The 72,089-nt window shown below is 43.6% G+C and overlaps 1 protein-coding gene and 1 long non-coding RNA gene across 2 annotated transcripts; both read right to left on the bottom strand.

The window, feature by feature from the left end:
* Window positions 1-48,192: 48,192 nt before the first annotated feature.
* LOC119656861 (amyloid protein-binding protein 2) lies at window positions 48,193-71,179 on the bottom strand. Its single transcript, XM_038063516.1, has 9 exons — window positions 71,037-71,179; window positions 70,616-70,902; window positions 60,412-60,791; window positions 60,126-60,353; window positions 59,961-60,062; window positions 55,799-56,315; window positions 55,574-55,739; window positions 55,357-55,511; window positions 48,193-49,684 (listed from the first exon to the last, which is right to left on the bottom strand). The coding sequence occupies exons 2-9, from the start codon at window positions 70,883-70,885 to the stop codon at window positions 49,514-49,516; spliced, it is 1,989 nt and encodes a 662-aa protein (XP_037919444.1). The 5' UTR covers window positions 70,886-70,902; window positions 71,037-71,179; the 3' UTR covers window positions 48,193-49,513.
* Window positions 70,029-70,609, bottom strand: LOC119656862. The gene is made up of 2 exons (XR_005250108.1): window positions 70,407-70,609; window positions 70,029-70,309 (listed from the first exon to the last, which is right to left on the bottom strand). It is a non-coding gene; the product is annotated as an uncharacterized LOC119656862 (long non-coding RNA).
* Window positions 71,180-72,089: the final 910 nt, after the last annotated feature.

Genomic DNA, 72,089 nt, shown 5'->3' with positions numbered 1-72,089 from the left:
TTCCAAAGACAATCACTGACTTTTTCTCACCCTTATTGAAGACTGTATTCTACCCCACTTTGGCTTTTGTGGTGAGGGTGCTTATTAGGTACATAAAATAATACGTAGAATTAGTAAAGCAAACCGCTCATATTACGAAATAATAAGCTTTCCTCTTTCTTAATGTATAATTTATGAAGATGGCCTAGAAGATGTAGGAATACTTCAGGCAAGACATGAGTTATGTGACCGTGCTCGATGTGATATTATCAAACAACATTTTCCTCGTTGAATATTTAAGATTCAATTTGTTTTCAAAAGGGGTCGACACATTTGATGTGTGAACGTGTGGTTATGCGCTTGATGGAATGAATCAACATTCATGAATTAATAATGAAGGTGATTAATTTTATTTGAATGGGGGTGAAATTTTCCATGAGAAAATTGATATAATGTGATTTGATCGTTTTCAGTATTTCCATATTTTCATTGGAAGGAAAAGGAAAGGTGTTTTGAAGATTTTGTTTGTAAAAATAATCATCAGAGCAAGAGTAAGGCTTGGTGCAGATCATGCTGGAGTTTCCTAGGTTTTCTACTTTTGTTCTATCTTTGCCATAGGGCGGAAGACATCCTTTCCACCGATTCAAAAATGCTAGTGAAACAACCGGACCCCAGTCTTGAAAACATATTTATTTGAAAATTCTGGGTTCGCATCTCCCATTCTTCTTTTTAGATAACTAACAATTATCGAAAAAACATCCCCTCGAATTTGAACTTGAAGCTCATGCTACCCTTACAGTGGAAAATGAATTGCTGTAATTTTTTAACAGTAGCCGTAGATACCCGAATTAATTTTCGTTTGTTTAGAAAAATGTGCGTCGTTGCATGCCTCACTTTCACATTTGTAGAGTTGCTCTGACTGATCCATCTCCGTTCGTTCTGAACCATCACCTCATTCTAAATCCATCGGAAATGTGTTCTTCTTGTCTGCGGGAACGCCTTCCGTTGTTATTTCCTCTATTTCTTCTTCTTCCTCGCAAGGTTGTAACAGTTCGAATATTAGCAATTACCATGTCCACAGGCCTCACAATTACCCCAACTTTCACTCCTTCTTCATACAAGCTCCTGGCACGGACTCATCTCTTGCCAATATGTCAGCTGGCTGAACCCTTAGGCCAATTCAGCCCCTTTGAACCCAAATTCGTAAAGATAGTGCCTACACCAAAAATCAACAAAGACCTAACAGACATCACTGCCTGCCGGCCACTCGCTCTAATCAATGTTTTAATTAAAAAATGCAGAAAAACTAGTAAAACCCGAACTAGTATCTGTCCGCATTAATGGAATCCTCCTACACATACGAGTATATTTCTAGTGAAAAAAAGGAAAAACAGGTCGCAGCTGCTCCTTTTGACAGTGATTTATGGATTCTTCGTTCAACATTAACCAATCTTGGTTTACCCAATGAAATAATATCATAAAAGACATCCTAAAAGATCCTAAAAGGTCCCAGCTCAGCCTCTTTAACATTTACACGGCACTTCATCACCCCATATACCACAACGCAAATTTTTCCAGTTGCAGAGAACTTCATGTTACTCTACAGCCAAAGCGCCATAGAAATCCTACGTCGTCACGAAATAGCAACATGAACTGGAAATATGATCATCTCCACTTATCAATCAACTCCGCGGAATGCAACACCATCATGCTATCAAATGACCTAAGCAACCAAATACGAGTAAAAATTAACAATAAGCCGTGACACAATGTCTGAAATCTTCACTGCAAATATAAGGTTGAAAAATTACAAGGATTCTGCCATCTTAAAAGTTGATTCTACTGTTAGAACGATTAGACTCCTGTCTGGATGCAATGGCAGGCTTAACCCCAAGAATACTCGGAAAAGAAATTATCACGACCAAGAAACACTGGCTGAAAACCTTCACCGCCACTCAAGTTTTCCACCTGATTTCACCGGATACAGCCAACTCTGTTTAGCAACAATATTCTCTGTTCGACTGAGCTATAACTATGTGGACTGCCATTATATATGGGTGATATCACCTTAAGTGTAATATCACTCTACTGTCAGCGAGCGTGATCCAAACATCACCGATTATTACAACATCACAACACTTGAAATCACAACATCGCCCTATCACCACCCAGGAGATAAGTGATAATTACATTACCCTAATAATGAATGCTGTTTTGTAATGTCCGCACCGCCGTGGTATTACATCAGGAGACACACACTAAACATCACCGAGTAATACTGTAATGTATCGTTTGGTATATCACACCATTCTTAAGGAAAAAAAATAGCGATGGCGACTATTGCTTACGAATATGTAAGTGCTATCATTTTCTTTTCTCTTGACTTACTCTGAGTTTAAAAAAATGATTTTACGTGTTCGATACCTAACTTTTAACTATGCGGATTTCTTGCTTACATAGATTCAGAGATCCACCACAAAGGTGATATTTCGCGAATTTTGACTTGCCATAACTAAACCTGCCAAAGAAAAATTTGAAAATGACCATCAACATCAATGCCTGTAATATTTTAAATTCCAACGACAGTACGCTCTACATGGCCAACCAAACCCACACTGCTACCGACTACTAAATATTATGGTCAACCCACTGTAATACTGAGACTGACGTTATCAGAGAAATTTCATACTGGTTGGTTGATTGCAGGTAACACAAGAAAACAATGGGAGGAACTGTATAAAGTCGGCCCCTATTGACCTCCTCTTTGCCAGAATCTTTCTCAACCTCACCGACATCCATTAAAACTCAACCTGAAATAACCAAGATCATTAACAAACTGCTCACATTATAAACAAACCCCACCTAACTAAAATTGGTGCCTCACACATATGCATCTTTTATTAGTGCGATATAAGGAAGCTCTTCTTTCATAGTCATCACATAGCGTTTCGTTGCCAAAAATATACCAATATCAGGCCCAAACATAGTTTTCTTTCTTATTTGGATAGAGAGTCGGATATATCAACCGACTTTGCCATGCACTCTACTTTCGCCCACTGAAGGATGCCGATATGAAGACGCGTCCACGGCTGAGTCGGCAGTGTCAACGGACTATGACTTCGAATCTATACACGAATCCGATGATCAAGGCCTTAGCCAACTCGGTGGCAGAAGCCTCCAGAGGAAACTCACAAATATACTCAACAAAAACAATTCAGAGGCGAATCTAGTTCGGACTTTGAAGCGACCATTAGGTGGATCATCTCCCCCTCCCCTTCAGCTCAACCTGCCAAACGAATGGAAGCACACAATCTGTCATTCTGCAATTGGACTCCATCGACTATCAATAGACAAACACCTTCCACATCGAAGTTTTCCATTCCATCACAGTCAACAATCATAAAAATGCTAACTCCAACTTCCGCCCGAACTGTGGCGAAAAGAAATGCTCTGAAATAAGCACCACCCTCCCGTAATAATTTAACTCTTAAACCTAGAACAAGCAAGCCTATTTCTAATCCCACTTTCACACAGGGATCTGTATGCTTCCCACTTCCTCATCCCAGCCCAGGTAAATCCTTCAAATATCTCAAATCCAGATTTCCTTGAAATCGCCAGAAAATTGCACCACCTACGGCCATGCTCATTTCTGATCAATTCCTATCCAACCAAATAACTTGCTCTTCTATCCTAGCCAATCGTCCCTGGTTTTGCTGCTATTTATTGTCGGAATTCGGAAAACTTATCCTCCTCAAAACAAGACCATTAACAAAAACATGGAACATTTCTACTCACGAAAAGGTGAACATCCTTGCCAACCACTTTCTTCGAACCCATCGCTACATCCTTCATATTCGTAACCAAGGCTTCCTAAGCATTGTCAACAAATCTATCGAAAAACTTTGATCCATACTAACTTTTTACCCTTTTAACATTTTTTCCCAATCGCATGTCCACCCAAAACCAACACAAAGATGTCCTTCCCATTCACGTTGTCCGGCCAAGTAACTTAGAAAAACAGAAATCATACGGTCTAGAAAAACGTCCATCCCATCCCCACCGCTTACCTTAGGTTCATCCATATCTTCTTTCCTTTTGCTTAAGATACACGGTGGGTTTTTGACTGAGTCCTTGACAACAATCTTTTTCACACTATCCGTACTTTTCAACCTGTCTGGATGAAGCATGCTGCCAAAGATTCCTGTTCCCTGCACATGACCCAGTCTACTTTGACCTTTCCTAAAGTAATCGTGTGCGTGTGTGCATATGAAGTGAGGAAGAAGTGAAGCTGCTGAGCATTCAGACCCTAGTTTTCCATTGCACTTGATTTTCCTGTCTTGCAGAATATCCTGGATTCGCTTATGTAGCGCAGGATTTCCGCTAGTGATGCTATTCGCGCAATTCTGTTTTGGTTCATCGGCGTAGGCAACCACAGTGTATCTTGCCAGACATTCTTCTGGTTCATCTTTAGATGAAATGTAGAGAAAGGTTTCAAGATAACTTTCTATCTTCTATCAAGGCATGATAAAAACTGGATTCAATTCTCCCAATATCTTTTCAAATGCCCGCCATCTGCATAACCTCCTTAGGCCTCCTTGGCACGCGAAAGACAAACATTCCTTCATAAACTATGTTCCACAGCGGGGCCCCAATTCGGAGCCCTGGGGAACACTTGCTGTGTCACCATATTTTTGCTTCCGTTATCCGCACCTAAGAAACCTCTCCAAGTGGTAACTCTTGATTATCAGAGGTGAGTAACCAGGAACACCCAGTTTAGCCAAAGTGCCTTAAATCTAACACCAGTTAAAGACATTGTTGACATGCAGATTGGGTGATATGAAGAGGGTGAGATGGATGATTTTTGGGGCCTAGGTAAGAGAACCAACCTTTGCTTTTTCCACTATTCATTCAGAGATATCTTGTAATTTCTTCTCGGTGACTCCGGAGATCAAGGAAGCTCGGAAGCTCCAGGGAGTTAGCCAGCTGTTCGAGGTTTCAAACTTCTGTTGCGCATTCTACTGTCGCCTCCTTCGCTTCTAATGTCGAGAAAGGTGGTCTGGTGGTCACTGTGGGTGAAGTGTTTACTCACTAGGAGACGCGTAAGCTGTAGATAGCCGGTTCCCGGGAATGCCATTGATTCTTGCATCTTCTTTCACGCACGTAGCACTAACGTAATTTCGATAAGGTCCACAATTTACCCCCACGTCCACAATCGTCTCTCGACTGGTTTGCGAGTGCATGTGTTGATCTGCCTCACTATGGTTGAGGTTGATTTGCATCAACCAGCCCTACAAGCTACCTCCCATATGCTGAACATATTCCACCACTTGCATTGTGCCGGTCTTCTACTCCATTCTTCCCTTCGCGCAACATGCATCGTGGATCTCCAGTGCAATCTATGATGGGATTGTCCTCCTCTCCACACTTCCTGCACCCTTTCGACGTATCGTGCATAGTAGTTCAAACTGCTGCAGAGTATACCTATTAAATAGGTCGATAAAGTCTGTAACCGACAGGAATTTTAATATTTTACCTACATGCAGGGGTTTTGGCCTGGTATCTGGTATTAAGTATTCTCCCAGGTGCCTCGACATACTTTGAACAAGTCCCGTCACTCTCCTCACAGGATCTGAAGACAGGGTTCGTAGATACCCCTAGCTTCCTCAGGTGATAATTAAGCTTGTAATAACCATTCAGTAGTCTTACTATGATCCTAAGGCTCTTCTTGGTGAGACCTAAACAATCGACCACTTGGGTTCGCATCGCCTCTTGAGCAACCTGGCCTGTTCCATTTCTGTTAGGTTTCCCTAGTATAGTTCCCTAAGCGGTTCCTCTTAATTCGTTAGTGTCGTAGCTATGAATTCGTGGCGTTCCTGCCCCTTTCCTCGTCAGCTCATCCGCTGCTTCGTTGCCTTCTAAAGCAGTAAGGCCTGGAATCCCATACCTTATTGCGCCAGCCAGCGTATTCTGTCTATCAAAGTTTAGAGTTTCCCCGATTGGCCCTAAGTACCTTAATAGCAAATTAGTTAGTTCCTTTGGAGATGGAAGAAAGTGCATCTCTTTATAGCTGCCTAGAGGTAAGTCGAAACCTGGATAAAAAACAGAAATGGTTCAATATGTCAAGCGAATCAAAATCAATTGTCACAACTCTTTTTTATCATCCCCAATTGAATTCCCTAACAAACGCTCCAAGGGCAAGAATTCAAGTAAATATCGATGTAGTCAAATGAATCGAGAATTCGTTATAATCGGATACAATTTCTCAACCCAACCAAGCATCAGCAACAAGAACAATAACAAAACAACATGACAAAGTCGATAAAATCGAACAAGGAAAGTTAAAAATTGTGAGTTCCTTTCTACGTGGCCCCCTTTTCGACGAACATTCACTCGATGTACCTTAAAATGTTTATTTTCTCCTTTTGTCTCCGCTTCCTTACTCCATAAAAGAACTTGCTCTCCGTTTATCTCTTCCATCCTGAACATATCTACTCCAATCAGGAAAAAGAGATTACTCTAGGGTTACATATTACACATTCGAGACAACGAGGTGATATGGCAGAGACCCCGCTCATCCTTTAGAAAAAAAGAAAACACCCAATTTCAGTTTTCCAAACTCAATCCAATAAGGGATGATTTGATTTCATGTGTTAAAACTTGAACTTGTTAGACGAACCCCTCCTAAGCACATTACATCCCCTCGTCCTGTTTTCAGTGTAACCCAGAATTTGAAGTGAGAAACCTAACAAGGATGTAATTTGAAAAGTCTCTTTAATAAAACGCTGGGGCTTATTCTTAATGATGGGTGATTTCCTCAAGAAATGAAGAACATCTTAACAACTTCACTTAATATTTTCGCACATTGTCGGAACATTGTATCATACATATGTAGGTCGTCAAGGATGCCAATCCTTTGATGGTTTAGGGGAGAGTCAAGCTTTTGTTGTTGGTTCAGCACGAAAAGTGGGTACCCAAGAAGATATCCTTCTGTGCGCTTGGAGATGGCAGTCCGTTTTCACTTTGAATTGTTTTTAATTAAAGACAGAATTCTGGAGCTCATTTTCCTCAGATGTAAATGTTCATTTTTCAGATGTTTTTACTTTGCATCTTTTGTCTGGGCATTGGTTATATTCGTAGCTATGATCAGTGGAATGTAAAATTATTTTCTGCATAGACCTTCCCTGTCGCTCATGCATCCAAAAAGGTTCATATTTTCTATTTAGACATACCGTCCATGCTCTCCTGCTATTGCATGCGCCTTCCTATTTCCAGGAAAAACAATTTTCTCATCGTTTAGTGAAAAAACCAAGTGGACAAGGAGGAAAAAATTGCCCAACCTTACAATCTGTGTAAGACCATAACGTTTGTATTAGCGACGTCGTTAGAACACTTGGACAGTAGTGTAAGGAGAGGACCTTGTTGTTGGCTCCGTGATGTCATTTAATATAAAAAGTTTTTGCCTCTTGTAATTTATCTGACCATATGACATTATCACATCTTTATAGGCCCAGTCTATTTTTGTTACTCCTTCGTTTCCTCATGGCTAAACGCTTCAATGCTAGCAGCTGTGACCAGATTTTGGGAAAATCAATAAAAGTTTCTACTTTTTCCTTGGATTCCTTGTAAGGAGTAAGTTAGAATATTAAAGGTTTACCGAATTTCAGGGCTAATGATAACTATCCAAATTAGACTTCAGGACTAATGATAACTATCCAATTAGACAGAAGGCTTAGGATATACCACTTGACAACGGCACATTTAAAATTATAAGCGTTGCTGTACGCGACCTAAGAATGTTAATTCATCTGATCCACCCGGGATTTTCGGATTTAAGGACATATCCCCATGCTGTTCCTGAATCCACCACTACATGGTTAGGACCAGCCTCAAAGATCTACCAACCCTTTTTTGAGCGTCCACATCACTGCACTCATCTACTCATCTCATCTTTTGGCGGTCCCTATCTACGTTCCTGGAAAGGTAAACTTCACATCGTATATACCCGTCATATGATCCCCTAAATGTCAATCAGCTTAATATCTCACTATAGTGAATGCGAGGAGATAATTTTGGAGGCCAATTGTCTTGCAGTGCTCAGCTCTCGGCAGGCCGATACCACTGACAGTGATAGTGCCTGTTCATTAGGGTTGGTCATCGAGAATTTTATTTTACTCAAATTCAGTCTTAGACCGTGTTGCATGAGGTGATTATACCCCTTTTGGCCTAGTTGCTCGAGGTCAACTTTGTTATGAGACTCCAGGAAAACAAGCAGTACGTAGGGAGCTGCAAGTTTGATGTCCCGTGCGACAGCATCCACAACAAAAACAAAGAAGGGTGGCGAGAGGGAGCTTCTTTAATAACCACCGACAGAGACACGCACTTCAACTTTACTCGTCGGGTCTACATCATCCTACACCCTCTTCCTTCTGAGGTCCAGTGGCTTCAAGATATCTCTACCGAAATCACGTTAATAGCTTCCGAATCATTGCACAATAATGTGCATACCTAAAATTCCTTAGTTTAGTTAGTTTACTGGGGGGGCCGCAGCTCCGAGCACTCAGGCCATTGTTAGGCCCATTGGTCTATCCCCGTAAATCGCCTATTCAGTGGATTCCCGCCTATGGCGTTCGCAGGCTTTAGCGAATCTGAAAACATTCTCCAGAGACAGAGAAAGTGCACATTCTTCACCCATTCATTGGTCTAAGATCTGAGGAAGCCGGCCAGCTGCATAAAAAGTGCAGGGCCGTCTCCTCCTCCTCCTCACATTGGCTGCACCTAGCCGAAACCACCACCCCAATCTTTTCCAGATAGTAGTTTAAGGAGCAGTGTCCCGTTAAAAGCCCTACTAAGGTTTTCATGTCCCACTTCTAAAGGACAACAAAAATACCGCTCTAATGACCCTAGGCGCTTTCACAAGGATTTTCACCTGCCGGCAAGAGATCAAATTTCTCCACTCGGCTGCGTGAATCCTTGCAATTTCACCCTTCTGAGTAGACTTGACAGTGGATGGCTGGATTCCAAAAGCTGGTTCTGGCCCCTCCATTGTGGATCCTTGGCGAGCCAGTCTGTCAGCCTCCTCATTACCAGCAATGTTAGAGTGCCCCGGCACCCCCATCAGGAATGTTTCGTTCAGCCGGCCCAGTTTCAACAGCACCTAATGACAACTCCACACCAACTGGCTTGATATGTCGTTGCTGTTTAGTGCTGATAACGCCGCCCGACTGTCGGAACAGATTCGAATAGTATGATCCCTCCATTTTTGTCGCAAACATTCTTCTGCTGCTAATGAAATGGCATATATCTCCGCCTGAAATGTGGTCGCCATTTTTCCGAGCGGTCGGGCCAATTCCATAATCAGATTCCCCGAGGATACCCCTGCGCCCGAGCCGCCCTCCATGTCTGAACCGTCGGTGAAGATTATTAAGTCTGTAATCTGAAAAGACTCATAGCCATTTGTCGACCATTCTTCCCTTTCGGTGATTACTTTAGTGTATGTATTGTCAAAGACGAATCTGGAAACCATATGATCGGTCGGCATCAGAGCTACCGGATGTTTGTCAAGGAATTTCCAGATAGACGCATGGCCGTGTGAGTGGCCGCCTTTCCACGCGTCATTGGCTGCTTTCCATTTCACCTCCAATTGAATGAGGGGTGGATTTAGGATAGCTTCAAGTGCCGTAGTCGGCGTAGTACTTATTACTCCAATAATACTTAGGGAACCAAGCCTCTGAATTTGCGTTAGCAGCTTCCTACTGTTAGCAAAGTTCAGCCTCGGCCACCAGACGATGCATAAATACATCAAAATGGGTTTTATTATAGATGTATACATCCAGTATATCCGTTTAGGTGAAAGTCCCCAGGTCTTACCTATCGCATTCCTACAGCACCAGAGCAATCTGCAGGATTTCTGATATTGTTCCTGGATATGATGCTTCCATGTTAACTTGGAGTCGAAATGTACTCCTAAGTACTTAACTGTTTGTGGCAGCTGGATTTCCGCCCTTGCTAAGGTGGGTAGCGTGTAGCTGCCCCACCTGACGTTCCTAGTGAACATAACTAGTCCAGTCTTCCTAGCGTTCGACGTGAGTCCAATGCGGAGGCACCAGCTGTGGATTACATACTGTGTCCGCAAACTTGCCGGTGATTATTACGGCTAGGTTGTCCGCAAATGCTTGCACGAAGACTTTTTTGTCTTCCAGGAGCCACAGCAAGGTATCCATTACCAAGAGCCATGACAGTGGAGAGAGAACTCCTCCCTGTGAGCAGTCCCTAAGACATTCTGCTTCAATACACTTCTGGCCGACCGATATGTGAATTTTTCTCCACTCTAGCATGTGAAGGATTCAACTGATTAGCAGCGGTTCGATTCCACGCTCTCTTACCGCATCACAAATTGCCGCCAATGAAGCATAATTGAAGGCACCTTGCTGTCTCCCTGGATTTGTCTTTCTGGTAGAGGTGTTTCCTATGGTGAAGTGGTCACTTATTAATATGTCTACCCCTTATGAACCTATCTACTAGTCTTTCTAGTCCTTTTAGTAGAAAAGACGTTAGACTGATCGATCGGAAGCTTTTTGCGCCTGCATAGGTAGGTTTACCTGGTTTGGGAATGAGTAACACCTTCGCATCACGCCAGTTAATTGGAATATTAGCGTGTGCTAGGCATGCGCGATATATATTCCGAATATGTAGACCCAGGGAATCCATTCCCTCCATTACTAGCGCAGGAATGATGGCATCCGGACCTGCAGACTTGTATCTATGGAACGTGTTAAATGCCCATTTTACTCCCCCAGTGATACTACTTTGCATGCCAGATTCCAGTCTCTCGATTAAGGCTGTATGCACGCACCTGTTGGTCCCGAGATTAGATTTTGGATGTTGCCTGGGGAGTGCACTTCAAGCAAGTGGTTTGCCATTTCTTCATCGCTTTCTGTGTACCTCCCGTTCTGTAAACGTAAATAACCCAGTTTCTGCCTACGTTATTTAACCAGAATCCGCTTCAGCTTTAAGGTTACCTCAAGAAAATCAGTCTCTTCGCAAAAGCGTCTCCATGATGATCATTTAGCCGATCTTATGCTCTTCTTTAGAGCCTTCTGTGCCTCTTTAGAGCGATTCCAGCTAGCGTCTGAATCACACTTCGGAGCACGATTGAGGAGGATCCTTGTCGTTCACCTCTATTTTTCCAAATCCGAGTTCCACGATGGCGTTTTACCCTTCTTTGGCATTTTGAGTGGAGAGCTTTCTTCGAAAGCTTCTCTCATGCTAGATGTGATCTCCTGGATTATCTTCTCAATTCCAGTAATGGATTTGATGCGCTTCCAAGGGATCGTGACTCGGGCGCTCAATTCTATTTTATACGTCACCCAACCTGTCTTCGGCGGATTCCGAAATGGAGTAGGTGGAGGTGGATTCATGTCGATTATGAAATCAATCAGCATACACGTGAATGGAGGGTGCAAATTTTTTTTGTAACAGAATGTGTGAATGTGTACCATGTGGGGTATCAAACGAAAGGGCTCAATTAGTACTTTTCGAAACTGGTTCCATATTTGATATTGGGTGAAACATAGGGTCTCGTCCTCAGAACCTATCCAACCGACAAATCTGAAAAAAAACACAGTGGTGAATTTCTAAATCCAGGCCTCAAAATGCATCTGGTTCCGATATCTACACAAATAAAGTTAATAATAGTATATTTCCACATTTTAGAAATTTACCCGGTAACCCCCCTTATGTCCATCCCAGAAGTATAAAATTTGATATGGGTGTAAGGGATAACATAATGCACAATTTAGTCAAGTTTGGTTGTTTACCATTGACTTCGATGTTGAAACCAATATTGGTAAGTGAATTCTCGTTAGTGTGAATTACGTGACCACATCATCGAAAACGCCTCTCTTGCAGTTTTTCCACGATCGGTGCAAACCCATATCGATCGCGGATATTCTCATTTCAGACGTGATCAAAACGTGTCACGCCACCAGTGCAATGCAACATCTTCGTCCCCATTACCGCAAGACGCCGTTCATTGTCCTTTATAGTCAACCCTCAAACTATAGAGAGTGACAGACGGGCGACATTGCAGTAAATTTTAGATTTGCGACGTGCGCTGATACGTCGATCACAAAGAACACTAGTTGCGGAATGTCACTTCATCCAGGTGGCGTTAATGCTTGAAACATTTCATTACGCAGTTCTCCATTGGCTGGTAGCATTGACTCGCGATAGTTAAATCGCTCAGTTCTTTCAATGGCAGTAATCTGCCCCTCCAGATATTTAAATCGCTGAGTTCTGGCTATGGTGGTAACCTGCCCAGAACTGAACGATTTAAATATCTCGGGTCAATGCTATAAGCCAATGGAGAACTACGTTATGCTCCTCACATAGGGAAACACAAAACCTTTTATACCTGAAGCGTCAAGCTTCCGGTTTCCCGACTTGTTTATATCTTAGCCTGTCCTAACGTGCATAATCCAATTGAGAGTATTTGACAAGAAATGTGAAAGAGGCAGCAAATTCCAAAACACCCGACGAGACCCTTCCCTCCAAAAACAGGGAGGCTGCGAATACTAAATCACTAACAGAAAAGAGGAGGAACTGAAGAAGGACCACACCGCGGGCTCTGCCCATTAAACATATGGAAGGCAAGGCATTTGCAGAAGTTCTCAGTGAAATTCGCTACAAGATGAAGCTCGAAGGGGAGGAGGAGTAGAAATGTCTTCCATATTCGGACATTAGTATTATAGAACAGAACGTACCTCGTGATCGATATCCACTTCACACATTTGACATCCTTAGTCCATGTAAACAACGCGGGCTAGGCAAATTAAGCATCTTGCTTGCAAGTTCTTGTCAACCTCCCGTGCATATGGTTTCCTAAAGGAAAAAATCGACATACCATTCCATAGCCTGTCCATCATTGACTCAGAATTGAGGAACTAGCCGTCATGGGCTGAGAAGGGAGCTGCCGCGCTATACCAAGGAACTATTTATGCTAAAAGAATATTAACGGAATTATATTGGAAAACAGATATTGTACCTAAACAGTGTTATTAATTATTTGTCATTTTGATATTCCACAGTGTTATGTATCCGTTAAGACCTATAAAAAGAAAGGGGTTTCCACCGATTCCATTTAAGGAAAATAATCTTTCTGCCCTTAATCTGGTACCTTTCCGTCATTTATGTATTTCGAATGCTATTTTTTTGGGTGTTACTCAGTATTTCTAGCGATTAATTATTGGAAATAATAAAAACTTTTTTTTCCTATTCGCTAGTGTTGATTTTTATTTGCAAAAACCGATATTTCGGGAACCACTTGTTCCCTTCATCAGTGCTAACAGTTTGACTTGTTATTATTTCTAACAGTTAGTTTTTTTTATATTCCATAGTTGCCACAATCTCGGTAGATGTCGGATTTTACCTAATACTAGCACTTAGTGCCAAGAATTTAGGTTCGGACAATCTAACCTACTCAAAAGACAAAGAAGCGTTCGTGGTAGTGGAAGAATCCGTCGAGAACTCCCCGCAACATCGAGCACGTATGCAGAATGGTGTACTTCTAAATACATGGTTTAAACCAGTCTGCGTTAGAGTTCCAGGACATTAAGGGAAGCCTTGGGGGACTTAAGTACAATACCTGTAGTTGACAATATTATGTGAACTACAACCACCCTCTCGAAACGCCAAATTTCTTTGATTTTCGTTTTCGTTCTCCACTCACTCTTTCATTATGAGCCTTTTATAAGCTCAAGTGGCGACAACGCCATTCTGAATGGCACAAATGAATCCCTCCGTCTCAGCAAAGAGCTCCCCAGCACACACCCATCTGGTTGACAATTGTAAATCGACAAATAGCTGCCAAAGACAATGCACGTGTTTATACATTGCCTTCGACTTTGAACGGACGGATTGAAAGATCGATCCTTCAAGATAAGTGGAATTAATCCGCAGTTTGCCTTACAGACAGACGCATGTAAGGGACTCGCTTGCTCTTTGCTGTAAGAATAAGCGCGCAGCGAGTCGATTTGGCGGTGATGTCACGAGTAGGCTCATCCTCTCCACGGCAGAAATTGGATGATGCGTTCGAAATTTGGACATAGTAGTCCGTATCCGCCGACGGACGTTTTCCAAATCGGTATCCGCCCACGGCAATATTCCAAATGCATAAGTCAGCGAAGGGATAGCGAATACATTCAATCCGCTTATCTTATTCTTCCGCGAAAGATGCGATTTCAGTACCAGTTTCACACTTCGCAGGAACCCGGACAGCAGAGCATCCTTCAGATCACCAACTCGAGCATGGGTTCCTTGCAGTATTCCTAGATACTTGTAGAAATCTGCCTCAGTCATAGCTTAGATGTGGAGATCACCAATGCTATGTCCGGCATGCGGCTCGTGATGACCTTTGCGGATGGCTTTTAATCGACACTTATCTAATCCAAATTGCATCCGAATATCACGCCTGAACATGTCCAGTATTCTCCACAGACTTCTAAGGTTGTCGTCAGTATCAGCATACATCATCTAAGTACATCAAGTGCGTCAGCTCGCACTTATCATGTACGCCATATTTTATTGCGAAACCATGCCCTCTAGCATCATTCAGTAACCATGCAAAATCAAACGGGGCTCAACAAATCCCTCTGGAAGATGCCCCTCCATATATGGATAGGATAAACGAATTGTTAAGGTGGTATGCCACCCTTCCAGGACTATCGCCAAAAACTTTATTGGTTTCCAGTCAGTGCGATACAGATGTAGGACATCGATTAGCCAGGTATGCGGTACGCTGTCGAAAGCGTTGACAGAATCGATATAGCAACTAAAGAATTTTCTTTGGCCTCTAGTTGCTTGTCCTAAAACTAGCGAGTCGATAATGAGTTGCTCTTTGTAACCCGACTCGACAGTTCTTCTACTCCTCGGAGAGAATGTTGTTGGTTTCGAGGTGCGCATTGACCCTTCCACTAATAATGAACGTTATGAATTTGTAGAGGGTTGGTAAGCAAGTAATCGGGCTTGTGTCTATGGGATCCTCCGCCGTGTCCTTCATAGGGATAAGGTAAGTAATCCCCGCACTGACGAAGCGTGGAAATTACTCCGGCCGACTCATGACCTAATTTACGCTGTGTATCAACCGACTGTGAATGCTGGTAAATCTTTTTTTACCAGAAGTTTTGCACCCGATCCAGACCTGAGCGTCTCCAGTTCTTCGAGCTGTGTATGGCTCGTCGAACCTCCTCTTCAATAACATCCGCAAAATTCATGCTCAGCATAGTCGCATGGCGGGCGCTGATCCACTCAGCATGCTCAGCATACTGAGCGGGTAACTCCCAAAGTCCACCCCAATATTCTTTCGCTACCGTTACCGAAAGTTGTACTGTCTGGATGCTCTATTGGGATTCGTCGAAAGATCTGAAAAAGCTCCACTTGTTCCTTACGTATGTTGCATTCTGGACACGTCTGGAATGGCTTTCACGATACCGCCGTAACCAACTGCATACGACAAAGAGTTTCTGCTTTAGTGTGTCACTTTATTCTTCACCCATCTCCTGGCATTGTCAGAACTGTATTGAGTCAGCCTAGCAGTATCCTACCTCACTGAGTCACGGCGACTTCCAAACGAATTTTCCATGGTGGATCTCTTCAGTCACTCAAACCAATCACGCGAAAGCGTCTGTGCAATATGACAGCTGATATGCAATCTCATCATTGAATTTTCGGAGTTACTGGAGATGCATAGAGCCTGGGAATACCAGGTTTATGCAAAGGATCCATTTCTGAGAATTCTATACCCGCTCTTGGGTTAGTGGAGAAGAGTGCTTCGGCGAGTACTGAAACTGCTGCCTGCAGTGCGGCGTGGTGTTGTTGGTGCCACCGCCTCTGCTTCCATAGATTCTTGGTCACCAGTTTTTGCGATGACTTCAAGTCGAACACGTTCCTTGATGGCGGCCAGGATTGTGTCGCTGCGAGTAATGAACGGAACTCATCTGCGACTCACTGCACAGTGTTACGCTCGACGTGGTGGTGCAACAACGGGGGGTAAGATGGTGTACTACCCTGCCGTTATTTCGTAGGAGAAGCGGATAATAAAGGGGTTCAATTACTCAGTTCACTTCATCCGCTGCCTACGCGAACCTGCTGAAGTGGTCGCTACACTGATCATTGCGGATTCTAGACGCCCAACCGCCCCACGATTAGCAGTTTCGACGCCACGTTCTTCATTACGGAAGCCCAAACCAGCAAGTCAAACGTATCTCACCGGTTATCCGTACTGGATCTCAAGTTTCTCCTTCTTTTCATTAAATGGATTTGCATTTTATACCTAACTGCCAAGTGTGGTGATAGCTTCCTCAGTGAGTAATCTGCAAGACTGCAAAGTTCCTACAGTTTCCTCACTGACCACCTGAGACGTTGTGGAGGCGTACATCCATTCAGACTGAAGCTATCTATGTCTCCTTTTTTTACAGCCTTGGCTTGGGGCTGGCTACAGGGGACTACCATATTACAATATTTATATTATTTAATTTTCCAAGATACGGCCACAAATATACTTGGCCCCAGCCGCAAAAGGAGTCGGAACGGCTGGTTTGACGATGAATGTAAGCTAGCAACGGAACGGAAGAATGCCGCATACCGAGTAATGTTGCATTCTCAAAGAACGCGGGCACGCGCAGAGACTTATCACGAACTCCGTCGAGCGGAGAAACGACTTCACAGACGGAAAAAGGAAGCCTGGGAGAACCAACAAGTCTGTGAACTAGAAAAGTACAGGGAGCAACCGCACGAGGCGCGGAAGTTTTACCAACAAGTCAGCAGGATGAAGCCTTATACACCTCGATGCTCATCCTGCCGAGACAAAGAGGGAAATCTGATTTCCGACAGAATGGGCATATTAGAGCGATGGGTTGAGTACTTTGATGAGCTACTGAACAACCAGAACATCGGCGAGTTGGAGGTCCCGCCAACTGAAGACGACGGACAAATACTGCCACCACCAAGTTTAGGAGAAACAGTCCGTGCAATTCATCGGCTAAAAAATCATAAGTCGCCAGGAGCCGATGGAATTACAGCCGAATTGGTTAAATATGGAGGCGACCAGTTACACCAAGTGGTTCATCAACTTGTGCTCAAGGTATGGGACAGCGAATCAATGCCTGACGATTGGCAGCGAGGCATAATCTGTCTCATACATAAAAAGGGAGATATCACACAGTGCAGCAATTATAGAGGTATCACGTTGCTGAGTACCATCTATAAGATATTCTCCACTATCTTGCTAGGCCGGATAGCCCCATACGCCCAGAACATCATTGGCCCATACCAAAGAGGCTTCACTCCAGGCAAATCAGCAACAGATCAGATTTTCTCTCTGCGGCAGGCGATGGAAAAACTGTTGGAATATGGACAGCAGTTGCACCATCTGTTCATCGACTTTAAAGCCGCCTATGATAGCATAGCCAGGATAAAACTGTACACGGCCATGAGAGAATTCGGTATCCCGACGAAATTAATAAGACTGACTAGGCTGACCCTGACCAATGTGCGAGGCCAGATAAAAGCAGCAGAATCACTCTCAAGACCATTCGACATCAACAACGATCTACGACAAGGGGATGCGCTATCATGCGTCCTCTTTAACCTGGCCCTCGAGAAGGTGATCCGTGATGCTGAGGTGAATGCAAGAGGTACGATCCTCTTCAAGTCCACCCAACTACTGGCCTATGCTGACGATATCGACATCATGGGAAGAACCACCCGAGACGTTCAAACTGCCTTCATCCAGATCGAGCAGGCGGCGCGCGATCTTGGGCTGCACATCAATGAAGGCAAGACAAAATACATGGTGGCAACGTCAGCACCGAAGACGAATCAACCAACAACATCAAACCGCACTGGTCAAACACAAGCACGAACAAAAATAAGGATAGGGGAATACAACTTTGAGACCGTTGACAATTTCTCCTATCTAGGGTCGAAAATCACAACCGATAACAACTACGATGATGAAATCCGCGCACGGTTGTTGTCAGCCAACAGAGCCTACTTCAGCTTACAAAGACTGTTCCGCTCGAAACGTCTCACCATAGGGTCAAAGCTCTTACTGTACAAGACTATGATCTTGCCAGTCCTCATGTATTCCTCGGAAACTTGGGTTCTTAGCAAGAAAAATTGCGAACTCTTGGCCGCGTTCGAGAGAAGAATCCTCCGAAGAATTTTTGGCCCCCTACATGAGGATGGACGATTCCGTAGCCTACACAATAACGAAATCTATGAGCGATACCATGACCGTCCGGTTGTGGATAAAATCCGGCTCAATAGGTTACGGTGGGCGGGTCACTTAATCCGTATGGATGAAGATGATCCCACCCGGAAAGTCTATAAGGGCAATATCTATGGTAGGAAAAGAAGACGAGGCAGACCCTGCCTAAGATGGAGAGATGGCGTGGGCCAGGACGCCAGACAGCTTTTAGGGATATCGAATTGGTGGACCTCGGCGCAAAACCGGGATGTCTGGAGTTCCTTATTAAGGCAGGCCTAGACCGGATACCGGTTGTTGCGCCGTTGATGATGATGATGAATTTTCCAGGGTTCGGTGCTGTCCTACGAATCGGTGAAAGGACACGTGAAATTTTGGTAAATGACGCTTTAAGAATAACATATATGGGTGGGTGCTTCTACCATAATGTGTTATATATTATAATATGATTCAAGTCGATCGCTTGACGCTACACGACGAATGTGCGTGCGTGCAGTAATGTAATGAATCTGACGTAATTAATATAATATGCAGCTCACTTCGAAACGTTTCTTTCAAAATCTGCGTTGGTGACAGCTTATGCTTTTGCTGCGTCTAGATCTCTTTTACGGCTTTTTAAAAAAGAAGGCATCTTCTGAGTGGTCTTTTACTACCACATCACACCCATTATGTTATTACCTTGTCCTCTGCCGACCAAATAGATGTCCAAGGCTGCCCCCATTCCCGAACAAAAAATGTCTTCGGATGTATCTTTTCCAAGGTTATTCAACATTCCAATCAATAAATGTTAAATGAATAAAAAAACTGTAATAACAACATGATTGGTAACAGCTTAAATTCTTTTCAACCGAAATATGTATAATCGAAAAATATTTGCTTTATTTGTGGTCCCTTTGAATATAACCATTTATAAACGTATCAATGACTATGATTGAAACTTTCATTGTATAATGCACCCAATTGCCACAATGTACAAACAAGCCCACTTCTCGCCACCAAACTGTTAAATTGATGAAACGTTTCGCAAATGATCCCTCCAGGACATCTGATCCCCTGTAACTAAATTGAACATAAAAACCGAAATTTATATTCCAAAATTTGTAATTAATTCATGGCAGTGTAACAATAATTTTCCGCGAGAAGCGAACGATAGATACAATGATCCTACGTACTATGTGTGGCTCTACAGCAATCCTGTATATTTTGTAACTGACAAAGACGAATTGCGGTTGAAGCATAAATTACGTTTACAGTTAACACAAATAAAGCACACGTTCGAATGAGCCACCCCCAACTACAGGGTGGACGGGGGGCGTAGATACTATACAGTGTATGCATAAATGTGGATAAGTTGAATCTGCGAACAACTAGGATTTGGGAATGTCAGGACGTTTGCAGAAACAAAGCCATAAAATTGTCACAAGACAAACAACAATTTCATATGAAATGAAATTTGCCTTGTTCCAAATAAATGCGGAACTTGGTTGAGGTTTTTCAGAGATACAAGGACGAGAAGCTTATCCCGGTTTTCTAGATAGTTCGCTTCGAATCAAGGATTATGAGGAATACATCGCCTACATATTATGATGGATTCGTTAATGCAATTATGCTTTGCTACTAATTTCCTGGCAGTATGAGATGTTATCCTGATGGATACCCTCAAAATATATTTTAAAGTGAATAAACTGGAATATTTATGACAAGTACAATATTCGCAAAAAATCAGAAATGGAGTATCCTCGTTAATATTGCGATAATTAAAATTGATACAAGAAAAAACTCTTCCTGGGGAATAAATAATGGACAATATAAATGATGCTTGAGGACGTGCATGAAATCTCGTCCTTCCCTCAGTTTCATGTACTAGATATGCTTACAGATGAATTGAACAGTAAAATGTTCGTAAGCACATAGTGGTTAGTTTTTCTTTGCATTATAACAGACTAATTTGTAAATCGAGGGAGTTGTCGGTACCCATTTTAGGCGAAATGGATTCGTCGGACTTGAAGTAGGTTTTTGCCAGTCAAGAGATATCCATCCAGCACTTTGGAAGAAGGTTGAGCTAAAATCTATACTTAGTATAGCCATAAGTTCTGTCAGCCGATGGATATAGCGAGAAATCTTAGTCCGCCGAAACTGGTAACACTGCCCACGGAGAGTACCTAACTATACCCCACTTCCATCAGACTTTCAGGTTCCGAACGTCAGTAGCGCGTGAACGACAACACGATGAAGTTCGGTAGCTACGAAAAAAGAATCGCGACTATTGCGTTGCACCAATGTGGGAACACGCCGAAAAAGATTCATAGTTTGTTAAAAGAATTGCTGGTGAACGAACGATTCGTTTTTAGGACATTAGGACAGGCCACGCTTCATACGTCACCCGAATGTCGTGCATGCTGTGCATGAGCATGTTCATCGTAATCTTCTCTGCAAGTAGAAACGAATATCGGCGGAAATGGTCGTTTCAACTCGAAGTTGAGTTGTATTTTACGAGAAGATCTCGAACTCGGTGCGTACCGGCGGTGCGTAAGCCATATGTTAACGCCAAAACTGAAGGAAATACTGCGAACTCGGTGTGCTGCTCTTCTGCAACCATTTGCTGACAATTGTTATGAAGCCAAAGAAAATGATCCGCAACTCCAACGTCGTTACCATCCGACTTCTGTCATGGTATGGTGAGGCGTCTCATATCACGGAATAACTGATATTCATTTCATTTGACCGGCGTCAAAACCAATGCGGGCGCGTACGAAAAGATGTTAGAGAATGTAGTCGAGCCATTGAGTGAATCTCTATTCGCTGGAAAGCCGTGTTGCTTCCAGCAGGACTCGGTCCCCGCTTAATACTTCAACTAATCAAATCTTCTTATTTTTAAACGATCCAACCACTGGTCCCTTTCCATTAAATTTCATAGTTCAATTTCAAATCTATTTTTTCATAAAGCTGTTCATGTTGCATATTATTGGGTGCGATTGCTCGTGGCTGAGAGGAATGACCCGTCGCACACTTCAGCAACCATATATGTTGCTGTTGACGCTGAGCCGGCATGGCCTTTTAAGTTCAAAGCCATGGACCAGGTACGAAATTAGCGGGATTGAGATCGGTTGATTGATGGACAGCTGACGAGCTGGACCGGCGGTTGTTAAATGGGTAAGCGATTCTTTTGAGTCCAGTTGAATTTCAGAGAAAATGCGTGTGTTGTTTGAAAATTGTTAATTTTGTGGAAATAAATTCGTGAGTCAAAAGGACTATTCATATTCAAGCGGTCAATGCGGAAAAAAGATTGGAGCCAAGTATTGGGAAATCATCTCCGATGAAGATGTATCCGGCGATAAATATGTGCTATGTGCCGTATAGGTTGATTTTGAACCCGGTACCATGGATTCAGTACATAGCGGACCATTCGGCCATATTTTTTGACCATTTAATTTCCTATCCGGACAATCCGGTGCTTGCAATAACTGGGCCAAAGAAAAGTGCACAGAAGGGCTGAATTAGTTGATCGCAAATTACAGAAACGTGAATTTTGAAAAATAATTGTGATGAACATCTGATATAATCTGAGAGAGGCCCATTGAAGGGAATTGCGTGCGCTGCGACTTGATGAGATCATATTGACTTTTTTCTGATTTTTCTGGTAACACAGAATTTCGCGAAAAGTAAATGTACGGATTCGCTTAGCTTTCCACACTCGAAAGTGAGCGGCGAGAAAAGTTGTGCCTTCTCTTGCTTATACTCGAATTGTTTTTTATGTGCTATTCCATGCCCAGGGCAATCCGCCTTCGGCTCCGACCAGGACAGCCGTTTTTAAGGTTTTGTGTAAACACAAAACCTTATTAAAATCGGTTTACTGTCTGTCTGTCTGTCCGTCTGTCTGTCTTTTTTTTTTTTTTTGAGAAGGTGGAAATTTTCAAAAGACACTGGTCTGGACACACCAGCGTGTGGGATTTTTACCCACTAAAACCACCCCCGACTCCCTCCCTGCCCCACGGAACCACCATAAGGTATTACATCACGGGGCGGAGTCAGCTCTCTCTAGCTTAATCCCAATTCTTCTATACGCAGCGCACGTGACCGCGTTTTTCTCCTTTCCTCTGCCTTTCGCAATTCATCTTGAATTGATGCGATCATGGAGTTGACCGCATCCCAATTCTCTTGATGTGCTAGCATTTTCGGCACCAGATTTTCTGGTACCAGCACCTCTCCTAGAGTCTCCTCTAGGTTCCTCCTTTCTTCCACAAATCTCGGACAGTGGAAGAATACATGCTCTGGGTCCTCTGGGACTCCGCAATTTGGACAGTCGGGTAAGGTCTCCAATTTAAACCTGTGAAGGTATTGGAGATATCCTCCATGTCCCGTGAAAAACTGGGTGAGATTATAATTAATCCAGACCCGGTGCTTTATTGTCTCCTATTCTGCCGCAGATCTCCAGGAGCTCGTCTCTGGTGACTGGCGGGATTACCGTCACATTCAGAGGTGGTTGGAATGTGTCGGTGTTCTCCTCTTGCTGGGGGAATAACCCCTGGATGATTTTCAACAAGAGGGTGGGGCACGTGATCTGCGGAAACGAACGGCCTCTAAATCGTCCCATCACGATTCCATAAGCTCTCCCCCACGGATTTACGTCCGCTTCTGAGCAGAGCTCCCTAAAGCATTTCCTCTTGCTTCGCTGGATGGCGAGCTTGAGGGTTTTCCGGGCTGCCTTGTAGGCGCAATCTTTCTGCCCTTGATCGACTCTACCTACCGCCCTCTGGGCCGCTCTTCTGGCTCGGTGGCAGGCTGATCGAAGACCGGTCATTCCTCCAGTAGTTTGGCCTTCTACGGGGGAATGCGCACCTCCTAGGCATGGACGCGTCACATACTTTGGCGATGCATTGACCCAGATGGACAGCTCTTTCCGTAGAAGCGCCTGCTATATCAGGCTGATCTAACCACACCTCTAAGAAGCTCTGCTCATCCAAAGATTTTGCAGACCAGCCTGAAATCTTTTTCGGTTTCGGGCATCCGTCTGTCTGTCTGTCTGTCTGTCACACGCATTTTTCTCGGAGACGGTTATAGCGATTGGCACCAAATTTGGTAGAAAGGTGGGAACTGTGAACGCTCATGCATATAGTGAGTTACACTATCAAATATAGTCATGTGGGGTATCAAATTAAAGGTCTCGGTTAGTACTTTTCGAAGCCGGTCTTAGTTTCGACATTTGTTACAAAGGTGGGGAGTGCGGGGGGTTGAAATTGGTCATTTTTTTAACGAACCCATTCTCAGAAACTACCAAACCGAAAAATCTGAAAAGAATCAGGGGGCTGCCACTATATGGTGCCTAGGCTCCGAAATATTTTCCATGCCGATATCTGTTTAAATAAAGTTCATAATAGTATATTACTACAATTTTTTGTAATTGGTTAGAAACGCCCCTTAAGTTCATCCTAGTACCATGAAATTTTGCAGTGATATAGGCTATAATATAGAGCATGATCTTACCAAGTTTGGTGGAAATCGCACTATTACTAACAAAGTTATAATACCTCAAATTTGTTGCTTCTTTGAAAATTGAAGACTATGAATGTCACCCGAAAGTGGATACTCTTACATAACCTATGGATATATTATAATACCTGCTACGTACTAACAAATACACAAAACCTTTCGTACCTGAAGCGTCCAGCTTCCGGTTTCCCGACTTGTTTTGTTTTTGTATTTCAGTTCTAGATTTAGCTCCGAGCCGACCCCGCTTGTGAACGGGACAAAGGCTGAAAAAAAAGAAGAAGAAGTTCTAGATTTAGCTCGCATGCTGTTCATTTCGATAGGATCACACGAATCCCCATGTTTGAGTATTTTTCAGGATGCGTGGGTCCGTACCGGAAAAGACACTTGAATTTTTGTAAAATGACACGTAAGGGATCGAAGCGCTCGAAAACCCCCTCCGCCTAACATTCCCAAGCCTAGCTAGCACAAAGGCGTGGAAGCATCTGACGACGTAGTGCTTCGATGAAGCTTCAATATTTATGGGCGGAGCTTCACGGTCATTTTCGCCATCTTTTTTCTAGGTTTTTGGGATAGCTCGTCCCTCTTGATCGTCTTCGGCCACTCAGGATGGTCTTTTGACCTTCGCAAGACAACACTTACTTCTCCAGTTAAAAGGAATTATAAAACAGTATAGATATATTGGCGATGCAAAGCCCAATTGGAAATGTTTTCTTTTTTAAATTGGAACAGTACCTTTACCAAAAACGGCCTCTGTTGATGAATCCTTTCGGTCTACAAGAACTGAAGGACTGTACTACAGAAGGCATTCAAAGTTGTACAACGGTAGCGGTAGCCACAACCAATTTGCTGGTAAAATAGCTTAATAAAATGATCCCAAGCTGCGCTTATAGAAAAATATCCAATAAAGCAGCTTGCGTGATAGCAGACGTGGCTTCGATTGATATTCTGCGAAAGAAAGGCAACGACTTTACAATTGAGCGTATCTCACCGGAGAATCTCCTGCCCGTTGGCAACAGTTCACACGAACTGAAACTGTCGCGGAATGGCAGAAGAAGTGGGACGAGTCGGAAAAAGGCCGCTGGACTCACAGAATCATATAGGATATCCGCAAATGGATCGAGCCACTCCACGCCAAAGTAGGTTTCGACCTAACTCAAGTCTTGAGCGGACACGGAGACTATCGAGCATATGTGTATCGATTTGGGTGTGATGATTCGCCATATTGCCCAAAGTGCAGAGGACACAGAACACGTTTTTTTCCATTGCCCGAGATTCACAGCCCAAAGGGCTGCACTGGAAGCTACAACCGAGGAGCACTTTACACCCGAAAATATAATGGAACATATGGGGAAAGCAACAGGGACATGGACCAAAGTCGAAAAGGTGATTACAGCCATCGCTAAAAAGCTTAAGCGGGAAGAAGTCAACCGGAAGAATTAACGCGAGAGAAACACAAATGTTAACACGAGCGCAGAATAAATTCTGATCCAGCCCCGCGACGAAGTACCAAATGGGAGTCCCGCAGGTAAAGTGGAAGGAGAAGGAGCCGATTTTAGTGGGTAAGAGTCCCACATAATCGTGGGGAGGAGCCAGCCGTAGGCAGACAGACAGACGAACGGACAGACAGACAGACAGTTCTCATCTCTGGTGCGTGGACCAAAATGGCTATGGGAAAGATACCCGGAGCACAAAACCACCATGGAAGACGAGAGAAGAAGGAAACTTACGGTGCAGGGGCTCGGAACTCCTGAACCGGCGGCTTTTGGGAGTGAAAACGATGGATGGACCAAAGTTACCACCAAAAAAGCAAAAAGAAAAACAAAAGTGCGAAACTTTTATCTCCAGTAAGGGCAATCTACCCTACGCGAAGATACTCTAAAAGGTCAAAGCTGAGCAGAAATGTGCGCAGAATCCAAAGAACCCAAAAAGGGGATCTCTTGCTCGAATTGAAAAGATCCAGTGTAAATGAAACTGATGACTTTTGCACTCAAGTCAAAAATTCACTTGGGGAGAATGCCGTAGTGCATGCCCAAAAACATGAGATCTATATACAATGTAAGGATCTCGATCAAGTGACATCAAAAGGAGACATTTGTACTGCTTTGAAGGAGCAATCCAAGTTGGAAGAACTGACCCAGGAGTCTGTTGTGGGTTTCCGAACCAAACGGCCACAATACGAGTACCGGTGGAGGTAGCGCAGATGCTGTTAGAGATCGGACAAGTTCGGATAGGATGGGTTGTCTTTAAATGCTTCATGTTTGGGCACTTCGCGGCGGTAAGCACCAGCAGCATTGATCGATCCAGCTATTGTCAACAGCTATTTCCAAGAACGCAGACTTTGGTACGACACTGATGACGGACTCCAAGAGTACGTTGCCTCTGCGGGTGTCCCACAGGACTCCGTACTGGGACCACTGCTATGGAACATCATGTACAACGATGCACTTAATCTTCCCCTTCCGGATGAAGCCATGGTGGCGGATTACGCCAACGATATAGCGCTAATTGTGGTCGCAAAGCATCTCCAAGATGCTGAGTTATACTCCTGCGAAGCAACAAATGCTGTTAAGGGTTGGCTAGAGAGTTCTTACCTGACACTAGCGGAGGAAAACACAGAAGCGGTCCTTATCACCAAGCGCCATAAAAGAAATTTTGCCCGTTATCAAATTGGGAATCATATCATCAATTCTAAGCCTGCCATCAAATACATGGGAGTGATGATAGACGGGAAGCTCAGCTATAAGCAACACGTGCAGTTATGGCCCTGGCAAGGATGATGCCGAACATGGGAGGGCCACGACATGCTTCCAGGTTACTTATAGCTAGGGTAGTGAATTCGATCCTGCTCTATGTAGCTCCAGTTTGGGGAAAGGCACTGCAGGTTACATTTAACGTTAACAAACTGAGTTCAATCTACAGAAGAACAGCCCTAAGGGTGTGCTCAGCATTCAGGACTGTCTCAAAGGATGCAGCATTCTTCATCTCTGAAATGATGCTCATTGACATCTTGACAGATGAGATAACGAATATATACAAAGCAAAGTCTATGTCTCCTTTATCGCAGAAGAAGGACGCCGAAAAGGGGAGATATCTAAGTAAATGGCAAGGGCGTTGGGAACACTACCTTCCTCCCCATTTGGTGGGTTCATTGGACATTCCATCGAACTCCCAAACTCCAACTCAAGCTCCGACCCACTCACTTTCGAATTTGTCACTACCAACCAAGATTGGCGGCCCAGCTGAACTGTGAATGAACCCATTAAACTGGAAGCCCCTAACCTGGTTTCTCCAGGATCTCCGTTGTCTATCGCTTTAGCCCGAAATAACTAGTATAAATCGTGCAATGAACAAAAATCATAAATGAAAGGACTTTTTGGATCTGAATACTCTTCGTAGCAATGAAATTTGATTCCTTCGTAGTTCATTATTAAACCAGGTTTAGCACTGGCTTTGATCTAGTTAAACTTTATTACATTATTTGATAGGGGGTAAAAAATAAAATCAAGTGAAATGTGTTATCCTTTCCAAAAGCGCAGAAATGGAACTATCCGTGCACATCAAATAAGGCCATTATGAACCAAATGAACTGAATCTATGTATAACCAAATAATCACCTTTAACCTACATCATTATCCTGAATCAATACTGCAATAAACTGAATGAACTTTATGTGGAACTCTCTCTATTTGAATCGATTGAACCATGGCCTCCAAGAGCAGCTCAATATTAGTTGTAATTCCATATAAATTACTCATCGCTGTAGCTGCGATGACGAGAAATGCCATCAGATAATTATCAAACGGCTAATGGACATGAGGCAACCTGATGACATCGTTTCAATCCAATCCTCGCTCGTCCTTTTTATTCTAGCCATCACGGCGAAAATAAATTTCTGTTGAAAATTCCAAACAATAGAACAATTGTATTCATTGAATGCGTCGACAACTACGGCCATAGTAAATCAAGTCACGCAAAACTGTACTATAAAAATTCCACCCTGCCACCTTCGTCACTCAGTTCGTCCTGTTAATGGGAGTTTGGGTCATCCCGGGCTGTTCGACTCGATTCGAAATGTATTACTCCCTCCCGAAAACTCCGAGTTGTTTCTAAGGTTGAAAATCGTCGGCATATATTTTTATTATTATGATTTTCTCGTGTTTTTTTTATTTCTTTATCAGGACGACGCTATCAGTCCCATTAGTCAGGAACAACAAATTGCATAAGGCGTTTTGTCTAGGCAATCAACTCGTTAGTCCCCCGTCTGTTTGGCACTTTCCTATGCCACATTTGGACTTGTTATATTACTAACTGTTGTGAAGGTCTCAACCTGGATTTAAAGATAAACAAATAAAGTATCGGGAAAGGTTATGGATTTCGGATGGAGGACACGGCAGGGTTGCTTCCCAATGTATTTTTGGGGTTGACAACTGCATCTGTCAGATGTTTTAGGAAGAAGTAGTTCAAAACTTCCATCTGGGTTTACCTACGAATATCCTTTCCCCGTGGTCACTTTGGCAACCTCTCTCCCAGTACTATTATACAAATTTGCCTTTTACATCTAGCCAAACCTGGGAACCTTTCCATGACAAAAGCCATTTCGATACCAATCGCCTGGACATTATCACTTTAAAAAACCACTATCCACCCTTTTCAATTTACGATTCCCTGTCAGCAACCTATTTCGTACTAAAGCATCAACATTTCACCTTCAATATTGCTTGCTTACTTAACTACCTTAAAAGCCCAGTGTCGATTCCCTCCATTGATAACGCCCACCCCGATCCCTAATGACCTAATGATAATATAAAATAATCATGAGAACTCCATAAAAACAGAAATAAACAAATTAACGTGAATAATTGATGAAATGTTCTTCAAATGAAGATTCAATGCAGAGCCAAAGGGTGGGGGGAGGACTGAAAAAACCAAGCCGGAACAAAAGGATTATACTCCACGCGCGACATGTGAAAACATCATGAAAACATTTCAGAGAGTTTCCATTTACTGAAAAGGATTCAATGGCTTTGCTGTCGGCTTCACGTGGTTACCCCCATAAATTAAGGGGTTTCGAAAAAAAGGGGATTCAGCGCAGAAAATGCTTTCCAGTCTCGACTTCCAGGAAACTGGTAGGGACCTGGTTGGGGCGAATAATTCCAAGAGAGGAGATAAAGGAGGAGTCTCAGGCTCCGTGGTACGAGATATAATAAATTGTATCGATAACATTAGGAGCCAAGAAGGTCATAGGTTGAATAGAAGCTGAGAACATTTCAGTAATTCTTGTTCGTTAAAGTCATACCGGAAGATTTGGTGATTTTCTTCTGATTACTCGCTCTTGAAAAGGCATAGTGCGCATATTTTTTAAATAAGAATATGAAGATACTCTTTAATTTGGACAGATACAGGCAGTTTTAATATATCCTCGATTCATTGATCCACTTCCAATTCTATTCTTGACTCATTTCAACCAATCGCGCTCTTCATATCTATCTTGAATACATGTGTGTATCTTACCACCTTAAAGGTGGTATTGGAAAAGTAATTTGTCAATATGAATAAATTTTCAGTTGAATCTTCACAGTTCAAAAGCGAGAAAAATTATATGCAACTCCTATTCGCCTTTCAAGCTATCTTAGTCCTTATAAAGTCCCCACGAGATAAAAGATTTAACAACATGCCTGACAACAGCTTCAAACATAAAAGGCGTCAAACTGGGGATCTTGCAAGTCCACTTTCGCTATTTATTCATTCTAACTTGCATCATCATCAACGGCGCAACAACCGGTGTCCGGTCTAGGCCTGGATTAATAAGGAACTCCAGACATCTCGGTTTGGTTTGGCGCTGAGGTCCACCAATTCGATATCCCTAAAAACTGTCTGGTATCCTGACCTACGCTATCGCTCCATCTCGGGCAGGGTCTGCTTCGTCTTCTTTTTCTACCATAGATATTGCCCTTATAGACTTTCCGCGCTGGATCATCCTCATCTATACGGATTAAGTGACCCACCCACCGTAACCTATTCAGCCGGATTTTATCCACAACCGGACGGTCATGGTATCGCTCATAGATTTCGTCGCAAAAATTCTTCCGAGGATTCTTTTCTCGAACTCCTCGACCCTAGATAGGAGAAGTTATCAACGGTCTCAAAGTTGTAGCCTCCTATCTTTATTCTTCCCGTTTGACCAGTCTGGTTTGATAATGTTTGTTGGTTGGTTTTTGGTGCTGACGTTGCCACCATATACTTTGTTTTACCTTCATTAATGTGCAGCCCAAGATTTCGCGCCACCTGCTCGAGCTGGATGAAGGCAGTTTGTACGTCTCGGGTCGTTCTTTTCATGATGTCGATATCGTGAACATAGGCCAGTAGTTGGGTGGACTTAAAGAGGATCGTACCTCTTGCATTCACCTCAGCATCACGGATCACTTTCTCGAGGGCCAGGTTAAAGAGGACACATGATAGGGCATCCCCTTTTCGTAGACCGTTGTTAATGTCGAAGGGTCTTGAGAGTGATCCTGCTGCTTTTATCTGGCCTCGCACATTGGTCAGGGTCAGCCTAGTCAGTCTTATTAATTTCGTCGGGATACCGAATTCTCTCATGGCCGTGTACAGTTTCACCCTGGCTATACTATCATAGGTGGCTTTAAAGTCGATGAAAAGATGTTGCAACTGATGCCCATATTCCAACAGTTTTTCCATCGCTTTTCGCAAAAAGAAAATCTGATCTGTTCCTGATTTGCCTGGAGTGAAGCCTCTTTGGTATGGGCCAATGATGTTCTGGGCGTACGGGGTTATCCGGGCTAGCAAGATAGCGGAGAATATCTTATAGATGGTACTCAACAACGTGATACCTCTATAATTGCTGCACTGAGTGATATCTCTTTTTTTATGTACGAGATAGATAATGCCTCTTTGCCAGTCGTCAGGCATTGATTCGCTGTCACATACCTTTTTTTTCTTTTTTTTTGGGAGTAGGGTAGGTGAATGCGTTTACTGACAGAATGTTGGACTCCTGCAACAGCACGCTGGCGGACTACCAACTAAACACCTCCCTGCCATCAGAGAACTAGCCTGGAACCGTTTGACACATTACTTCGGGCTAGCGCTCCCGCTCTCCCGGCTTTGTGAGCCTTCAAGTCAGGGAATTCCTTTCACCAACGGGAGGGGAGGGGAGGAAGGGAGTTTTTGTTAGTTCAGGGAACCCCTTACCGTCCGATCCCTCTGCCGGTCGAGTTCAATCTTCTTCATAGGAAGAAGAGCCCGAATATAATGCGCAATACGATTCCAGCTACCAGCGCTCTTCAGCATCTCTCTGACAATGTTGTCTGGAGAGAGCTCCCCTGTGTCTGTATAAAGCTGCTGGCGGAGGCCGTCACACCTCTCGCAAGAGAAAAAGGTGTGTTCAGCGTCATCCGCCACTCTATTGCAGAACACACAATCAGGAGATCGAGCCTTCCCAACCCTGTGCAGGTAAGACTGAAAACCTCCATGCCCACTTAAAAATTGGGTAAGGAAATAGTCAGTTTCACCATGCTTCCGATTCAGCCACGCACCTAAGCTGCCGATGAGCCGCGCAGTCGATTTGTCTCTAGTTTCATTTTGCCAAGAAAGTTGCCACTCGTTAAGGGTGCGTTGACGTTCTTCACGGGCAACCAGTTCTCCTAAGTTTTCGCCCTTACGGCGATAGATAGCTTTGCGCTCCTTGGCAAGGAGGGCAACGGGGATCACTCCCGCAATCACCATCACAGCCGGTTCGGAGACGGTGCGATAAGGAGACGCCACTCGTAAAGCTTCCCGCCTCTGAACTTGAGCGAGGCGTTTACGATGCACCTCCATGTTAGGGGCATCAGCCCATACCTCCGCACCAACGAGAAGGACGGACTGCGTTGCTCCCATGAGGAGACGTCTCCTAGTTGATATAGGGCCGCCGACACTCGCCATTAGCCGACTCAAAACCGCGACTCCTGCTGCAGCCCTGTCCGCGGCTGCTTTGATTTGCTCGAAGAAGCTCATCTTCGAGTCGAGCATTAAACCAAGGTATTTAATCGCTGGTTTTGACTCTATAGTCAACTCGCCGATCGATATGGGACGCAAGGTCGGGATTCTCCTTCTGGTCAGGATGACTACTTCGGTTTTTTCCAATGCAAGGTTGGAACCGTGAGCAGTCATCCATCCGCTTACCCGTCGCATCAATATGCCAAGTCTGCTTTGCGCCTGTTCAACAGTGTGTCCGGCAACAAGTGCGCAACGTCGTCTGCATAACCGACCAGGCGCAACTCTTCGGGCATATCGAGTCTCAGCAGACTATCGTAGGAAGCGTTCCAGAGGTCCGGCCCTAGAATGGATCCCTGCGCTACTCCCGACGTGATTTCCATCTTCCTCTGGCCCTCTAGCGTATCATAGAACAGGGAGCGGTCTTTCAGATAATCCCTTAATATCCGCAAGAGATAGCTTGGCACGTGAAAGGAGTTCTCTAGTGTGCCTAGCATATCTGTCCATCTTACGGAATTGAAGGCATTTCTGACATCAAGCGTTATGAGGAGCACTATCCGTCGAGATCGGTAGCTGTGTGCCCCGGCTCGATTAAACGCATCTACGACCTCCATAACAGCATCCACTGTAGATTTCCCTGTTCTAAACCCGAACTGCCTTGCGGATAAGTCCCCGGCAGCACGGATCGCTTCAGCGAGTCTACCCCTGATGAGCTTCTCGAGCATTTTTCCGGCCATGTCGAGCATACACAGCGGTCGGTATGCAGAGAGCTCCGGGTCTCCTTTACCCTTACTGATCAACGCGAGTCTGGCCACTTTCCAGCGACAAGGAAAAATGCCCTCCTTCAAGCACGCGTTGAACACTTCAAGCAGCAATTCTGGCCGTTGGCGGAACACCAGTTTGTAAACTTCCGCCGGGATGCCATCAGGACCTGGCGCCTTCCTCTTTTTCATAGGGAGAACCGTTTCTTCGAGTTCTCCCATTGTGAAAAGGAGGCAATCCACGACGCTTTCCGCGCTATTTACATCAACCCGTACAGGGTGTCTGGGGAACAATGCCCGCACAATGCGGTCCATCTGGTCGGTACTCAATATGCAGGGCTTCCGCAGAGCCCCGATTTTCCGAGTGACAAGCTTATAGCCAAGTCCCCACGGGTCATCATTCACCTCATTAACAAGATTTTGCCAGCCGCGAGCTTTGCTTTTATTTATAGCGCTGCGGAGTCTCCTTTTTGCTGATCTATGTTGTGCCTTTATGGCACATGCCTCCTCGTTGGCGTACTAACGTTGTGCCAAACGGCGGAGCTTATGACACTCCTTCCGTAGGTCGGCAATTTCTGCCGTTCACCAGTACATAGAAGGCTTGTCGCGCCTGGGGCCTCTCCGGGGCATGGAAGCCTCACACGCCATCGTTATCAGATTCATCACTGAATTTACGACGGTGTCAGCTGCGACACCACCACCCCCGAAGTGCCCCCCAGCGCGACCCTACCTGCTCCAAGAATTTCGACGAACTTTCCGATGTTCACCCTCGCGACATTCCACACGCAGGGGGAACGTCGTGTTGGTGCTCGCCGGCAAGTAGCGTCAAACACTTCGAACGCAATGTACTGATGATCACTTGCCGAGAAGTCTTCTAGGACTCGCCACCCGTCCACCGATGATGCCAGAGATTCCGACGCAAAAGTGATGTCAGGAATGCTTCCTTCACAACCTGGGCGCCGAAACGTTGGCGTGGATCCGGTGTTTAAAACTACGAGCCCGGTTCTCGCCGCGCTGTCCCATACCTTGAGCATAAGTTAATGAACCACTGGGTGTAACTGGTCGCCTCCATATTTAACTAATCGGCTCCTGGTGAGTTATGATTTTTAAGTCGACGAATTGCACAGATTGTTTCTTCTATACTTGGTGGTGGCAGTATTTGTCCGTCGTCGTCAGTTGGCGGGACCTCCAGCTCGCCGATGTTCTGGTTGTTCAGTAGTTCATCAAAGTACTCAACCCATCGCTCCAATATGGCCATTCTGTCGGAAATCAGATTTCCTTCTTTGTCCCGGCAGGATGAGCATCGAGGTGTATAAGGCGCCGCGCCTGGTGCGGTTGCTCCCTGTACTTTTCTAGTTCACAGACTTGTTGGTTCTCCCAGGCTTCCTTTTTCCGTCTGTAAAGTCGCTTCTCCGCTCAACGGAATTCGTGATAAGTCTCTACGCGTGCCCGTGTCCTTTGAGAATGCAACATTACTCGGTGTGCAACATTCTTCCGTTCCGTAGCTAGCTTACATTCATCGTCGAACCAGCTTTTCCGACTCTTTTTGCGGTTGGGGCCGAGTATGTTTGTGGCCGTATTTATAATAACGTTCTTCACGTGATTATGAAAATCTCTGAATACACTGCAAAAATGTCAAAACGAAAGAAGCGAGCCATTACAGGCTAATGGTCCACTGCTCAAAATGTAGTTGCCTTGTGGCGGCACATCGCAGATGCGAACCTGAGCGCCATTGTGAAGTCGACTCAGGATCACTGGAGGTGTTGTCCGCCACGCCCGATAAGGTACACGAGGTGCACGCGCGCCGAGACTTTCATCGGCCTCTCGACGGTTTGTTGAACAATTGGAGCGCAAGCGAATAATATACCACCATGAAAAACTAGGCTCGCTGGGTGCCTCGGCGACGGCTATCCGGAACGCAGTGCCACGTCGCCTTACAATCTTTGACCCTCTAAGCAGACATTGTTTCCTGGTCGACACGGGCGATGAGGAATCTGTTCTACCTGTACCCCGTCCCTAATTTCCCAAAATCTACGACTGGCAGCCGCGAACTCTTCTCCCATCCGCGCCTATGTGACACCTAGGTGAATCTCGGACTGCGCCGAACGTTTTCACGGCGTTTCGTTCAGGCGGACATTGGTATCCCCATATTAAGCGTAGACTCCCTATGTCACTATGGACTGCTGGTGGACTTTCAGAACAAGGCTTTAATAGACCCCGCCAGACATCAGGAAAAATTTCTACCTACAAAAATGACATTCTTCCGATAATTTTGGAGGAGGTTGCTGATCATCGATCGATGATAGTTTCTCCAAGCCGGTTATGCACGATTTGCAGCACCACATCAACACTGCCGGCTCTCCAATCTTCTCAAAAGTGTGTCCACTTTCACCCCAGAAGTTGGCTGTTGCGAAGAAAGAGTTTGAAAATTTAATGAAGCAGGGTACCTGCACATCATCCAATAGCTGTTGGTCCTCTTCACTTCATTTGGTCCCGAAGCCAAGTGGTGAATGACAACCATGTGGAGATTATAGGCGTCTGACTGCTCAGACAGTTCCAGACCGATACCCCATTCCATGATTTTGCGCTATCGGTAACGAACTGCTGTGTTGCGACCTTGGATCTAGCTAAGGTGTATTACCAAAACCCTGTCCCTCCCGAAGAAATTCCAAAGACGGCTATCTGCATACCTTTCGGACTCTTTGAATTCACCAGGATGACTTTCGGTTTATGCAACACCGCGCAGACTTTCCAGTGGTTAATCCACTCTATCTTGTGAAACTTTAATTTCGTTTCGCCTACATGGATTATGTTTTGGTCGCTTCATCTTCAAAATCTGAGCACTTGGAACATCTCGAGTGCATTTTTCAACGTCTCCTTGAGGCCGGAATTGTCCTAAACGTTTAAAAATGCACTTAACCACCGCTGATGGTATCCAACCTGACCTAGACAAGGTTGAGGCGATAAAGAGCTTTCCCCTATCAACCACGGTAAAGGATCTGCGAAGTTCTATTGTCGTTTCTTGCCCAAGGCCGCTCATCACCAAGCGATCCTGAACGCCTACTTATCTGAGCCGATCAAACAACAGCTTGTTAATGCAGCACTACTGACATTTTCTCAGTTAGATGCAATGTTGTTGCAGACGCTTTGTCTCGAATCTCAGAGTTCACAGTACCCGCCGCCGTCGACTGTACACCAATCACCGAGGCACAAAAAGACGACACAGAGCTTCAAAGCGCAGTACATCGCGTGTCAGAAGTACAAGGTCAATTCCCTAGGTTAACCAAGTACTTTCACACCATGTATCTCGGCATCACCGGTCCCTTGCGAGACTCGCACGGATTCCAGTATTGCCTCACAATGATCGACAGGTTTACGCCGTGACCTGAAGCAATACCTCTGACAGACATTACGGCACAATCAAGTGCCGAGAGTGGATTCCGCGCTTTGGTGTTCCAGCCGTAATCATCACGGACCAGGTAATGCAATTCGAATCTACTCTTTTCGCGGAGTTAGGAAAGCTCATTGACTTCAGACGACATAGGACTACTGCATACCATCCACAGTGCAATGGTATGCTGGAACATTGGCACCGGACGCTGGACGCCGCCCCAATGGTTCGCGACGATCCGCCGTGGATGCGGTCCTTGCCCTTCCTCCTCCTCGGCGCAGCCCAACAAAAGGAATTCACGGCCAGCCCCGCAGTGATGGTGTACGGGGAGAATCTGTGCCTCCCCGCCGACCCTGTGCTAGGCATCAAAGCAAGGTAAGGCGACTCGGGAATGCTGCGTCTGGTGTGGGACGCGATTTCGAAGATGCGATCAATTGCACGTCCCGACACGTGATAGCGGAGGTCAACACCCCCAGGGAGCTTGGGACGTCTACGCAAGTCCTCATTAGAGTGGAAGCTCCTCGGACGCTCACCAAGTGCTGGAAAGAGGCAAACACTCGACGTCCAAAGCGGACCCAAATGGGTCTCCTGGTCGAGGCTGAAGGCCTTCGACGACCCGGCGGATGCTTCAAAAAGGCGCCCGCAGAGTATCAGATTCCCCCAATGACCCTCATTGGCAGGATCACGCGGTCGGTTTGCTTCGCTGAATCCACGCAGTTTCAGCTGGGGGTGGAGTGATGTGACGGCACATCGGAGGCACGGATGCCGCTCCATTCAATGGCCGTAGAACGCTGACCTGACATGGGACAATTCACAAGAAACTTTGATCATTATGAAGTGATTTGGGAATATGTTACAATTGTTTATTTAAGTAGAATAAAGTGTGAAATAATATCAAAACGTAATCAGTTCGGTTGTATTAGCTTCACGATTTCTGTTTCCAGCAACCATATGATTGGGGCAAATGGTCTCCAAGGATTTATGTCGTTACGAAATCTAGTAGCGTTATGTAAATAGTGTATTTATAAATACTGTAGGCCTTGATGAATGTCAGATTTTATAATAATAATCGTTGGCGCAACAATCCATATTGGATCAGGGTGTGTGTGTTAGACCACTTCATTCAAGACCGAAACGGTACACTACAGTACACTGTAGGAGGCAATGTGGCCAGCATTGCGCTCGCCCCCTGATTTGACTCAGGTACTCATTCACAGCCTCAAAATAGGCCTCAATTTCGTTGGTTACCCCTTCATCGGCGCCAAATTTCTTTCCAGTGAGCACTATCTTGAAGTCTGAGAACAGGAAAATGTCGCTGGGGACCACGTCTGGAGTATACGATAGATAGGTGAGGTAGGTTTTTCCCTTCTCAAGGTAGTCGATGAATATTATACCATGTGCATCAAAAAATATTGATGCCATAGGTTTACCAACCGACTGTTGCATCTTTGCACGCTTTGGAGTCGGTTCGCCACGTGCTATCCATTCAAATGATCTTTTTGATTCTAGTGTGAAATATTGGAGCCATGTTCCGTCCATTATCATATCGATACTTAAATTTGTTGTTTTTTTGAAGGAACAACGCGGCATCCACTATAAACAGAGCTTTCATATACCCAAACATTCATGCACGGTATGTCCAACACGATCCTTTGATATCTGTAGAGCCTCAGCTATCTCGATCGACTCACTTTGCGGTTATCTAAAATTATTTTCTGGACTTTTTTGATGTTTTCATCGGTCGGAAGCCTCTTTAGGGCGTCCACTGCGTGCATCGTCGTTGGTGCTCATTTCGCCTCGTTTAAACTTAGCAAACCGCTTCTCAACGGTTGATTTTCCTGGTGTGTGATAAAATATTGTTTATCAAGTGTTTTTTTCTCAAAAAGCAATGCTTTATTAACACACCGAACTCCTTTTTATCCATTTTCTTCAAATTAATAAAAGTTGTTCCCACAAACTAATTGTCCGACAGCTGTCAAATTTGTACACATGTCTTTTGAAGGCTAGAGTTAACTACTAGTACCAACTTCAATGTTTGATTTTCGGAATTGTACGGGATCCATTGACAGGTTCGAATCGTGAATCGCCTCGTACAGAATGGACTTAAAGAAAAAACATCCCTAAAATTGAATTTTAATTTCCCAATAAAAGACATATTCACCATTTGTGGTTCCCATTTTACTGAACTTCAATCAAAATTACATGATTTGAATCGGTTCAAATTCCAAACCATTTACGTCCTTATAACTCAAATCTAAAGATACATATAAAAGCGTGACCTCACTAACGGAAACCATTATTGCTCATTGAATCACATGCAGAGCATTTTTTACAGAATCTATGCAATACAACCCTTTCACTACATACTCCACCAAAACGTATAAAAATATGCATAAAAGCAGGTTTAAACCAAGTACATGTTAGACGTAGACGCCTTTCCCTTCAAAATAAACAAAAGTAAAATCCTTTTTCCATTGATTCAACTCCGTAGGAGAAAAGATAAGACGAAAGACGAAACTTTTCAAAGAAATAACGAAAACTTTTCAAATAATATGAAATTGGTTTTACTGGCTTAGATCCTTGTATAACATAATGTCTGGCTTGGATTTTATAGAAAATGAGGAATCACTATTCTTTGACAGTCCTTTCTTGAAGTATTTATGATTTTATTAAAACTTTTTTGGAGTAGACCCGTAAATCATTTATCTTGGGAATAATGACTATGTCAAAATGAATTGAGAGAAAAGTTTTGAATCATTTACAAATATTTGGTTGTACTTGTAACTCGGTTTCCTTTAAGATGAAGTAAACAACGGGATTTGCAATAATTCAGGATCCCTTTCAAAGAAGAAGAAAAATACAAGAATGGATGAATTTGAATTCCAACTACTTCAGATTTCTTTTCGCATGAAATCCCCAATTCCAAATTCAGCGCTTTTGAAATATATATAGATGACCACCTGCGCTGGATTCGAGTCCTGACTGCTCCATGGAAGTTTGTGTTCATCTTTGTGCTTGTCTCAGTGCGATAGTACTCGAATTAAAGAGTCTTTAACTAAATAAGTGTGTCGGGATTTTCTCCCTACGACCCTACATGGTTCCATTGTTTTGCCCATCGTTTACCACATGAATTTTGAACGAAGAACTTCAAGTTCCAATGACTTTATATAATTACATAATTTAATATTTTGAACGAATTTCAAGTAAGGATAAAAAAATCTGTTGAAAAGCCTGAACGTTGAAAACCTTGTGGCGGCACTTCGGAGGCATTAACCACGCCCATTGTCGTGGTAAATTCAACTGTGCTTTCGCATTGGACGGCCGCGGACACAGCTGACAGCCTGATAGGAGGCTGGGACGAGAAAATCTCAACTGACACTCTCGAAGAACTCTCTCGAAATTGGACCGCCGGCTTGAACGACCGAAAGTTGAAAGTTAAAAATTATTGGTGCTTGCATCGTCTGAGTTTTCGAGGCATCCTTCATTTTTATAGCTTGAGGAACCCCAAAGCCTACACCTTCTGAAGATCCAAAACAGGGGGAACACCCGCTGGGGGATATGATCCATCGTAGATCCTTCCCTCTCAATTGCGGCACCCAAGTTTTTGCCGGTTTCAAATACCTGACGAACGCGATATTCTTTTTTTATATTTCAGGATCACCGGATCCTGGTGGTCGAACATGGGAAAATTTGATTTGTGTGTGAAGAACTGAAGTGTCGAAAAGGATCCCAGCATATGCCCGAGCCTGGTTAGCATAGCTTCATATTAACTAGCAGACCTTCATGCTCAATTTCGCTACCTTTTTAGGTTCTTAGGATACCTATGCCCTCTTGATCGAATTCCACCAACCCGGACGTAAGTATGAATTATACAGGGTGCGGCAGCATAACTTCCTTTTTTCAAAACTCAATAAAAACTATTGTATGCATCGGAAAATATTTATTTATTTTTTATAATGTAGGTGCATGTCTAAAGTTTTTATTTACATTGTTTTGAAGATCAAATCTGTTAGGTGACGTCCCCCATTCTCCATACATTGCGTAAATCGATTTCTGGCGTTTGTAATGACTCTTGTTAGCATAGCAGGTGTTATGTTGGCAATTTCTTCTTGGATGTTGGTCTTCAAATCTTGTAGGGTTCTTGGACGGTTCACATAAACACGGGATTTCAAAAAACCCCATAGAAAAAAATCACAAGGGGACAGATCGGGACAGCGTGCGGGCCATTCCAAATCGCCTCTAATTGAGATAAGGCGCTCTGGAAAGTGTTCCCTCAAAACAGTCATCGATGCTCTTGAAGTATGTGCTGTTGCACCGTCTTGTTGGAACCAAGTGTCCCCCAAATCCAAATTTTCTAGCCGTGGGAAAAAAAAATTCTGTAGTATGTTTACATACCGGTCCGAATTCACTGTCACTGTAACCTCATTTTCCTCAAAAAACCAGAGACCAATAATTCCAGCTGAGGAAATTGCACACCATACTGTGACTTTGGGTAAATGCAAAGGCTTTTGAGGCAATTCTCGAAGGTTGGTGTCAGCCCAGTAGCGCATGTTTTGTTTGTTAACCGACCCACACAAATGAAAATGGGCTTCATCGCTAAAAAAAAACAATAGCACCCTCAGGAACGACATCAAGAAGAAGCTCACACGCGTTCATCCGAGAATTGAAGTCACGTTCTGAAACGTTCTATCGCCATCTTATAGGGATGAAAATGAAGATTATCACGAAGAATTCTTCTCACAGAACGATCGGATAGTCCAAGGGCAGATGCGTGTTTGCGCGCAGAACGCCGTGGCGATCGCAACATTGACGCTCTCACTGCTTCAATGTTCTCAGGTGATGTAACGGGCCGAGGGACTCCAGTTCTTCCTTTTGTCGCACTTGCAGTTTGTCTGAATGTAGTGACCCATGTAACAATTGATTTGCGGTCTGGGACGGGAGCCAACGGGGCTAAATTAAAGCGATTCCGAAATGCACGCTATGTTACAATAACCGAACATCCGCTTGAAAAGTAAACCTCAACGGCAAAGACACGCTCCTCACTATTCCAACGCATGATGGCGACTGAACCATGTCGGGACAAAACTTTACAGTATCCCCTCTTGAACGAGACCACTAGCGCTTCGCTATGATATCAACTAACTGAGTGGCGCCCATTTTAAAAAAGGAAGTTATGCTGCCGCACCCTATATGTCTGGCAACCGCGGACCTTATTTTTATTCTTGCTTTTAGCGGATTCGGCCGCATTTATGTGTCCTAACACCCTGATGTGGACTAGCCGTTTTGTTTGCCCTACGTAAATCTTGTCGCAGTCTGGGCAGGAGATCTTATAAATGCCGCTTTTTCCTTACACTCTTTTTGTCCTTAACTGATTGTAACCGGCTGCTAAGTAGGTATCGTCTGCTGGTTGAGGTGACCCGGAATCCACGTTTATGTAGCCGCGTTTTGACATTCTGCGACCGACTCGAGTAGGTTAATGTTATCCATTGCCTAGGTTCCGTGTTCACCTCCTGGAAAAATGTGTAAAGTTGCTGTTTTGAGGACAGGCGTAGTTTCTTTTTGATCTGATTCTCGAGGAGGTTCCTGTTGTATCCGTTTTTCTTCGCTGCTTCCAGGATGTAATTCATTTCTTTATTTCTTTTCTCCGAATTGAACGGTGTTGTGACCATCCTGTGAATCATAAATTTGTATGTGGTGGAAATCGTGGTTTGAGGTGTATGTGATGGTTCGTTGTATCTGAGTCGGTTTCCTTTAGATGTTGTATTCCCGGATTATTTTTAAGTCTAGAAACGGTATCTCGCCCTTCCTTTTCGATCTCCGTGGTGAAATCGATGTTCCTGTGAGCCCGGTTGAGTTTCTCGAGGATTGTTCCTGCTTCTTCCCTTTTGATAATTGCTAATAAATTATCCACGTATCTGATCCAGAATCTCGGGAGTACCCCAGCTTCGTCGTGTTCATCCTCCAGATTCTCCATAAATACCTCGAATAGTAGCGCTGAGAGGGGGTTGCCCATTGCGCCCATTGCTGCTCCGGGGTTGCCCATTGCTTAATAATGGGCCTGCATTTAACCAGCGCCTTTTTCACTCTTTTAACGAAGTCTAGCAGAGAGTCCTTCCTGATGACGTGAAACTTACCTTCTTCCAATTATTGGCATACTAAGTCGTCGTATGCTCCTTTGTCCATGATGACCACTGCATTTCCTTTGTCTGTTGGTAAGTAGAAAATGGGTTTCTCTTTTAATTCTTTAATGGTTTTGTGATGGTTGGACAATGCTCTTTTCTTTGTGGCCATTCGCTTGGTGGGGGTCAGTAGTCGCCTAATTTCTTCCCTGGTGTTTTCTTCTTGTGATGTATATTTGATTCCTGCTTCGATATCAATGACGATGTCCTCTTTGGGGAAATTTAAAGACACAGCTGACGACCTGACTGGAGGCTGGAGCGAGAAAATGCCAACGGACCGACACACTCGAAGAACTCTTTCGAGATTGGACCGCCACATTGTGGATTCACAATGTTAATGAAAACTTCTTTTCTCTAACAGTGATGGGTACTGCCTTCATTTTCAGCTCCGTTGGCAACCTCAAGATATATTTTAACCAAGGTTGGATATATGGTTACCAAAATAGTGGGCGCAGTAGATAGCCCTTTGGGATACTCACAGAAACAATATACCTTTTGGAACCATCATAAATGTATTGCCAGAGCCGTTCTTCCTCCGAGTAGCTGCTAAAGCAACAACAAGATAACTGTTAGCTTGGTTCCAATCGGCATAATTTGAAGCATTCCTCACATCCAAACATGTTCAGCCGAGCCGATAACCAGGTCTTTACTTTCAATGATAAGTTCACTTCACGGAGTGGGTGTTTATCATTAGAGCGTCAGAGAAACTGTGCACCTTTAAGCCGTCTTCCATAGATAACACAAGGCTGCATCTTCGAATCCCGTATATTTTTTCCGACGAAAGGTCATATTTCAAAGATTCCTATAGAGTTCATCTCGAAAATAATCTGAGAATGCAATGCTTAAATAACTCTTCAGAAGTTGTTTTTCCATTTCAGTTAACCTTCAGCCACCTATCTCAGTTCCGAGCACGGTATGACCCGTAATGGAGTTTTCTCTCTTTCTCAATTTATGGCCAATCAACAGCCACCTTGGTTTCCTCATTAATACTCTAAAGCTATCTGGCCAGTACTGTCGCAAACGAAAATATCCCGATGCCAAAACGTAAACACGAATTGATGAAATCTGGGAACTTATAAGTAACAATAGCGTTCTTTTTTACATAGAACTTCCATATATACTAGCAGTAGCACAAAGAAACCTATACCCTATTATCCCCTCAACGTGATGATGATGATAATAATTGAACTTCCAGATTTTGGACAAAAGAGCGAAAACGGATTCAATACTGTTAATACGTCGAACGACATTAAGTTCGGTTTCGCCCTTGCAGAAAAAAAGGCTTCCTAGGTGTACAAATTGGTCAACGTCCTCGTTATTCTGCCTATTAATGCAAATAGAAAGAGCGATATAGTCATAGTCGATTTGTTTAAGGAGAAATGATACACCCTCCACGTTCCTTAAAATGTATCGGTAAGCAAGATGCCACGCTTTAGATTTTAAACTCCTCAGAGATTTTACCTCAATGTAACATGCATCCTAACCCATCATATCTCACTCCCCTTGCTGATAATAACTACATATTAGTTTCTGCAGAACACTCCTTCTGCGTGGAAAGTTCTAGATACACTCCTTGGCAAGTTGGTGAAAGATTTCTTGAAATCGATGAAGAGCAGGTGGAGTGGAGATCTAAACTCCGCATACTGCTCCACAATGATCCGAATCGAGGCAAACAAGCAGCCCCCCGGTTGTCTTATTAAAAACTGGTGCCTTTCTCCCAAATCTTAACGATCATCCCCTTCTTCCGCTCGCTGGGAAATCCCCCACATTCCTAGAATTTACGAATGATCTGAAATATCCACTCCGCAGAGACTGCAAGAGGAAAGCTTCCGCAAGGAAATCGGCTTTACTCCGGCTGAACTCATTCAAGAAAAAGATAATGTTGCTTCTGTTTGGAAGAGCACTCTGTATCTGCTGGTTACAATGGCTTGTAAAATCATCGACAAGAGAAATTGAAATTGTTCATTTATTTAACAGGACCATTCTCAGAAACTGCCCAACCGAGAAATATGAAAAAAACCAAGAGGCTATATGTTAGCTACGCTTCGAAATACCTTCCATACCGATGTCCCTTCAAATAAAGTTAATAAAAGTAGATTACTATAATTTTCAATAATTGACTGCAGAACCCCCCTTAAGTTCATCCTAGTACCACGAAATTGCAGCAATATAGGCTATAATATGAAGCTTCATCCTACCAAGTTTGGTGGAAATCGCACTATTACTAACAAGGTTATAATAGGTCAAAGTTGTCACTTCTTGGAAAATTCAATATTTTGAATGTCAATATCACCCGAAAGTGAATATTCTCACATAATATATGCCTATATTACGTGTTACGTACCAATGGAACCAATTCACACTCAAATCTCTTTATAAAAAAAATACACAAAACCTTTCATACCTGAAGCGTCCAGCTTCCGGTAAAAGATCTCCAATGCGTCTCGCTCACTTCTGTTGACAGCGATCAATGCAACTCTCAGCTCCTTCATCGATTATCGATCTGCGTCCATGTTTTCGCAATCGGTTAGGTCTTGTAACATTTTTTTGTGAGGTGGCGAACATGCTCATCCACCCTAGAGACAAAGGCAATTTTTATGGCGGTCCAATTGTTTAAAAGTTTATGTCGCTTACGCCGGAAGATAGACGAGCAGATGCAGTAGCCACACGGCAGTGAAGATTGCCGCATATTAGATGATAATCCCTGTCGAGGACGATGACAGCGCCTCTTTTGTTACTCAGATTCAAAAATATATGGTTGCCATTCACACCTACGCGCCACCAGTCACGGTTACCTGAAATGCGCTTCAGCTCCCTCCACGATCTACTAAGACGTCTGCACTCCTTCTCTGCTGTTCTACACCAAGTGACTTTGGGACGACCCACTCGTCAGTCATCTTACGAGAGTCAATTCCTCTGCATAGAGTAGCAAACAATGCAATTGTCGTCCCTCATTAATGTGTGACCTATCCACACACTTTCGGCCTCTGATCACAGTACCTATAAGTGCTAAGTCTACGCGCCGACTAAGTTCTTCGTTTGAGATAGAATTAAGCTAGAATACTCCGATAATACGACGCGGACAGGTATTCACGAATTCTTGAAGCTTTTGAGTAACAGTGACATTCACTTTCCATGTGCTACTCCCCCAGAAAACGCACTAGCACGGAACAGTCTCAACTAGATCTCTGTGTTAAGATAACTGCATTTCCAGATTTTAGACAAGGCGACGAAAGTGGATCTAATGCTGTTAATGTGTCGACCAATATGCAGCTGAGTACTATCGTGGGCAGAGATTACGCTTCCTAGATATACAAATTGATCGAAGTTTTCGATGCTCCACCCATTTAGAAGAGACACCTACTACTAATAAACGAGACGTAGCCGATCTGATTAGAAACTCGTAGTCGATCGTGTGTACTCGAAAAGTGTGCTGCCGATAAGACGGTGAAAGTTTTAGACATCTGCAAGGGATCCGATACTAAAGCATCCAGACTTTAGCAAGCATTTTACACTGCCTACAGACGCCTCCAATTTCACAATAGGAGCAGTTTTGTCCCAAAAAGGAAGACCCGTCTCCTTTGCTAGTAGAATGTTGGACGCTCACGAAACTAGATACTCGACCATTGAAAAGAGTTGCTAGCGTTAGTATGGGCAACATCTTATTTTAGACCATATTTGTTTGGGAGAAAATTCACCCTACAAACGGATCATAAGCCACTTAGGTTTTTGGAAAATATCCAAGAGGATATGATAGAATATGATTTCAGCATCAAACATATCAAAGGCAGAGATAATTTCGTTGCAGATGCATTGTCGCGAGTTGAGATACACGCACTCAATAATAACGAAAACGAATCGTTAGCCACACAACATACAGTCTTTGATAGGGATAAAAACTCATCATATTTAGGGCCCTGGACGAAACCTTTAGTTCTTGTTTTTTGAATGCTTGGGTGCTATGCCCCAAACGATGGATCCGCGGACTAAAAACATGGGAGTAAGTAAGTTGCTTTCCATTTGGCGCGGTCTAACATTATGTAGATGTGGACTTAGGATCCCTCATATCCCAAATAATATAGGGCCTACAAATAAGTTCTGTCGGTTTTTTTTTTTAAATTTGAAGCTTTATTGTGAAAAATTGGTTATATATTCATTGTTCAAAGTATTGCCCATCGCTAGCCACAACTTTCTTCCATCTTTCAGACAATTCATAGATACCATCGCGCCAAAAATTGGCCTGCTTGGCCGCTATCCACTCATCGAGCTATTTTTTGAGTTCGTCGTAATTGGAGAAGTGCTGGTCAGCCAAGCCATGCTGCATCGACCGGAACAAATGGTAATCAGAAGCAGCAATGTCTGGAGAGTACAGCGGGTGGGGTAGAACTTCCCATTTCAACGTTTCTAGATATATTTTAACGGGCTGTGCAACATGTGGACGAGCATTGTCATGTTGCAAAATAACTTTATCATGCCTTTGCTGGTATTGTGGCCGTTTTTTCTTGAGTTCGCGGCTCAAACGCATCATTTGACGTCGGTAGAGTTTGCCCGTGACCGTTTCGTTCGGTTTTAGCAGCTCATAGTATACCACACCCAGCTGGTCCCACCATATACACGGCATGATCTTCTCACCATGAATATTCGCTTTGGCCGTCGATGATGAGGCATGGCGGGGGTATCCCCACGTTGCCCGACGCTTGGGATTATCGTAATGGATCCACTTTTCATCGCCAGTAACTATTCGATGCAGAAAACCCTTCCTTTCTTGTCGTTGGAGCAGATGTTCGCACGTGAAAAAACGGCGTTCGACGTCTCTTGGCTTCAGTTCATACGGAACCCAACTTCCGACCTTTCGGATCATTCCCGTTGCTTTTAAACGATTGGAAATGGCTTGCTGAGTGACTCCAAGTGTTTTTCCAAGTTCTTCTTCCGTTTGCAATGAATCTTGGTCGAGCAATGTTTCTAATTCTTCATCTTCAAAAATTGTTGATCGTCCGGCGCGCTCTTCGTCTTCCAAGTCAAAATTGCCACTTTTAAACCGTCCAAACCACCTCTGACACGTTGGCTCAGATAGAGCATGGTCACCATAAACTTCCATCAAAATGCGATGACTTTCGGTTGCTTTTTTCTTCATATTGAAATAATGAAGTAGAACTCCCCGCAAAAACACATTATTTGGTACAAAATTGGCCATTTTCGTTGATGAAAAAAGTATTGTTGTTTACACTTCAATTAAATAATTTATACTGACGTTTGTGCCTATTGACAGTAGCTTTCCGATGAATGTTTGGAAATGGGGATCAATGGAATAAAAAACAAGCTACGCCATCTATTGTGAAAACCGACAGAACTTATTTGTAGGCCTAATAGCTGGGTTTATACGGAACTTTTCAGTATTATACGGGATACTATCCTCTATGCTACTGTATTTTCCGATCAATTTCAAGAAGTTGGTGATACACTATTATTTCAGTTTCTTTGAGCAGATATCGGAGTGCGACATATTTTGAGGCTTAGATTTCATATAAGCGTTTCGTCTGAATTTTTACGATTTTTAGGTTGAATAATTTCCGAAAATGAGTCATATCTCAAACGGGTACATTAGGTGAACAAAATTCTGCAGCCGGCTGTATGGGGAGCCCCCCTCTAAACTCCTCATAAATTTGTATAACTCGCTGTAAGCGTGGGATTACATAGTTCCCACATGTCCACCAAATTTCGTCTGAATCGGTGCAGCCGTTTTAGCGAAAAGTGCGTGTGACACGACAGTAAACCGATTTTAATAGAGTTTCGTTTACACCAAACCAAGACGAATTTATATGAATTGTAGCATCTCCGAGGTATACATGAGGACTGGCAAGATCATTGTCTTGTACAGTAACAGCTTTGACCCGATGGTGAGACGTTTCGAGCGGAACACTCTGTTGGCTACCAAAAACCGTGCGCAGATTTCATCGTCGTGGCTTTTATCGGTTGTGATTTTCGACCCTAAAAAGGAGAAATTATCAACGGTCTCAAACTTGAAACTTCCTAAAATGAATTTCTCCTCTTGCACATGGTTATCAAGATATAAAATGTCTGTAGAAACTGCTGCTTAGATGCTTGGGATTGTATTTAAATTTAAGAATAAAACAGAAGAAATCGACAGGCAATCCTAAAATTTATTATAACACATATCTATATCCAAGTCTACACAAAGCGTGTGTTAATTTTCATTTTTATTCTCAATAGTAAGTATACTTAAACATAAACGTCTCTCCGCGGGCAGAGATCTTGTGATGACAGGTTAAAGCATTTTCATATTAATTCCGAAAATAATGAAAACAAAAACATATTTCTTTAAATTGAATCATTTTTGGACTAGTACAATAAGAATATATTTAGAAAAGGCTAAACGAGAAGAAAGCAAGATTCTACACAATAAATTCAGAATAGTTTACGAGAAACATGATTTTCTATGATTAAATCTATTTAAATTATCATAATATTCGTTAGATCCTATCAATATTCTCATATTCATTTATTTCAACCATAATCGTAACACTTGTTTTTTTTTCTTTTGAATTTCAATATTAACTCACGCATTTTATATACATAATGGCTTGGAAGATATATATAAACATTTGCTCTAATGTTCCTTTTTACTTCTAGTTGGAACTTAAGAATTGTTTGCTTTCGCTCCGTAGTCATGGCTACGGAAGACACTATACCGATAAGGTATCTGCAACGACTGCTATTCTTTTCATTTACTTGCCTTTCTATAAGTACAAGGCTTAATATGCCTAAAGTCTGGCTTTTCTTCAATAATCTTCATATTACGTATTCAAATGAGTCTTCCTTAATTAGTTTTTCCAACTCGAACCTACTTTTAAACTAAAAACTTTAGATGGACGAAAATATAGTATTGCAACATAATCGGGAGGGACTTAAAATAAATGAAAAAAAAGAAACAAAGAAAAATATAAGGACAAAAACACAAAAAAAATGTACAATAAAATAAACCAGAAAAATAATTACAACTAAAAAAAATTAACTAAAAATAAAAACCACGGGACAATTGAAAAAAAAATCGATCGACTTTAAATTTAAGGGAACCAAAAATCGGTTTAAAACTAAACTAAAATAATGAATGAAATGAAAACAGAATGGGCGAAACTAGTTGACTGCAGCACATTAATTAATATATCAGCAAAAAACTTCTGTATGGAATGTCCTTTGAACATATTCGAAATATTTTAAGAGAGATTCGAACCTAATACGATTGGTAAAAGTTCCATGATGAATATATCTTAAAATGTCGCTTCATCGTGCTTTGTATAAATGTAAAACAGATAGAGCGCATAAAATTTGTGCTAATTTCTTAATTGTATACAGTGAAAAATATTTCGATAGTTTGTTTTTTTTTTTTTAAATATTTTTCTTCAGAAAGCAATAATTTCAATGGCTCAATTTAAACAAACAATTACGCTTGCAACAAAACAGCATTCGATGACGACGACGAAGCAACAACTGACAGGGATGAGGTGGACGATGGAGATCCATTGACGCTTGTATCCGAACACATTTCAAAGAATTTTTGAGTGACTTCCTCGAGTGTTGTACTATCGTCCCAAGTTTCCGGATAAATGGATTTCTGAAAAAAAAAAAATGAATGGAAAATATAGGACTTGATTTCTCATACAATGCTACAGGATGCCTCCACTTAGTATTACACAACTGTTTCAAACACCCAATAGGAGTTTTTCCATATGATGTGAATGGGAAGTGCATTCTTCGCCTGCAACCAAGAAGACTTCATATAGGAGGTTCGTCTCCCGGTGTATTGCTTGAATTTGTATGGTGGAAGAAAAGCATCGCACATGTATGCCGTTTATCAATCGCATTCCCAAGAAAATCATCTAGGCGCAATCGAAAACTGACACTCCAATACATTGAAAACATGGACAACCCCCACTCCATATAATATTTCTGTCAACGAATAATCGGGCAGCCAATTAAGTCCCTCATACCGAACTCGCTTATAAGCTATTACATTTCATGACGCCTAGAAACTGGATTTGCTCCTCCTGTAGGTACATCATATTCATCATATTGGACCTGCAGATGTAGTCGCGTAATTGTAATATAATTACATTTTCCTTAACTCTACCTACGAACTTCCTGATTTCGGGTACACACACTTGCCAAACCTTAGCAAACCGTCGCAAATTCAAGCATGTGGAGAGTGTGGTTGGCTTGGTTTCTATAGGATTACAAGCGCTTGAAGCCGATCCGATCGAATGTCAGTTTTTTGCCACAAATCAAAGGAAATTTAAGGCAAGCACTTGCAATGCGCCCACACGTTTGATCATAGGAATAAAAACAGAGTATCCGATGCACGGAATCGCCTTAGCAAAACCTGCCGTCAGAAGACACTAACGCACTTCTAAGCGTTGTGGATGTGTAATGTGCTCGCCTTCTGTTACATATGCATTACTTCTTTCGCCTTCTCCAGGCACAACCTTAAAAAGGAATGCGTTTGATAATATACAATATTCACCCCTTTTCTCCCATTTTTACACCCCTTACCTTTCCAAATATACTCCTAATTTCCTTTCTTCCTCCGCGACATTATATATTCATCACATATTGTTAAATGCAGGCCGTTAGGTTGACTTGGTAGAGGCAACTGAAAGTGCATTGGACATGAACTGGACCGATACCGTGTGTCTTGAGTAAATTTTTTTTCTTTCAATCTCTCGGTTATTTTTTTTCTTCCCACATTCATTTAATAACATGAACTTGAAACCAGTGCCAGCGGCAGCATAGAAAAAAACAACAACAAAAGGAGCGAATTCCATCCCGTTATTGCGGACCGTTTATCTGCAGTATCTTCGGTGAAATTCTTTTCACGGAATGTTGCGGTCCTCCTGCTAAGGATCACAGCCATCTCGTTGGACTAAAGCAGTAGTTCCTCTGGAAGTCTGCAAACAGAGTTCCTGGTGCGCCCGATCTCCCGTTTTCTTCTTCTTTTTCTCTTCAGCCTTTGTCGCGTTCACAAGCGGGGTCGGCTCGTCGATCGGCTTCGCCATTTGGCTCTATCGAATGCCTGATCTGGGTGCAATCTCGAGGCTTTCAAATCCCCTTCTAGCGTGTCAAGCCACCGTTGTTTAGGTCTCCCTTTTGGTCGTTTACCATCGACTTCGATGTTCAGACAAATCTTGGCAAATGAATTCTCGTTTTGCACGAATTGCGTGACCATACCATCGAAGACGCCTCTCTCGCAACTTTTCCACGATCGGTGCAACCCCATAACGATCGCGGATATCCTCATTTCGGATGTGATCTAAACGTGTGACGCTACTAGTCCAACGTAGCATCTTCGTCTCCATTACCGCCTGACGTCGTTCATTGTCCTTTATAGTCAGCCAACACTCAGAACCGTAGAGAGCGACTGAACGGACGACATTGCGGTAAATTTTAGTTTAAGATGTTCGTTGATACGTCGATCACAAAGAACACCAGTTGTGGAACACCACTTCATCCAGGTTGCGTTAATGCGTGAAGCAATTTCTTAACGCAATTCTCCATTGGCTGATAGCGTTGACCCGAGGTATTTAAATCGCTCAGTTCTGGGCGGATCACTGCCGTTGACAGTGATTGTGCCTGTTTCATAGGGATCGGTCGTCGAAAATTCAGTTTTGTTTAGATTCAATCTGAGACCGTGTTGCATGAAACGATCATTCCGTTTTCTGCTATCATGTATCCGCGGATCGGCTCTGATTTGCGGTCGTGCACTCAAGTGCTGTTTTGGGGACCTTGTGGCAACAGTTAATGAAAAGAATTGTTGAAAAGAAAAAATACGACATTTCGTTAACTTTTCGTTACATTGTGCAAGCAGTAGTGGATGATATTGGTCAGCGAATAATCCAACATGAAATCTTAGGCACTGATTTCATCAAAATTTGAAATGCAGAATTTCCTTTTGCTTTCGCTGAACACGACAGTGTGTGCTTCCTAAGATCTCGGAAAATTCCCAACAATAGGTACCCAGGCAAGCTACACTTTTCGGTGTGGACTATGGTCAGTGAGGTCAGTGTTCTGGTTAACTAACGCGCATTGTAGATAATTTTGTGACTTCGTCAGGGACACGCAGGATAACCCCACGTGTCAATCTCCGACTACGGACGGCCAAGCTCCACTCCACGCTAAACGGATTTGACGTTGTGCAATGGGGAACAGTCTTTTTCAACGATCGGGATGGTGACATTTTCTTTACGTTTTGTTATTTTGATTGTAAATTTGAGGGTAATACTTCACGTTGATACCATCTGGGCCCTTTAAAGAGCCATTAAAATCCGGTAAAAATATTGGACATTCTTAACAATTTTTTGTTTTCTGAAAACCCTCTTCGTCTCTTCTCCTCCTTAGCCCCACAAAATCCTCATGTTATAGGGACATTCTTCAAAATAATAGCCGAAGGATGTCACGGTTAGATGGGAACCTCAGAGGCGATGCCTTAATAAACATCTTAGGTAGGAGAAGCAGGGATCTAGGCTGTGATCCGTCGTGGATCGTCCTTCTCAACCGCAGCACTCGGGTCCGGGGATTTACGGCTTCATGTGCACGGTCGAGTCGTCCTTTTTTTTATTTTCATTTTCAGGTCTTAGCTCGCGTATTGCTTATTTCATTAGACTTACGCGAATCCCCATGTTTGTGCAGTTATTTTTAAAGTCCCTTGCGGGCTCACGCATCGGTATAGGTACGTGAATTTTGTATAATGGCACATGAGGGATCGTAGCGCTCAAAAGATGATGTTAATGCATGTTTGATTTGTGTGTTTATCTTCTTCTTCTTTTTCTTCAGTCTTTGTCCCGTTCACAAGCGGGGTCGGCTCGTCGTAATCGGCTTCGCCATTTGGCTCTATCGAATGCCTGATCTGGATGCAATCTCGAGGCTTTCAAATCCCCATCTAGCGTATCACCGTTGTTTAGGTCTACCTTTTGGTCGTTTACCATCGACTTCGATGTTCAGACCAATCTTGGCAAGTGAATTCTCGTTTGCACGAATTGCGTGACCATACCATTGAAGACGCCTCTCTCGCAACTTTTCCACGATCGGTGCAACCCTATAACGATCGCGGATATCCTCATTTCGGATGTGATCTAAACGTGTCACGTCACTAGTCCAACGTAACATCTTCGTCTCCATTACCGCAAGACGCCGTTCATTGTCTTTTGTAGTCGGCCAACACTCACAACCATAGAAAGCGACTGGACGGACGACATTGCGGTAAATTTTAGATTTGAGACGTTCGTTGATACGTCGATCACAACGAACACCAGTTGTGGAACGTCACTTCATCCAGGTTGCGTTAATGCGTGAAGCAATTTCATAACGTGTAATAAATTGATGGTTGCAGATAGTCAGAAACACCATCTGAATTGACTATATATGATTGCCATAAACCTCTATTGGGGCAAACTTATGCGCTGGCAAAGTACTTCAACTAACTCAACACTGTTTTCCTGTTTTTAGTTCTAGGGTGCCCCACTCCTCGACCATCGTGAGGTAATGAGTTTTATTGCATAGCATAACCAGGAAGAAAGTCATTGCTCTTTCTCAATACATGGAGTATCCACTGTCATTCCCTCCTTCTCAACAACGGGGTATCTGCTCCGTACGCTGATCTAGTTCTTCATTTGCTATTGTCTCAAGTTAAGTACCCCGATATCACAAGGCAAACATCAGTTGATGAAAACCTTCGAATAATCATGGCCGTCGTGTGTCTGCGAGAGAGAAGCATAGTCTCTGAGCATTCAGACCGTAGGCCATTGTATTCGATTCCCCCGTCTAACAAAATGTTCCAGATATGTTTACGTATCGCAAGATTTCCGTTAGGAGATGTCCTGCTACCCGCTGCAATGAAGTATAATATATCGGCTCCAAACCTCCTACTTCTGCAAGTCTTCTTGCTTCTTGACAGAATAAACTTTGAAGTATGTTTGGTTAGTTCTGATAGGAAGAGTTTGGTGTGCTTAGCAGCATTAAGGCTTCGCCACCTGTCATGGGAACCTTGTTCCCAGGTTTTGAAGACAACATTAGCCAATGCTCCTGACACTCCAATTGCTGGTTCTGGACCCGACACGGGGAAAATTGAACCTTTTTTTGCTAAGGCATCTGATTTCATTTCCCTCTGACCAAAATGATCAGGTATCCAAAGTAGTTCCAACGTATTGAATCTAGAAACCGAGTCTAGACGGTTTCTAAATTCCCGAACGATTTTCAAAATGATCAAAAGACTACTCCACGCCGTTAGTGCAGCCTGACTATCGCGGCAGATTGCGATGCGCCTGCCCGTCAAGGGTTTGTCAATCATCCAGGGTGCCGCTCTTACGATCGCGTACACTTTAGTCTGAAAAGATGGCGGTCTGAAGGAAAAAGATGGCGAAGAAAAATTCCATATATCCCGCCACACATTTTTGTGGAACTTCTTAGTTTTCTCTGACAGTGCTGATCAATTTCCATATACAATTCTACTCCAGTATAGCAGCAAAAACAGCAAAGAAAGAACATTGGTGCAGAGCAGCCTGAACTTCGTGTTGCTTTTGAGATAATTGCATTTCAAAATGTTGTACATAAAAGCGAAAGCGGATTTAGTGCTGCTAATGCGACATTAAGTTCGATGCCACCGTCAATAGGAACACCACTTGCTAGATATGCAAATGGTTCGCCGCTTTTAATGTTCTGATCGTAAATGCAAATGAGAAGTTTGCGATGACCAAGGAAATTGAGATCCCTGATTGTTCGTGTCTACCTTCAGTTCGACTCTGCTTATTTCCTTTCCAAATCCAAAGTGATTTGGCGTAGGTTTATGACTCGGTGAGATAGCAAGCAAATGTAATCATCGCAGTCGAGACGCGTGTAAAAAGATGACATCATCCATTGAACCCCTGGCGGACTCCACTTTGGAGATTTTACCTCGATGCGGAACGTGACATTTCTCTGATAATAGCTATTAGTTTTCTGAAAATGCCAATGGCAACCACATTCAAGTATCCATATCCAAAAGGCAGTTAATGATATATAACATACGGTTTCGTTCAGAGCAGGGGCAACTCATCAGACGCTGCCTCACCTCTCTGCCCTGGACCAAAAGTCGTACACTTTTTGCAACTTGGATGCTTGCCCCAGAATGAGGGTTCCGTGGACCACAACAGTGGAAATATGTTGCTTTGCAACTGATCCGATCCGCCATCAAGTAGATGGCGGGGTATTTTCAAACCTACTTCTATATGCTACCAATATTGCGAATTAAATACTTACATTAACATTTGACCTTTCACGAAGAGACTGCCAGTTCTCCAGAATCCGAACATACTGTGAGTGCTTTTCCCTATCATTCAAACTTTGATAGATGTGACATAAGCCCGAATAGTCATACTCCAGACCCGAGTAAGTCTTACCGAATAAGCGAAGGCCTATCAAATGAAAAATAAAGTAACAACTTATCTAAGGAAGATCAACAACTTCAGCAACTTACTTATTTCAATACTCCTAAGATAGAGTTCCTCCGCTTCTCGATATTTTTTCATATGATAATTATAAAGTGAAGCTAAATGTCCAATAGAAAGACCCACTTCATAGTCATATGGCCCTAGAAGATCGGTTTTGATCTTGATTGCCTTTTTATGCATTTCCTCCGCTTCCTAAAGGAAAAACAAATCCATGAAGGAAAAATTAATTTATATATCACAGTCGTACTCACTTCAAATCGTGACATGCTCTGATACAAACGTCCCAAATTCCCATAATGTTTAGCCGTTTGCACATTAACTTCACCGAAAGCTTGCAACGATAATTTTAAAGCACTTCTATGTAAGTTTTCCGCTTCGCCCAATAATAATTTATGCTCATTCCCTTCATTTGAAACCATTTTGTCTATCGCGATTTCTTCCAGCAGTAAAGCTTTCACTCTTTTCGCAGATGCCAACATTAAGTGTTCGGGAGGAACTAGATCTTTCATAATATCAATAGCATTTTCAACATGCTCACGCGCTTGTCGGAAGTTACCAGAACTATACTCGTGTACATAATAAGCGTATGATATGTCTTCGTGAGAGATTGCAACGTGTAAGTTCCTTTGACCGAAAAGGTACTGTTTTATCTTTAAAGCGTCATTATAAACATTAACACTCTGCGATACTGAGTCGACAGTGAGAAGGAAGAAACCATAGTCTAACAGTGCATCTGCATATTTCTGATGACGTTTTCCAAAAGTCAACCTGCAATTAAAAAGGAAATTTTAGTTTTATTTATGAACTTTCTCGGCGGCAACGTATCAAAAAATAAATATAAATCAAAATCGTTTGAACTTCATCTTCAGAGCTTTGGCTAATTTTAAGCATTGATCCTGCTACATATTCCACAGTATCAGAAATGCTGCCCTTAAACTACGCAAATAGCTCAAAGAGCTCAAAGGTGAGCCCCCGCCCCGGTGAATTCCTCCGCGACTGCCGCCCGCATTCACACCAACCAGAACCGGGACTCAACCGATCGCTTGATGTTCAATTGAACCTGTGAGTCGCCGCCGAGAGGATCCTTCGAAACCTCCCCGGCTTTTGATCTTCGCCGAACTTGCAACCCCGCCTACTTAGACGTCAAACTTGCCCGTCCCGTGCAGATCGTGCTGATTGCGGACTGAACCCAAATAAAGGGTTGGCAGCGAAGTAAAACAGTAAAGACCACGGAAAGCACCACGAGCCCAGATTGTGTTGCGCAACTCGGCTCGCGCCCGCTTTCCCTTGAATGGAAAACGTTAAATTCGCCCAAAGAAATCACCGCATGGCCACGGTTTGTGAAGATTGTGATGAGGTTACTCTCCGGATCGGTGATTTTGCTACATTGTGTACCCCGTCCTCCGCCGCCCGCTCGCAGGATAACGTCCAGCCGCGGGAACCCTGCCGCCCTAAAATCCAACAGATTCTCAGAAAGTCAACGAAAAATTCAAACTGCTCTCTCTTCTATCTTTAAGTAGCTACGCCAAATAGTCGGCTATACTCTCGGAAAATGCAATTGTGTCAAGTAGCGCACTTGGGAGGAAGTGACTCCGCACCTTAGATCGCTACTAGCGACGTCTCACTTATTCTGTACAACTGAAAATCGGTCTGCGCATAAAGCGTCTGCTTCGGGGTGCGTCGTGGGTGTCTTTTTCTCTACTCGTGCGGACATTTGTGGGTGCGGCCTGCCGTGTCGATTAGGTCTTAGGCAGAACAGTTTCACTGCGTCTTCGTAACAAACTCGCGTCGTAACATTAGTTCCCTCGTCGTGGGCGTCCCTCCATTTTAGCGGCGGAACACGGAGCAGTGGTTCGTGCATTTGGAAACACAGTTCCAGATGTCCGGTATCACAGCGAACGCGACCCGCTTCAATTATGCGGTGGTCGGCCTGGACGAGGAGTCCATCCTTGTGGTGTCCGACGTGGTGAAGTCGGCTTCGTACTCGCTGCTGAAGACCGAATTAATCAGACACCTGTCGGTAAGTTAGTCGGCAAAACTAGACCACTCGCTGGAGGGTTTAACGTTGGGAGATCGAACTACTGCGCGAAATAAGGCAATTGTGTGGGAGCAAGATCGGCGACGACCTGATCAAGTCGCTCTGGCTGCGTCGGCTCCCGGAGTACACCCAGGCGGTCCTCGCGTGTGTCTCCGGTTCCTTGGAGGAAGTGGCAGCTGCGGCCGACAAGGTGCACGTACGCCCGACCATAGCGGCCATTCAACAGTCGTCGGACGAGGTGAGCGACTTAAGGCGCGAGATAGCCGCCTTAACAAATTCCTCCCGTATCAACACCTACGGGTATAGGCAATTGGACGTGAGTCTTGGCTTGCGTAGAACATTTTCGTGGCGTTTCATCCTGGCGGATGTCAGCTTCCCCATACTAGGCGCGGACTTCTTGTGTCACTGTGGGTTGCTGGTGGACTTGCAAAACAATTCCCCTATAGAACCCACGACCAACCTTAATTCGTCGGGCCAAATGGCATCTTACCCAGACAATAATCTTTCCGTTCTTTTAGAAGACATTACCGACTCTCGTGTTCAGGCACTTCTCCAAAAGTTCAGCCAGATTACTACCGAGTGTAATAATAATAATCGTTGGCACAACAATGCATATTGGATCAGGGCCTTGAAGTGTGTTAGAGCACTTCATTTAAGACCGTAACGGTACACTACAGTAGACTGTAGGAGACAATGTGGTCAGCATTGCGCTCGCCCGAGATTATTACCCTGATTTGACTCAGGTACTCATTCGCAGCTGAGTCGACTGGTATCCGACGTCAAATCACGGTACAAATCCCTCTGCCACCAGCGAGATTTGAACCGCAACCTTCCGTACGACAGCCTTGTGCTCTAACCACTCAGCTATTCGGACACTACCGAGTGTAGTCTCTCAAAACCAGTGAAGCACAATGTGCAGCACCACATTAACACTACTGGTTCCACGATCTTCTCGAAGGTCCGTCCTCTACCACCCCAGGAACTGGCTATTGCGCAGAAAGAACTTCAACAACTTGTTCAACAGGGTATCTGCAGGCTCTCAAATAGCTGTTGGTCTTCCCCACTACATATGGCCCCTAAACCAAACGGCGAATGGCGCCCATGTGAGGACTACAGAAGACTAAATGCACAGACTGTTCCTGACCGATATCCAATTCCACTCATCAACGACTTTGCGCATCACCTCGCGAATTGCCGCATCCTTTCGACCTTGGACTTAGCCAAGGCTTATCATCAAATCCCTATAGCTCCAGAAGACATTCCAAAGACGGCAATATGCACACCCTTTGGACTCTTCGAGTTCACCCGGATGACTTTCGGATTGTGCAATGCGGCGCAAACCTTTCAAAGGTTCATTCACTCAGTCCTGCGAAACCTTGATCTCTGTTTCGTATACTTGAATGATGTTTTGGTCGCTTCTTGCACAGAGTCTGAGCACTTAGCCCATCTCGAGGGCATTTTTCAACGTCTCCAGCCGGCTTAGTCCTAAACGTTGAGAAATGCAAATTCCTTTAAAAGCAGGTGAGATTCCTCGGCCACTCCATTTCCCCTGAAGAAATACAGCCCGACCCAGACAAGGTGCAAGCGATTACAAGCTTCCCGCGTCCGAAGACAGTGAAAGAATTGAGGAGGTTCTTGGGAATGCTCAATTTCTACCGTGGTTTCCTGCCCAAGGCCGCCCAACACCAGTCCGTTTTGAACGCGTACTTGTCTGGCCCCAAAACTAAGGACACACGAGAAATCATGTGGTCTGAAGAGGGTATCCGCGCGTTTGACAAATCCCGTCAACAACTGGCTGACGCTATACTCTTCGCATTTCCTCTGCAAGATGCACCCCTAGCCGTTTTTATTGATGCCTCTGACATCGCAGTAGGTGCTGCTCTTCACCAAAAGGTGAATCAAGTCTGGCAGCCGTTGAGCTTCTTCTCGAAGTAGTTGAACCCCGTTCAACGGAACTACAGTACCTACGATCACGAACTGCTCGCCGCATACTTGAGCACCAAATACTTCCGCTTCTCCCTAGAAGGTAGGACCATAAGCCTCTCACGTATGCTTTGAAACAAAAGCCCGAGCTTCGACACCTGAGCTTTATAAGCCAGTTTACGTCAGACATCCAGCACGTGTCCGGCAAGGACAACATAGTTGCTGACGCTTTGTCTCGTGTCTCCGAGGTTAACATCGCCGCCTCACTCGACTTCCATTGCCAAGGCGCAGGAGGATGACGCGGACTGATGGGGAACGCAGTTACTTCTATTGAGCGTTCAACCTTTCTTATTTTTCTTAACAACTAAGCCTAGCATAAGAAAACTATACACTACAAATCAGAACATTTTAGAATTTTTAAAAATGCAACAATAACAAAAAACTGAACAAACCTTGCACGCTTCACAGCCTGATTGATTAGTATATGCGCCCTTTTGAATTCTCTTTTCACAACACATGATTTGGCAGCCTGACGTAAAACATCAACGATGATTCTGAAATACACAATTTCCATTAAAACTCATATTCAAGGTACCATTCAAATATTCACCACTCACTTTTCCGGAGTATCTTGTTTTAGCTGTTTAACCGCTAAAATACTCCACTTCTGACTATGATCGTATTCACTACGCGAAAAGAATAAAACCGAAAATCGTGTGTATATATTCGTCAATAGATTGTTAGGAATACGCTCGAGAGTTAGCTTATCCATAATTGCTAAAATAGTATTGTATGTGCGCTCCGCTGATTTAAAGCTACAATAAATTGCTTCCGAATGCAAAAGCCTAAAACGAGAAAGCGTTTCTTACAAACATAAGTCTATTTACAGAAATCCAATCAAACCTTTGCAAACAATCTAAATAAACCACTAATGTCGATTCATCCTGGGTAGACTTATCGAAACTATTCCCAATGGCCGTTAGAATCTTTATACTTTCTTGTACCCAGCCAGCTTCGGCCAAAAATGAACTTAGTCTTAGACCAAAATCAACTATATCGCTCCCGATTGTCTCAACTGTGGTGCTCTTATCGCGTTTGGATTGAGGTGGAAAATATTTCATGAGGAAATTATACTCTAATTGCGTAGCTAGTGGCCGCCCAAGTGTTGCTATACAATGAAACAACTTCTGGCGGGCTGAACTGAAGCGAAGCAAACGGGCAATGATGTCTAAGTTGATCAGTTGATTTAGAAGCATCTTTTCCAACTTGCATGATTTTGATATCTGAAAAGAAAGAAAAAAATAGTATTGATCAGTCTTTTGGTTTTTAAAAAATGTGAATGTTCCGCTGTTTGTTCTCGCTTTTGGATAATAAACTCCACAAGTTCCTCTGTTTAGTTACGTCAATCGATTTCAAGGATTTTCTGACTGCAAGAGTCTGACTAAGAATATGCAGACTTTTATTCAAATAGGAGAATGCGAAGCTGGACAGTTTCGCACAGTTCGAGAGCTTTGCACAAAAGCAAACGGTTTTCCATACTCTATTAATCCAGATCCGCTTGCTTTGAATTTGTTATGAACCTTACTCCAATCGATTCATATCTCCCTAACGTCCCAGCAGCAATCATTCAAAAACACTTTATTCTAAAATATTTGGACTTATCACGAATTTTGATGGAAATAGGGTGACTATGGAATCCCATAATTACAGCTCCACGGATCTGAAGGAAACCATGTAATATTTCTATTGACACAATACCAAACCCGGTCGGGAAAAAAAGGAGAATGCTTACTACAATTTATCCCTAAGTGGAACACAGTCTAGACAAGCCAGTAGGACCTATTTCAACAGTTGTTTTCAGCACATGAATTAAAAACTCTGAGCTTCGCATTCCTTGTTACTTAAAGGTACCCCCTGGTTCTACCATTGTTATAGTTAAATTTTTTCATGTCCTCTATCGGACTAATTTCCAATCGGGCATCTTGCACATTTATGACGATCACATCTAGCTTACTTTGTATGGCCTCCTATGTAAATATTATGTAATAGGCCTAAACCTTCCTCGAAGTGGGGGAGAAAACGGTCGAGTAAGCAACAGATGCAAAAAAAACAGGATAGTTAAGTAGTCCACTGGAGCTTTCGTAGAAGAAAAGTTCCTGGGGGCATTAGAAGATCATGACACGAAGGGCATAACGCTGGAAAAAATGAGCCAGCTATGTCGGCGCGTAACTGAGGCATGCTGCTCTAGAATGCCGCGACGGAAACTCCACGACAGTAGGAGACCAAACTATTGCTGGAACCAAGAAATCGCGCTGTTGAAAGCACCCTGTCTGAGATCAAGGAGGCTTTGTCAAAGGACAAGAGGAATGCCAGAATATCGGCAGTCGGAGAAAGAATACCGCGATCTTCGAAGTAGCCTTAAGAAGGCTATACGGGAAAGTAAACGAAATTGCTACAAGCAATTGTGGCCTTGAAGCAAATACGAGCCCGTGGAGCGCTGCGTACAAGGTTGTAATGAACAAGATCCGTGGGCAAAAATCACTCCAAGTGGCGTGCCCGCGACTCTTTTTCAAAATAGTCGCAATCCTTTTCCCCCCAACAGGACGAAAATGAGTCTCAGCTGCTAAAAGCAAGCCCGCATGGTTGATAAGTACATTTGAATCGTGCATGCCGGAAGGAGCGTTTCCCGCCCAATGGAAAAGGCAGAGGTTGGTTCTGATACCGAAGCCCCAAAAACCGCCTACCGCACCCTCTTCATATTACCCTATTTGTCTTCTAGACACTATGGGGAAGATGTTGGGGAGAGGGATATAAAACAAGGCTGGTTCCCTTCGTCGAGCACGGTCCACTGTTGATGTAATTGTAACGATAGCGAACCTAGCTCATGAGGAATTGACCGTCGAGAAATGCTGTGCGGTGGTAACGCTGAATGTCAGAAATGCCTTCAACTCAGCCAACTGGGGTTAGATTAAGGGCAGCCTGGCTAAACTGGGTGTCCCTGGTTACTTAGTTCGGATAGTCGAGAGTTACCTTTCGGAGAGGCTTCTTTGGTACGAAATAGATGACGGGCTGAAGGAATATGTTGTGACAGCAGGAGTTCCCCAAGGCTCCGTACTGGGGCCCCTGTTGTAGAACATAATGTACAATAGAGTGTTCGGCCTCCGCCTGCCAAAGGAGGCAACATTGATTGATTTTGCAGACGACCTGGCGGTGGTCGTAGTTGCAAAACACCTGTACGGAAGTGAAACCATTCATGCCATCATAACATGGCTCCAAATGGTGAAACTGAACTTGGCGGAAGATAAGACGGAGGCGGTCCTAATTACCAATCGCAGGAAAACCGATTCTGTCCAAATCCGGGTTGGTAATAACGAAGTCGTTTCAAATTTCAAAATTTCAAATTACTTGGGGGTAATAATCGATGCCAAGTTTGAATGGGAACTTTGTTTATGCGCGCAAAAAGGCAGCAAAGGCCAGCTAATCTCTAGCAAGTATGATGCCTAATATTGGAGGACCAAAATATAGTCACGAACTGCTTATCGCAGGGTTGGTGAAATCCACTCAGCTATACGCGGCTCCTCTCTTAGCGTGCGCACCGGATAATACAGTGAACCAGGGAAGGGTAAGTTCAGCATACCGGTCAATCGCGCTGAGGGTGTGCAGTGCATATAGGATAGTATCCGATGAGACAGTGTTCCTCGCGGGACACGGTGGTTACAGGAATTACTTACATCGCTTCTTCTTCTGCGCAGCTACACCCGAGAACCCGGGGCATGTTGTGTTCCATTGTCCTAGATTCAAGAATGAAAGAGGGATGTTAAACGATGCCCTCAATGCAGTTATCAGACCGCACAATTTCGTGGAGGAGATGCTGAAATCGGAAAGAAAATGGAGTGCGATAAATGCAACAATAATTGCGATGCAAGAAAAGCTCCAGGAACTGGATCGAGTCCCCCGGAAATTGCGACGAAAAAAAAATGACCTAGTTGTACTGGTGTAAATCAGATCCCTCCTCGCGAAGTTATACTTGGTCCCTCGGAGATATGGGCGAGGAAGTGGAGTGGTTTTAGTGGGTGAAAACCCCATGCACTGCTGCAACCTGGCGCATCACCGTCTTTTTAAGATTTTCACCTCCACGAATATAATAAAAAAAAACCCCTACTCGCAATCCGCGAGTTCCATGCAAATGAAAGAAATCTACTTGATTCTATCACAGAGAGAATTAAAAAGGATATTAATTTATAGATTCGCGGTCTACAAATTTCATAAAGGACTAATTTTTAATTGCCCCTGATATGTGTCCATGATGCGACAAAATGATCAGTCCAAGAAGCATTTATTCATATGCTCTTTGTAAAATGTATTTAAAAATCAGAATCATTCATCCTTACTCGGTATAACCTGATAATTCATAAATCAAATTCTTGACAAATTAGCAATCTCTGAACGTTTATATAATTTAAAACTTACCCTTTCTTAGCAAACCAACAATGTCTCTAACTTTAAACGCTCTGTTGTCACCTTAACTTCTCAATGAAAAAATAACTTTGCTTCAAAAGAAAGGAGTAATTTTATATTGAAATGTCGGAAGTACTGATTATGGACAAACCACGAAACCTAGTAGCAACACATAATAATTTCTACAATTCCAATGTTTATACAGTTTCGGTAAAGCGACTGTTAGATGAAAGCTTTCATGGCTCCAAATATTTGTGTGTGTTGCTACGAAGAAGTAACAGAGTGAATCTTGATGGAGTCTAGCTTGATGTGTTGCAAAGGTAATCGCTAATCGCTTCTAACTTTCGAGCCGTTCTTTTAACGTTTGAGTGAATATCAGTTAGTGTATTTGAGACAACATATAGCACTCAAATACTGTAAATGGATGTACTCCTCCGTCTGTTTTCCAAGATTTCGAAGTGTAACAGACTTACAGACATCAAAAAAGTTACGCGACATGTTTTTGTAAGTACTGAAATTCGAGGATGTTAGCACAACTTACGAATGATCGAAACTTAGAGAAACAAGGTCGATAATTGACTATATGGGATTTTTCTAGTTAGTACAACATCTGATGGCTAGTAAATTGGATGGCCTCGAGATTATGTCGAATTCACTGTTTTGCTACCATGAAGAACAAGTTCTTGTCATGAATGTATTTAATTTGAAAGCCCACTAGGTGTGCTTTACATGATAGTCTCCGGTTGGGATGAATCTACCCCCAGTATTTCGAAAAAACTTTTCAATATTCCGAGAAGACAAAATTCCAAATACAGATGTTTGCTTGATAACACCGCTACATGGTGGCAAGTATGAACGTTTTTTTGTGAGTATTTCCAAACTCCTAACTACATTTCGGTAGTCAGAATTCTGATAGGTTTGGACTTTCCTGCTGTTCATGTTACCTCATCGCAAAAGAGAGTCATGAAAATTAAAAGGGTCAATCTGTTGAATCAAGAGGTTGGTAAGCTAATTACCTTTACGTTCCTAGAATAAAAATTCATATTTGCCGCAAGTTCTGTAAGAGCACTTTCAAAATCAAAACCATTCTTTTCGCGGCAACTTCCGCTGCATTAACCAATTCAACGGTGGTTGCTTTTGCAATTTCTTTGGTTCATCCTTCCGCCTAAATTTTTTTTGTACTCAACCCTTTTGAGGCTTTTGAGAGTCTTGGCCAGGAATCTCACATCAGCCAGAGGCATATTGCCACTGAAATACATATTCCTATTGAAAGCTTCACACGCTCCTAAAAAAACTTTTCATTTGTCGAATATTTCTCAAGATGTTTCTTTTCCTACTTCTCTTTGTTTACTCTTTTAATAATGACTTATAAAGAATTAGGGTTCATAAGAGGCTTTTCGATCTTGGGAAATCTGAAGGTTCTATTCTTCTAGGTGAGCAACTAATTTCCCGCTGTTTGTAAACAGATGGCTCTAGCAGTAAGCGCTGTGGGAACGCGACAGCGATCGCCACATCTAAGAGCGAGGGAAATCATGCCGATCCATACAAGGAATTATTTCAGGCAGAAGACACATGGACTCTTGTCATACCTATCGTGTCGGGTTTCCACTCTTCGCGCAGCGTACGAAGCCATCGGCGAATAAAAGTGTCCAAATCAAGCACCAGTGTTTTCATTTGATGAGAATCCAAGTACCCATAGGGGTGACCCCGATAGTTCCGTTTTTTTTCGCGCACTCAACGCCGTCAGTAGAACATCGCATCATGGTGACAATCAGACGGAGCAGTAAAACATGGTGTCCAACATTGCACTGAGACTAAGGGACAACCAATAGCCGAACGCCTGAGACGCTTGCCACCCGACAAGTTTGAGGCAGCACGCAGTGAATTCGAGTATATGATCGAACAGGAGATCTGCCGACCGTCCAAGAGCCCCTGGGCCAGTCCGCTATTGATGAAACAGAAAAAATATGGTTGGCATCCATGCGAAAACTATCGCAGACTCAATCTGGTCACCGTTGCTGATAATCCAAGGGATCAATGGCAAAACAATATTCTCAAAATTAGACCTGGCATTCCACCAGGTCTCGATCCCCGTTTGGGCGTGATGACTTTCGGATTCCGGAACCCCGCGCAGATATTTCAGCGGTTGTTGGATTCCGCATTACGCGGTTTCATATTTTCAATTACCTTGATGACATCCTCGTCGCCTCGACAAGGATGAGCAACATCTTCGGACCATATGTGAACGTCTGTCCGAACATGGACTTCGCATCAATCCTGAAAAGTGCACATTCGGGGTTGATCAAGTGGAGTATCTTGGGCACATGGTCACGAAGGATAGTATCGAGCCACTCAAGGCGAAAGTCCAAGCCATTCAGGAACTCCCGAGGCTGAAGAAAGTCAAAGATCTTCAACGTTTTCTAGGGGTCGTCAATTTCTATAAGTGATTCCTGCGGAACGCAGCCCCTTTGAAAGTCTACGTATGTAGAAACAAGGGGAATGACAACACCTAGATAGAATGGAACCCCGAATCTCCTCGAACAAGTCATCACCGAAACTCGGCGTATCCAGCCAACGATACAGACCTTCGAATCTCAACTGATGCATCCGATCAAGCAGCGGAAGCTGTTTTGGAATAGTTCACCGAGGGTGAATATCGGCCGCTCGGGTTCTTCTCGAAAAAATTTTTGGAGGTCTATTTGACAATAAAATTCTTTCGCTTCATGGTGGAAGGTCGCAACTTCTATATCGGCACCGATCACAAGCCATTGATACACACGTTCAAGCAGAAATCGTAGCGCGCGACACCCATACAGAACAAGCACTTACAGTACATTTCGCAATTCACTATCGAGATAGTGCATGTCTCTGACAACGCGAATGGGATAGCAGACACTCTTTCGAGAGGTGACGTGGACGCAATAACAATGCCGGCATTTGTCGACCTACAGCAGTTGTTTCATGAGCAGAAAAACGACGCCGAACTTCACAGTATCTTGTCATCCGACACAGCGCTTCAGCTTAAACTCGTTTCAGTCGACGATAGTTCCAATTCAATCTACTGTGACATCTCGCAGAAGCGAATTCGGCCCTATGTACCAGCCAAACTTATAACGACGATGATCAATATTTTCCAGAACCCAGCACCCCCAAGTCCAAAGTCCACCAGCCGACAAATCAGGGAGAAATACGTGTAGCCTTCAATGGACCGTAATGTAAAAACTTGGGCCAAAAATTGTCAACAATGCCAACGAACGAAGGTTAGTCGACATGTTCACAACGAGACAATGTAGTTTCCACTTCCAACCGAACGTTTCAAGGAAGTACACATCGACATCGTTGGACCTGTACCGCCCTCGAACGGATCGCGTTGCATTCTCTCGATAATGGACTGATATACGAAGTGGCCGGAAGCAGTTCCGATGGCGGAATGCGTGGCAAGTGCATACTACACCACATCGTTATTGTCGCCAATTCCGTGTTCCGCCGCCACATATCCGAGCACTTTGGCATTCAGATGTCCGGATAGCTACGTAGTTAGAGCACAACGCTGTCATACGGAAGGTCGCGGTTCAAATCTCACTGGTGGCATTGAGATTTGTATCGTGATTTGACGCCGGATACCAGTCGAGTCCGCTGTGAATGAGTACTTGAATCAAATCAGGGTAAAAATCTCGGGCGAGCGCTATGCTGACCACATTGCCTCCTACAGGGTATTCTAATCCTATAGTGCACCGTTACGGTCTTGAATCAAGTGCTCTAACACACTTCAAGGCCCTGATCCAATATGGATTGTTGCGCCAACGATTATTATTATTATTATTAGCATTCAAATCGCCCATCACGATCACAATGTCTTCTACGACGTGAAATTAGTCGTAGAAAGCATAGCATTGGTGCATAGCCCTGTACAATTGCGATGCTCCTTAACCTGAACCTTGCAGTCAGAAGTTTGTCAGAAACCGATTCTGGAGACAAACAAGCATTCTGAGGACCCTGAGCATCTACCCAGGCCCGAAGTCTGTGAGGCTATGCATCGATCGCTTCAGGCGTGGTATGAAGCGGCATTTCTCGAGCTGCACGCACGATGCTGGCCTTCAAACTCTCCAAATCGGTGTAAGTTCAATCGCAAGCAATCGCCTCTAACTTAGCCCAAAGGCTGTAGTCCAGAGGATTCAAATCTGGGCTGGCTGGCGCCCATTCATCCGCGGTTATGAAGTCAGGAACATGCGCCGCTAACCACTGCTGAATTATGTTGGTTTTGTGACCAAGGGCCGAATCCTGCTGGAAGCACGACGGCTTTCCAGCGAATAGAGATTCATTCAATGGCTCGACTACATCCTCTGGCATCTTTTCGTACACGCTCGGATTGGTTTTGATGCCGGCCACGCAGAACGATGACAGAAGTCGGATGATTACGACGGAGGACTCGCGGAGCATTTTACTTTGGCTTCATAACAATTGTGGACATATACTCGATCATTTTTACGGTTGAATTTTTCCTCGATGATAAACATTTTTTCATCAGAAGATAGAATTTTGCCATATTTTTTACCGGGAAATCGTTGCAGAAGAACAACACACCGGGTTCGCCGTATTTCCTTCAGTTTTGGCGTTAACATATTGCTATCGCACCGCCGGGAAGCACCGAGGCCGAGATCTTCTCGCAAAATACGACTCACACTTCGAGTTGAAACGCCCATTTCCGCCGACAATCGTTTCTGCTTGCGGAGAGGATTGCGACGAACACGTTCACGCACAGCATGCACGACATTCGGGCGATGTTCAGAGCGCGGACGCCCCTCCCGCAGCCTGTCAATCACATCAGCTGTTTCGCGGTATCGAGGCAATGTCCTAAAAACGAATAGTTCGTCTACCAGCAGCTTTTTTAAGAAACTATGAATCTTTTTCGGCGTATTCCCACATTGGTGCAAAGCAATAATCGCAATTCTTTTTTTCTTAGTTACCGAACTTAGTTACCATGTTGTCGCCCACGCGCTGCTTACCTTCGGAACCTGAAAGTCTGACGGAAGTGGGGTATGGTTAGGTACTCTCCGTGCGCAGTGTTACCAGTTTAGGCGCAATAATCATTTAACCACGAAAACAATAGACTCTGGTCCATGAAAGCCTCTGCCATCCTTACAGTCCGTAATTCAGCGTGGGATAGGCAGGGATTTGTGCTGCAGACTAATTTTATTCTGAAAATATATTCCAGCACTGATTTTTTCGAAACTAAAAGGCTATCTTACTAAAAATCCCGTCGGTTAAAAAGCACTTTAACGTACTTGGGGTTTTCATTCCGTTTGTTGAAAATACCTAAAAGTATGGGAACAAGCCATTGGCTTTACCGATTATTGCCTCACAGATTCTAAGGGCAAACCACGAATGAAATTCATTATCTGTAAGAGTATTCTTTCTCCTAGAAAAGACCATAGAACAACTCCGAGAAGAGATCCCAATTAACATGACCCGCAAATTAAAAAAGTGTCCCAGAAAATCACCCTCTCAAAACGTTCGTTAAATTGGCATTCTAAACGTTTAAATGTCTCCGACGCTTTCTCTTCCAAAACGGCTCGAGCCATCGCAGAAATATTGCAAAAATACCAAAAGTGAAAGTTCTGCCGACAGCGAACTTCAGCCGCGGGGACTGAGGCTAACACGCCAGCACAGAAGACCTTCGAAAGTCGATTTCGCGTGTTGCTGTTTACCCAAGCAATTAGACGCCACAATTAGAATCCACTCAAAACTCGTTGCCATTGTTTGAAGAGCAGAAGCAAGTACAAGCCACGGTGGATCATGGCTGGATTAATCCACGCACCAGCCGAGTTGCTGAGCAGATCACTGAGCAAATGACGCAGAGGCGTAATCGCCATGCATCAGAGCAGCCTTAATAAACACTGATATTTGTCTGAATGCATTCCGTGGCGCAGATTATCTATCAAAACATTCTGTTTTCGCCCGACAGCCAGTCGCTTCCACGGTGACTGGCGCGGCTTATCAAACTTCCTCCCCAGATAAGTCAGAGGCCACGGCGGTGGCGCGTCAAATGAAAACTCCGTCCATTGTCTCGCCTAGGTCGCGTTTACTCTCTCAACAAATCCCGGGTCAATTTTAGACCAGGTGAACAGTACGCTATTCTCTACATCTGATAATCTGATAAATAACATCAACAAATAATTAACAATAGAAGCGATGTCGTGCGGTTGAAAACAATTCCGTGTGGGAGGCGCGACAGCAGCCAAGACATCTTCCCTTTCAGTTGGCACGCGCCCAGAGCCCTGCGCCGATCACCTGATTCCTGTCAAAGCAGCGAAATCAAATAGGCTGGCGGCTTCCTGCGGACCTGCAAGACATTCAATTGTTATCTAGCGCCACGGCACCTGCACGAGTCTTGGAAATCTTGAGAAAATTCTCGGAACGCATTCCAGGCAGGCACTCACTCTGACAGTTCTCCAAATTGACAAATCAAACCAACACAAGCGCACATTAGCATCTGCATACAACTACACCATCCGTACACGTACACAGCAAGCCAAAAACAAAAACACACAGCACTTAGGCAGAGGGACGGGACGGGCCTCAGGGGGGGAGGGAACGGCGACGAATGGACCACTGCCCGACCGTGTCACGACACAACTTTCCCACTCACCTTCACGTAAATGTCGGCCAGAACGATGGGCGGCAACAACTGCAAGTAATTCACTCGCTCCAGAGTATTCACGTTGTAATTTAAACTCGCGACGTACGCGGACACGCACTGTTTATAGAGCGACATCGGACGTCTCGGCAAACCGTCAGCAGCCTCGTCAGCCATGTTGTTCGGACGGGACTGGCCGTCATCCGTCCCGAACCAGTCGTACGCAGGAACGAGACAGCAATGATGATTGTGCAAGGCGGGGAACTGGAACATGTCAAGCATGTTGAGTAGTTTGGCGACTGTGGTTTTGTTACAGCGGATCAAGTGGTGGATCCATACGCATTCGGCCGTTATTTGTTTGCAAGTCGACATATTTAAAGCGAATAAATCAATTATCAAAAAACATTATCTATTTTTTTCAGATAATACTTACAATACCTCGTCTCCTTGTTAAATTCTGTTGTTCGTATCTTTCTTATTGCTCTGCTTGCAGCGCACTGAAACAACAAGCAATCAAAATGCCATTCTTCGGGAGCAACTTATTTATAGAAATCGATGCGCATGAACTCCTTTTGCAGTTGATTTGCGCGGATAATGCACAAAAAGTGATTGGCCTTTCAATTGAGCTCTTTGTTTGAATACAAAGTTACGTAAAAACGTCAACACGTGCGTTATTGATTAAATCGATTGACTCTCCGTGTATAAACATTCCACGACGAAAATAGTTTTAAAACGAATGCCTTATATGCGTAAAACAAGTTTTCGTGTATCATTGACCTTGTATGTGTGATGTGACTTTGAATTTATCAAACTTGATTTAGATTTATGATAATGTTATATGATAACAAAAATATTAGAACCAAGATTTAAACCTTTTACAAAATGGTCAATCGATGAGTTCAAACATGTCTTTAAAATCCGCAATATATAGATAGTCTCGGTTACGCAGACCCTTGAAAAATAATGTAGCCAATGTACAAATTCTGTTCGAAACATGTCACTAGAGATTTAAAGCTGCTACTATACCAAACAATGCCAATCATTATGTATTCCTCCATGAGTTGGGTTTTTAGCGAAAAAAATAGCAAGTCTTAGCCGCATTTAAGAGAATATAATGTAATGAATGTAATTTATGAACGATAACATCATTATTTTGATGTGGATAGAATCCATGCAGTGAAGATGTTACGATGAATGCTAGCAGTTCGATGAGATATGGGCCGAGGTTCTTCCTTCTCATATATTATTTCCCTGTCAGGACACAGAGATTTTATCACGCGCCTTAAGTCAGGAGTCAACAAACTAACCCCACCTGGGGTAAACTACTCTATTAGAGACGTGAAGTCTCGAGGCGGAGTAATACCATCGAAGATTTCATTCCCAAAGGAACTAAAATGCCACAAAAGAGAATCATAACGCGCGAGGAATGGATGGGGAAGGATCAGCTCTGAGCTGATTCGGACATCTACGCGACGAGTGGCCCCGC

This window comes from Hermetia illucens, chromosome 5, assembly GCF_905115235.1.
Source record: "Hermetia illucens chromosome 5, iHerIll2.2.curated.20191125, whole genome shotgun sequence".
NCBI classification, from domain to species: Eukaryota; Metazoa; Arthropoda; class Insecta; order Diptera; family Stratiomyidae; genus Hermetia; species Hermetia illucens.
Note: the sequence above shows the minus strand (reverse complement) of the source record. Positions and strands in the feature narration are given on the sequence as shown.

What these genes read in the sequence shown, in the direction of transcription:
- LOC119656861 (XM_038063516.1), bottom strand. Translation starts at nt 70,885, where the DNA reads ATGCTTGACATGTTCCAGTTCCCCGCCTTGCACAATCATCATTGCTGT. An exon ending in TGGCCGACATTTACGTGAAG is followed by an intron (nt 60,792 to 70,615) that starts GTGAGTGGGAAA and finishes CTTTCTTTTCAG; the next exon opens with ATATCAAAATCATGCAAGTT. An exon ending in GTGAAAGGTCAAATGTTAAT is followed by an intron (nt 49,685 to 55,356) that starts GTAAGTATTTAA and finishes TTTTTTTTTCAG; the next exon opens with AAATCCATTTATCCGGAAAC.